General features: G+C 46.2%; 1 long non-coding RNA gene across 2 annotated transcripts; it reads right to left on the bottom strand.

Moving 5' to 3' along the window:
- Positions 1 to 5,370: 5,370 nt before the first annotated feature.
- LOC134170538 (uncharacterized) lies at positions 5,371 to 37,870 on the bottom strand. 2 transcript variants are annotated; one of them, XR_009967301.1, is made up of 4 exons: positions 37,785 to 37,870; positions 30,881 to 30,952; positions 21,508 to 21,577; positions 5,371 to 5,848 (listed from the first exon to the last, which is right to left on the bottom strand). It is a non-coding gene; the product is annotated as an uncharacterized LOC134170538 (long non-coding RNA). The 2 variants fall into 2 exon arrangements; XR_009967297.1 differs by lacking the exon at positions 5,371 to 5,848 and adding an exon at positions 17,459 to 20,307.
- Between the last annotated feature and the right edge of the window lie 34,219 nt (positions 37,871 to 72,089).

Consider the following 72,089-nt stretch of genomic DNA (forward strand, 5'->3'; position numbering starts at 1 on the left):
CTTCTGGTCTTTAGAAACACCCAAAGCCAAGTGGATGGAAATCACAGGACAGGAGTCTCCTGTCCCCATGCCACCATCTCCAGCTGAGCTGGAGGCAGTGGCTTCTTGGCCAGGCAGCCCACCTGCTCCCATCTGTAGCATTGCTCCTGGCTAATGCTTGCTGGCAGAACAGCTTCTTGTGTTTACAGGATTTTCCAGACTTCGGGCACGCCAGCATGGATGTGAAGTCCTTGCTCTTCCCACAGACATCCAAGGGAGATGAAGGGAGCATCTGACCTTCAGTCAGACTCATTTTCTACACCTACACATGGGCAAGCCTTAAATGAGAGCAGATAATACACCAACCCGCTTCCCATTTCATCCTCCTAATAAATAAAGGCTAATTACAAATTTCTAATTTCCACCACTTAGGCAAAGCACTTTTGCTTTATTTCCTTCTGACTGCCTGTCTTCAGAAACCATAGGAGTTCACGCAGCCACTGGTACCTTTATGCAACAGGAAATACAATCAAATAAGGAACTTTATGTAAACCCTGGTTTTGCAAGAGGAAGATGTGCTACTGTGTGTGAGTTGGCAATGAACAGGCTCTCATAATGTATTCCTCATTGCTTTTCCCTTCCTTTGCAGACAGGCAATACCCTTGGGAGAAGTTAATTAGATCCGCTTCACTCTGTTTGGTCCTACCACTCTGAGAGCTGAATACAGGGGAGAGGGAAATCCCAGCAAAGCAAATTGACTCAATTAGAGTAAGAGACCACTGAACAATCATTCCCATTGTCTGTGATCACAGAGGATGATACACTTTTAAAGCAAGCATGAAAATGTTAAAACAATTATCTTAAAATATTTGTGCAAAGTCCCAGTTCAGTAACAGGATGCAAATGGAAACTGAAAAGGAGCCGTTTTCAAAGGCCCCCGTGTACACACACTCTGTGTTCTAGAGGTATACACCTGTGTGTAGCTGTTTGAAACCACTCACCGCAGATATTAGTATTTCTAAGTAACCATTTGCACATCAAACTAACAAAGGTGACTGTATGTACAAAGCAGGTATCTAACACGTGCACTTCCAGCTGTATTGCTGTCGAATTGGCTGAATGGATTGAAGATGCACAATAAAATCACAGCCCCTGTAGGTTTTGTTAAAAGGCTGCTTAGGAAGCTGACAGTTCAGGAATACCCACCTCTGGTTTAGCTTCCCTTCCAGTGGGTGATGACTCTGTCAGCATACAATTACAGTATGTATCTACCGTATTTTAATTAATCATCCTTTAGGTATGGACTGGCCAGCTCTGAGGACTGATGCCTGTAGCTAAAACTCCCTGTAGGCCTGGTTACAGTTAAGGCAGATGAACATCAACATGAAGGAAACTGGTCTCAGATCATGGAGGAAATCAGTGCCATTAACTCAGACCCCGAGTTCCCCCAGCCCTGCTTGGCTGCCTTCACTCCCTGAAATAAGCTGTTACGCAGCACAAATCCAAAATAGCATTTTATAGGGCAGAAACAGTCTTTATAGGGTCAGATAAAGGCAAGCTTCTTCAAGGGCTCCAGCATGATCAGAATCAAGACAGGTTTTGTCTTTGTTTTCTCATGTAAGACAACAAATGCATCTGTGCATGCTTAAGGGAACAGCCCCATAGGTACCAGTACTCATTAGGAGAGATGAGCTACGGGCAAATTCAGCCAGGTTTGACAGAGGGGTGGAAGTCTTGGAGGCACCAAACTCCTACCAGTGCTGTAACCTGGGGCATGACTTGTTGAAAAGTGTCAGCTAAAGCCCAGACACTGTGTAACTGTCAAGTGTAAGCTTGCTGGGAAAAGCCACAGGACAAATCCAGCCTCTGGGAACACAATCCCATTAGAGACAATGAAATAAAGCATCGTCTGTGAAGTACAAAGTGATATTCTGGGTATTTTACTGAAGCTCAGCACTGGGAAGCTTTGTTATTTCCAGGCAACCCAACTAAGGGGTAATGGAAATGGCCTTTGGGATGAACTGGAAAGGATGGATATTTGCCTGTTATAAAACACCTGGTGCAGACACAGAGCAAGAAGAATTGCATGTCCACCAGCTGAAGGGAGACCTTTCACAAGGAAACTACACCCCATCACCTGTGCTGGACCAATCACTTCGGGTAAACACCATAAATTAACTCTTTGGTGGAGACGAGTTGGATGGCTCAGGAGAAAACAAATCACCTAAAAATACACCTTCATATATGCACAACATACATTTTATGGTCTCCCTTAATGTTAATGCATCACATCTGCCTACACCTTGTGCTCTGGGGTCAGTAATGACACACAGGACTACAGCTGGTACATGAAGGATGCTGGTACTGCTGCTTCCCCTTAGGCCACACATTTAAGCAGGACAACACCGGCATCATGCCTTCTCCAGGCATGTTTATTAGCTTTGCCTCTAGTTTTGGACAAAATTCATGCTTCTATTATTCATGACTGGTGTGGCAAAAGTGCCCAAGGGTGAACCAGATCCTGATGCTGGTAGGAGCAGTACAAACCCAAGGAGACAAATTCAATCCTATTGTGTTTCCAGCACACTGTTTGCAGTAGCTTCAATAATATCTTTCCTCCACTTTCAGGGCAAGAGATGCTCAGCAGTTGCTTTGCCTTTTATTTTCTGTATGTATTTCCCATCAAAGCTTCATAACAGCAACCACCACCCCTCTGGGGTAGGATTAGATGCATATTTGCATGAGCCCTTATTAGCAAAAGCTCCAAAATGCCCCTTGGAGGGCTCAAGTCACAGCCTCGCTGCAACGCTTTCCCACTCCTTGAAAGCAGAGACTGAAGATGCTGCTCCCAGAAAGGCAGTATGGCCATTAGAAAAGCTGACGGCTCGATTCTGCTGTTCCTTTCCAGAGCCAGGCTCAAATACTTATTTCAAAAGGATTGCCCAGGGGCAGTCCTTAAAAAAAAAACCCAGCCCAACCCACTCCAAAACAGAAAGGAAAGGCTGGGTCCCCTGGAACAAACCTGATGCTGAAAAGCAGGGTGAAGAAGCAGCATCACCCTCAGGCTCAGCTTTGCTTTTATCAAAGCTTTTTGTTGTAGGGAATTATTTTCGTGTTTCTGGGTTTTATTTCTTTCTCTCTTTTTTTTACAGTAAGCTACCACTTTCTTTTCTCATTGTGTGCCTGTAAATCCTGCCTTAGAGAAGCAGTGTTTCTGGGCAGAGGGCAAGAGAAACAATTCCGATTACATTCTCAGTTTCCATCTTGGCCTTTTACATTTCTGCTCCCTCGTCAGGGCTCACTCCAATTCCCAAAGCTGATTTCCTCTAAAAGCAGACCCATCCACTCTCAAGGACATTTCACTACTCTGGAACCAAACTGTGACAGCAACCTCCACACTGGTGAGACACAGGCTGGCACCGTGAAGGCACAACAAGCCCTTCCAGAGCCCTGCTTCACACATGGAGGTTCATGGACATCGCTTCAGCCACTCCTGAAGATGCCCTTTCCTCTCTAAGGCTGACAACATGTCATCTCTCTTCTTGGCATGGGGTTTGCCACAAGCATCACCTTTAAATTTCCCTGTGTTCCCCAGCCCCTGAATTAGCAGGATGCTCTTGTGTTTTGCCCTTTTCAGCACTGCGTGCTTTGATAGGCTCACTCGCCTCTTCTGCTACCCCAAAAGTCCTGCTAACCTCTGGGGAAAGGGACAAAACATCTAGCCAATAAAACCAGGAAATACTGAAAAGGTCAAATCACACCATTACAATAAATTACCATAATTCAGAGTGGAAAATCGGGCATTAAAATGATGATATGTTGCAAGACAGAGATTGGCATTAGACCTAAAAATGGCACAACAGACCTAAAACCGGCACATTAATGCAGTCCAAGGTCAAAGAGCCAACTGGGAAATGGTAAACATTTTAAAACTAGACCCTTATCACTATAATCTTGTGATCTTCTGAGACTGTCACATGAGGCATTACTGAATGATGGAGCAGCACATTGAGCTACGATTTATTTTCCATACTAAAGACTTCAAAGCCAACAAGTGGGGGTAATTGAAAATAGAGATACAAGCAACACCAGCTAACCTTTAAATGGTACCTCAAGCCTTCGACAGCTTGCTCATTTGAGAGGGTGACATTTATTCTGCATAATGTGGTAGCATCTTTTGAAACCACCTCTCTGCTGGGGCAATGGACATTTAATGCAATAATAATGGCATTCACAGCAACATTTGTAGGGAAGGTCTTACTATGGAGGTGACTGGGGCTCACACCAGGCTCCTGCCTCAGGTGTCCGGGGTGATTTTGGACAGGTCAATGCTCAGGAACCGGAAATAAGGATCCTGCCCTTTGTTTTAGGTATTTAGACAAGGTGTGATGGTCCTGTATTAGCTGGAGTTTCAAACAGAGTAAGTAATAGGTAAGCAGGGGTGAGGGAACAGTGTGCAAAGAACAAAGGAGAAAAGCAAGTTGCTGCCTTCCTAGCACCAGGAGAGGCATCTCACCTGGCACATCATGACATTATATGGTCTTCTGACCATCCCCAAGCACCTCTCAACTGTCTTTGCACAATGAAATACAGACAAGAACAAACCAGTGATAATCTCTGAGGGAGCTTATGTCTCCACAAGCAGGGGCATTGGGCACAGCATGCCATGAGATCTAACCAGAACACCGGGTTAGATGTGCAGGTCCAACCTTCTCCAACCATTCACTTATTTTCTACAGCTTCCCAAAGTTCCAGCTAGCCCTTAACACATGCATGAATGCTGAACAGGATCCCAGAGCTCAGTAGTGAAAGCACAGTCACATTCAGGGTAGCCTTGACTTATCCTGCCTCAGGCTCTGGTCTCCACATCCCACTTCCAACCCAGCACACCCTACTTAACCTACTTAAGTACATCATGGTGTACTATGGACCAGAATGTGTTCATCTATTTAGGTTCTTGAGATCAGCTTGGATGAGCCATGGGCTCATCCTGTGCTCTAGGAGCGCCCTGTGAGGCACAAGAGGACACCTCATTGAGTTTGTCATTTTATCAAACCTGATGGACCAACTTTTAAGCCTGAAAGCCTGGGTTGTTTTCCAACTGGACAAATCCCCCCTGTCCCAAAGATATGGGGTGGGGACATCCCCCTGCTTTTGGGCAGGCTACATCAGGAGCATTTGCTATGATCCTTCTGTATTTACCCAGTACTCACATCTGCAGTCCTTACCAAGGCAACTGCTCCCAAGTGAAGCCATCTCTCACCTGGGGACTGTGCAATCTGGGGACATCAAAGGGAAGATCTGTTCCAATATGGTCTCCCTTGTGCCATCCTGCAGATTTACTGGCTAAACCCGAGATACCAGCAGGAAACAGCAGGGACAACTCTTCTGCACCGCTTACCAAGGGTAGCGAATAAATCCTCCGCCCCCTCCTGTATTTTCTGGTTAATAACGGGGGGGTCAGAATAGAAAATAAATGAAGGGTCTGATTTTCCACAGCAGCAGCCAACAAGTATTTAATCCACAAGTGACTGAGCCGCAGAAACCTCCTGCTCTGAAAGGGTTTTCCATCTTTCAAATTTTTCTGTATCCCGGTAAAGCTCTTTCATTTCACACAGATTAAGAGTTAATTCAGGTCAAATAAGGATTAATTAGTCTGTGTAAACCAGCCCCAGACACTGATGCACTGGAGATCTATTTTAAATTAGTTGCTGTTCCTGTAAGGCTGTATCTTCCGATGGCAAGACCTCTGGTGTATTATAAATTTGCAATCAGGTACCCCACGGGATGTGAGATGAGGGAAAATGTCAGTCTTAACAGTGTTTAAATCCCTCCTGCCGCTGAACTGCAGCCTCTTTCAAATTAGGTCCTGTTGGCAAAATCAGATAAAGAGATGGAAATAAATGATGTGAACAAAGGTCATCAAAGAGTATCATTTAAATTGTTATTGACTGTGGGCACAAAAAAAAAGCACAGCATGAAAACATACTTAATAAGAGGAGATAATAGGACCACAGAGACAGGTTTCCTTGATTCAGAGGAAAAACATCAAGTAGTTTGTGTGTTTGTGGATGCTTTGCTACCTCACTCACAGGTAAGGCGAGATTAATACAGAATATATTTCACAGACTAAGCCAGATTGCTTTGATATGCCATATGTACTAACATCAGAGATGATTTATTCAGACATTATTGCAGGAGAAGGGACCAAACTTGTTGCTGAAGTGATTTTCAGGATAATCAAAACATTGAAGTGTGAGAAAAACTTTCAAGCCACGATGATCTCCAGGTCATGGAGTGCTAAGACATAATGAAAGAAATCCATATGACCTATATATTGCTCTTAAAGATTTGTCTAAAAGATTTAGGGAGCAAAGAAACCGCTTGGCCACATCCGTGTGAGCTGGCTTCACACACAGGTTGAAAAGGGGAATGGATTTAGACACTCTAGACCCAAGCGTCTTGAGCTAAGGCATACAGATTTGGAGAGTCTTGCCTTCTTTCAAGTCTCCTATGGGATTTAGGACTCTACATTCTGCCCCATAGGCAGTTCATGCCCATAGTAGAGCAGACACAGCAGCCGCACGACACAGGGTGTACAGTGGAGAGCTCATACATGGAGCTGGAAGATGATACCAGACAGCAGCGAACCAGCAGCACTCTCCTGCCAAAGCTGAATGCCTTGACCCGTACCAAACCAACACCTTTTTCCCCCTTCCCCCGTGTGTATTCCTAAATGACTTCCTATGCTGCTTTTAAACCCTTTGGAGACAAACTAGGAAAGCATTGCTTCAGGTTTCCCATGTGCAGATTTAATGCCGTTTTGACAGAGCTTGTGGGACTTTCCCTACTTAACTGAAAGAAGTGTCCAGTAGCACAGGTAAGGGTGATAAAAGGGACTCTAGCGCCCAGGTGAGTGTGCTAACAAAGCATAGGTTATGACTGCTTATTTTCTGCAATTCCTCATTCTTGCTTTAAACCGTCAGGAGAGCTCTGCTGTCCCAACAAGGAGCTACTAGCTCTTCCCAGGCCATGTGGTCAAGCAGGGGAAGGTTAGGTGTGCAGAGCCTTGCAGCTAATACAAGGGAGACAGGATGGTCCAAGGTTTCCCACAGCTCATTGCTCACTTGGGAAGCCATCACCAAAAACAGAGAGGCAGCAATTAAAGGATCCTTCAGCATAAAGTCCTGCTGGGAAGAATAGCTGACATACTAGTCTTGCTGTTAATGCATCACCGAAACCGCTCGGTGCTGGGGGTACAGCCCCTAGAAAAGACAGGAATAGTCATTCCAGCCAGGCATCTGTAATAATATTTCTCCAGACCTCTCTGCTCTTCCCCAGAGCAGACAAGGCATTCATTTCCACAGCTTGTCTGCGAATATGTGCATTTACCTTGGAAAGGGGCCCAACCTAGAGGAGAGACTGAGGGACTTCTGTGCTTTGGAGACCTAATCTGGGCACATGGAACTCCAGATCCACTCCAAATGCCTTTGCAGCATGGATGCACATTCAGTCCTGAGTGTGACCAAGGGAACTGGGGCCCATTTCTCCTGCTAAGAGAAGACTGTGGAAGAATCAGGATTTGAATAGTGCTTTTTTAAATGCCACAAAAACCAGAATGGCCATCATGAGACAGGCACACGTCTCCTCAAGTGGAGACAGTTTGATCCACCTCACCCCTATTGACACAGTGATATTTTTGCCCCCTTCATTATGCTTGACAGTGTTAACCTGAGGTTGCAGAGAGCTTGACCAGATGCACAGCACTCAAACTGCTGAGGAGCCAGGCTTGCAAGAAAGCTGTCATCTGAGCTCTGGAAGGCTTTGTCTTCCAGAGGATGTAGAAAGATGCTATTTTCTTTTTGTTTTACCTACAAAGACAATGGGCAAAGCATTTGGCTTTTCAAAGGCTAACGTGGATGATGACAAGAGTTGGTGACACAGGAACTTGTTATTCAGCAAGACTGCATGAAAACCTTTTTATCCTGAAAAATAATGAAGGCAGAGCATTGCTGCTCAATGCAGGATGAGACCCACCTGCCAGGCAGGAGCCATGAATGCCTCTCCCTGAACAGACTGCAGCCAAGATGAGCGCACTGGATTGGAAAAGCTGTTTCCTGAGCTTTTTGTGGCTAAACACCAGATTTTGCTTTAGGAGAGGCAGGATCTTATTCTGCCTCTGGCCACACAGACAAGCCTTTTTTTCCTGCCCTGAGATGCTCCCCCAGAAGCACAGGTGGATGAAGCCATGCATTTTATAGCCAGGTATGCTGAAGTAACCTAATGTCAGGAGGGACATAGATGCATGCATTGCTCAGGTATGAGCATGTGGTTTGGGGGCCACTTCTCATGCAGCAAGTCCTACCATCAAACAGAGCTCTCCAGAGAGGAGCGCTGGGGACCACAGCCATGTCCCATCTGAATTTAACCCACAGCAACCCCAAGCCAGCCCCTCATTCTCAAAACGAAGTGTTTCCTTTTCTGTCTGCATAGATTTTAATCTCTTCCGTGTGGGTCTCCCTCCTAAACATGCACACAGCTCTTGGCACAGCAGGCTGCCATGCAAGTGAGGACCTCCAGGCAACAGCATAACAAACAGCAGTAAAGACACCACCTGAAGTCTGAAAAAGAGCTGGCTTGAAAGAGAGGTTCAAAAGGAAATGTGAAGTTGTTTTCTTGCCCTTCAGGGCCGTGTCTACATGAGCCAATTTAATTCCTATTACTACAAGTATTAGTGCAGACAAAGCTCAGGTATCTCCATGGAGCCAAGTTTCATCCTTGAACTGGCTTTTCTTTTTCCATCCTTTAGCTCTAATGACCGAATCAGGCACTTACTGCAGAGGATACATCTTCCATGATAACCCCAGTCTCCTGGGGGTTTTAAAGCCCAAATTCCTGCCAAAATAAACTGTCTGTGGGTCCCCATATAGCAAGGCAGCAGGAAATGTTGACTCACGCTTGCACCGGCACTATGCCAATAATGCTGCGGGGGGCAGAGCTGGGGAGGGGACAGACTTCCAGATGCGGGTCTGAGCACTGCAAGAGGGAAATGAATGTCACAGCACACACAGTAAAGGGCAGAGGACTTTAAGCTGGTCTCATAGCTGTGATTCCCAGCAGTAACTATAAGAAAAGGGACCAAGCCACCCGCAGAACAGCTCTGCTGGGGACACTTGGATGCGACTTGGTCACATCAAAGCAAGAAGCACTCATGTGGCCATCTGCACCAGCAGATAAGGTCTGCGATCTGCATGGGGTGAGGGAGACGAGGCCATGGCTCTCCAGTCTTTTTCCCAGACTGCAGATCATAGGTCCTGCTGTAGACAGGTCAAATACCTTCTGTGCACAGAGGGCCATCACAGATTAGAGAGATCAACGCTCTCTAACGCTCTCTCCCTGAAGCATGGGGCAAACAGCTTAAAGTACTGACTGGGGGCTACTTAAGAGTCAGCAGGAAGCATTTGGCTCAGGGTCTGGATTCAGTTTAACCTGAGCCACAACTGTCCCCATCACTCACTTCCCAGCAGCTCCCCTGGGAGCCCATTGGAACAACTTGGGATTAGCCAAGTCCTCTCCACAGAGGGATACCTGCTGTATCAAGAGGCTCAGCAGCTCTGAGGTGTCAGCTACAAACTGGCTGCTTGCTGCTACACAGGAATTGGCCTCCTGGAGCCTCATAGGTCACCTCCAGGCTTTAAAAAACGTTTTTAACATCTTGCATCATGTCCTTCACATGAGGCGTTAAACCAGGCTTCCCAGAGGGCATCCAAGGAAGTTTAAGGCTGCCCAGCACTTCTTCAAAGGCAAAAAGGGATGCAGCAGCACTGGAGCTGAGTCAGGGGCACCACCTCACTCTCTCCATCCCCAACAAACTGTGCATGAACCGCTGCGGAGCACCATGGGAGGAACAACTCCCTCCTTTGTCCCTGAGCACGTCAGACTCACGGCACATCCTCAGAAGACACGGTCCTCATCTCACTCACAGGTTGTTTTGTCTTCCGTAGCATTGCACAGGGACATTTGAGCAACACAAGTCTCCCTTAGCTGAGCACTACTGTGCCAGGATAAAGGCTATCTGAATAAGCCAGGTATTTCCACTGCAGGAGATGCGATTTCATTCCCGAGGAAACACGCTGAATCTGTGAGCAATGGGTATTATTCAAGCACTCAAAACCGACCCCCCCCAAAGCAAAAGGAAGACTGTAGGTGCCATTCATTCAGCAGGCATTAGAACCTGCCCCTCCTCCACTGCCTGGCTGCATGGAGCCAGAGCAAATAGCAGCAATAACACAATGCTGTAAGCCCTGGAAGAAAGCAGACATCTGTTGCCCATCAGATATGACACCTTGGTGACCAGGCAGCTCAGTAAGTATGAAAGTGATTACTTATACCTTGACAGCATGGCCACAGCACATAAATGGGAAGCTTTGTACAGCAGACACGCAAGGAAAGACCTACGAACAGCAGGACAAGTCACCATTTCAGCTGTGAGAATATGTCCAGGTTGCTCCTGTTGTTGCTGTGAGACACTCATTGCAAAACAGCTGTGGGTTGATGAAGAGCATATGGACCATCTTGGGTAGCCTTGATTTCACCTGGGTGCCATTAATCAGCATCTGTTGCAGTGCTGGGGGCATCCCAGCCTCCCACCCCTGACAGGAACTGCACACAACATCACTGGAGATGGTTGTAGCTTCGGCATCAAATCACTAACACCAAGACAAACATTATGTTGCCCTGCCCAACTACCTACTAGTTTGACCCATCTTCAAGAGCATAGTTAACCCTTTCCTTCCCCCATTCACCTCTCATTTCCAGTCTTTGGGCACTATAAATACTTTTGGATCACAGGTCGACTGAAATAAACACTTGCTGGAAATTGAAAGTCTTCCAGAAAAAAAACAAACCCTGGACTAAAAGCCTGATCCAGCAACATCTACATTCTTCTGCAAAAAGCCTGGTCTACCTTAAACAAAGGCTCAAATCCCTCTGAAATCAGGCTGGAATGATGCACAAGTAAGACGAGTTTCACATCTCATTTGTCTTCTCCCAGTCTCCTTTCAGGAGGAGACAGATGTAAAACAACCCCTGTAATTCCAGCCAAGCCCTTGCTCTTTTGCAGGCCCAGCAGCAGGGATTTAAACCATCCCTGTGCCCTTCAGAAAGGGAGCCTTTGACCATCACCTTCTGACAGATGGCATCACTCTCACAACCAATTCTGCCCTTGCTGAGGCTGGACCACAAAGGCAAGGTGTAGAGGGAAATCTCCAGTCCCAGATCCCTTTTCTTGGTGTCAGCTCAGAGCCAGCAAATGAAATGCAGAGGACACAAGGAGATGTGTACTACAGAGATACACATGCGGAAATCCAGCTTGTGGTCCAGCAAAGCCTGAATTATGGGTTGCTGACATGACCCCTGGATCACACAATATTGATGCTCAAGCATTTATAAAGAACTGAGATAACAGAAGCTTTTCCCCACCCTTTTATAGCTAAGTTCCTCAACCTCCAGGTTCTGTCTTCATCCTACATTCTCATCATCCTACCCCAATCCATGCAAATCTTCACCTGTGTTTCTCCAGGTCCTTCTCCAACTAATTGCCTATAAAGATTCAAATCATGAACTGCAACTTAAAGCTCTTCACAGGCATTAGGGGAGCATTAAATGGGAAATTCTAAAACTAAATTATATAGCTTCCCACTGCAAATTTTTTTTTTAAATAAATATCTGCTTTTAATCAAAAGGGAAAACAGAAAAGCCCTGCAGCTGACTACGAGTTCCTTCCTACCTACCACATACACAGACACTGCCCATCTCCTCACTGGGAATAGAGCAACAGAACAGGAACTGGTGCCTTTACACCAATGGGCTCCAGCAGAGGATCTGGCCCAGCTGATGCCTGCACAAGCTCGAAAAGTCTCTGCAGAAGATCCCCCTTCTCTCCCCTTGCAGGCAGCTCAGGTTCCTGTCGAGCATCTCACACCTCTCTGCCAGGAACATGTGATTTATTTGGCAGCTGGGCTTTCCCTCCCAGGGAGCTTCCTAATAGATCTGTGAAAGCAAAGGTTACGTGGAGGCAGCTCCAAGGATGAAGTCATTGGCTTTGCTCTGAGACCAAGAGATTTTAGCCAAGCCTGATGGTTTCAATAAAGCAAAGCTCGTGAGCTTGCCGTTTGCCCAAACAGGATGAGCTTTCCTGCTGCAGCGCCAGGTGAGGATTTGAATGGAAGACAGCAGCCCCTGCACAGCCTGACAGGGTGACAATGAACTGCCATGTAGTGACAAGCGAGGCACTTTCCCTAAGCCGCCTGCAATTGTGTGTCAGGTCTTGATTACTCTGGGGATTTAAGACGCCAAAGCAGCACTAAACCTTCCTGCAGGCAGCTCAGTCCCTCTCCTGCCCAAACCCTGGCACTCAGCATCACCAGCAGCAGCCCCGCTCACCTGCACTAGAGGCTAGCACAAGGGTGGCACAACATCAAGTGGGTCATGGAGTTACCCCTCTCTCTGCATCCATCTCACCAGCACTCAGCTGCAGCACTCATGCTTTGAACATGTGGCCTTAGAGAAAAACACACTCCAGAATAGTCACTATCAGTCAAGCTTACTGATTGCCTGTCATTACAGTGGTTCATAGACAGAGACTGATAAGAGATGAATATAATCACACAAGAGTTATGCTAAAGAAAAAAGCATATAGAATACACTGCCATTTAACGGATATATGTGTAGATGAGAACAGCAGTGTACATAAAGTAATGCAGTATGTTGTCTTTTTGACCTTCTCGCCAACTCGCTGCCTGCTAATCCATCTCCCAAAACCCAATCTTTCAAACCATCTCCAGCAGAACCTACTGGAGCATAGGGCAAAAAAATCCCAACGTAGAACATTCCTCAGAATGTCTCAGAAAAAGACACAATCATAGCCAGAACTACACTGGCTTGAGGGTTCTCAAAGGCAATTTTCAAGCCAGGTCTTTTTTCATCTTCATTGAGCATTTGCTTTTAATTTTGGAAGGTTCTGAGCAAGCACACTTTACAGTCTCTGTATATAATCACATGCTGATCGAGTAACTGAGGCCAGAGCCACAGCCCAGTGAAGTTTGTGTGACTATTTCCAGCAAGCTCAAGCAGAGATCAGAATCGCAGACCTGATTAAATAGTTAAAACCCCAATCTCATAAATGTTTTTGTGAATGGAAGTGGCTGCCTGTGACTCACGAGCACTGGGAAAACCACAGGGCATTTGGGAAAAGTTTGCAATTCCCAAAAGCTGCATGCAAGACGGCACAAATCAGGGTTCCCCCCAAATCTTACAGCCTGTTACCCATTGCGTCCTAACTTAAAGGAACATGGAAGTGAGAGTGATACTGTAGGACTCCAGTGACCAGCCACAGACTGGGTAAAACTGAATTGCAACCACCAAACGCTCACAGAGGACTTGTCACACCCAACCCAGCAATAGCAGCTTCCCAGCCAGTGCCTGAAGAATAGTGACAACTCAACCCCCTGAGTCAGAAGTGGTTCCTGAACAACCCAGAGGCAGAAACTGCACAGGAGCTCATTCCACCAGCTGCACCAATACCCAGACCCCTAAAGGTCCATAATTTGCTGCTGCATTTATAAACCTCAGGGTCACCCATCCCAGGGCACAAGGATGCCCTTCACACCTTCCAATTTCTGTCACATGGTCTCCACAGAAGTAACAAATGCCCCAGTCTTCACCAGTTTGGAAGGTGGGAAAACCTTTAATATGATGTATGCATGCAGGGAAGGGGCATGAGTATCTACAGGATATAGGATTGGCTCCCAGCCAGTCAAAAACCAGAAGAAAATCAGTATTTATGAGAGCCATGATTTAATTTCAACCCAAAAGCTGCAGAACAAAGGATCCTTTCAAAGGGAAGGCACCAAGCCTGAAAAAGGCCAGATCAGAATTTCTCCACCAGAGACACCTAAGTTTTGATCATATTCAGTACAACCGGTCCTTTAGATGACCCCATAACATGGATTGTAGGTCTGTGCTGTCTGAGCCTCCAAGAGGCTCTCCAAGCTATCTCAGCTGTGCTCCAGCACTCAGTTACAGAGCCTGAAGTATACTGCAGCTTCTGACAATGATCTTTAGAAGACACATGAGTATTTGTTCTACAACTCTCTCATTCCTGAGGGTACTTACTGAGCTCTAAGAGGCATTATAAGGAGCACTCAGTAACAAACCTGAAAACCAGCACTGCATTATGCCTGTAAAGCATGCCTCAGTTTCCCTGCCTGCAACAGCAGTGCTGCAACACAGACAACAAATACCTGCAATAATTACTGTGCCTGGAGCGATGTTTTTCACCTGTTACACTCAAAGACAGACCATAACCATCAAATCCAGTTCATTCATCAGGAAACAATCCCGTATTTCACATACAAAAACAGGTTTCTAGAAGCTCCTCATAACCCAAGCAGGTCACTGCTCCCCTGCAAGGACACACCACATCACAGAGTGGAGGGGACACCTCCTAAGGTAGCTAACACCTGGAAGCCCTTCATAAAATGCCCTGTAGAAGCACAAACTGCAGAGAAGCCTGTGTTCCCTGGGTGTGCTACAACAGCAAGAAACAAGTTTAGGGAAGCACAAAGAGACAGAAACCTGCTCAGGCATTACCTTGGCTTGCATGTGCTGTCCTAAGAGAGAGCATCCATCTTCCGCAGGTTCCCCACCATGCAGCTCTAGAGATGGTGTGGCTCTACTCCCAGCTCTAGTAGCTCTGAGCCTCTCATGAAAGCAGGCCAAACTGCTACAGCCCCTATTTAAGCAGTCTGCCCCACATCCAGCTGTGCTGCTTTGTGTGTGATTACAACACAGCTGGCTCCAGGCATTGCTAATGCTGCTCCATGGGAATCTTTGCTTTGACGCTCACCAGTAAACCAGAGAGAGTTAAAAAGGGGGAATGAGAGGCTGGAATTTTAAGTTAGATCGAGTTGAACAAGTGTCAGACAAGCTTAGGGACAAGGTGGATTAACCCCTGCCCGGCCCCGCAGCAATTCCCACTGGGCTTCATGGGGCAGCTGGCTGCAGTGACTTGCCTTGGGTTACACAGGCAGGCAGAACCTTTAATAAATGTATTAATACGGATTTAGTCTCAATTAAATCAAACCAAGCTATTTCAAAGAGGAATAAGGGCCTGGTTCCCTGCAAATGGAACTAATTGGTTTAAATCTCACACCCTCAGTCTAGCAGGTGCAGCAGCATCTAGAAAATGCCAGTTTCCATCAGAAAGGTGAGATCTTTTCTTTCCAACCTGGTTGGTAGAGCTGGGGGAAGCAGACAAGTGTCTGGGGACAAAAGCTGTTCTGTTGTGCCCCAAATCTGAACCAGCAGCAGTTTCCATATTCTATGCTCTTGGGACTTGCTGGCAACACTAACAAGGGTTGCACAGAAATTATGGGGAGTAATAAATAGTTCGCATGCCACATGCCTTAGAAAGTGGACAGAGTTTCATTTGGAGTGAGATGTTTCTTTGGACAAATGGAATTATCGATACAATACACGAGTTCCTTGGTTTTTAAAATATTCTCCCCAAACTTCTGGAAGAGAATGGAATAGAAAACGTTTCTGTCATGTCAGTAATTCTGGTTTTCCTGAGCACTTGAGTCTGTTCTCTCGTAAAACCTAATGACTGTTTGCTTGGTTTAATTTAACAATGAAGACTTCCAGCTTTGGGCTGGAGACACTAAACCTTGACGAGCGCTTACCCACCATGGGTTGGATGAGTTCTAAACAAAACCTGAAGCAGCAAACTCAGCTTTGATCCTTTTGACCTCTGCTCTTGATCCCTTCCTACCTCAGGGTTTTGTGGCAGGAGCTTTTTAGCTCCTGAGAGGTGCAAATACTCCTCTTAGGTGGTATTTCAGTACCGTTGGTTATCATATTTGCTTTGAAATACCTGTAATGAGTGGCTGTTCATCTCCCAAGCCCAACACTCCCTGGTGCTCACACAGACCTCTTTGAAGTGTTGCTTTTGCCACATTCTGCTTCCTTTTCTTTAAACTGTGTAAAGCCCCCAGGAACAGAGCAAAGATCCATTATTTATCTGTGAGGGAATCCAGGCTTTCATAGAAAATACTGTATGAGGCTGAAAAAAACCCCATCTTCCGAGTTATCCTGGTCTATAAAATAAAATGATCTGTAAACTTTAGACTCCATACCTAAACAGGGTTTGGGTGAATTGAACCCTTTCTGTCCAGTGGGTTTTGTGGCCGTTGTAAGAGCCTGCAGGAGAGCTTGTCCACACCATCCCATTCGTGACTGCTGGGGTTAGGTTTGGTTCTTCATTACAGGGCACTAGTCAGTCTTTGGAGAGTGCTCTGTTTCTAATAAGGCACACCAGAGAGCTCATGCACTTGCCCGAGAGTGGCCTGGTACAGGCAGTGGGGATGGTGGTGCAGGGAGATGCTGAGATCTCAGAACCAGCAGGGCTCAGGGGAGGGTGGAACATCAGCAGCTGGGGCAGGACGAGGGCTCAAGTTGGGGCTGGGGGTCCAAACCTTTCTGGCCTCCTGTCTCCATCAGCACCCTGATGAACAAAAGAAGGCTCTGGGAAGACCTTAGAGCAGTTCCAGTGCCTAAAGAGTCTACAAGAAACCTGGAGAGGGGCTTTGGACAAGGGCCTGCAGGGACAGGACAAGGGAGAATGGCTTTAACCTGCTAGGGGGGAGACTGAGATGAGCTCTTAGGCAGAAGCTCTTCCCTGTGAGGGTGCTGAGGCGCTGGCACAGGGTGCCCAGAGAAGCTGTGGCTGCCCCATCCCTGGCAGTGTTCAAGGGCAGGTTGGACACAGGGGCTTGGAGCAAGCTGCTCTAGTGGAAGGTGTCCCTGTCCGTGGCAGGGGTTGGAACTGGGTGAACTTTAAGGACCCTTCCAGCACAAACCAGGCTGGGATTCTATGATCCTGAGAACAAGCCTGGAGCTTTTCTCCCTGCACACATCACTTGATCACAGAAAAACATTCATTGCCATATTATGACTGACTACGTTGAAACCAGAGTTTCAGCAATGTTTGAGCTATAACCTACCCACTATAACCTCCAGCTGCCTCCTTGATTTTTACCAGTGCCTCACTTAAATCTGCGGGATGGGTGTAAAAAAGAGCTACCCATTTTCACAGCATCGGCTGCCCAGTGTACACTGACACTGCTCTACTGATTCTAGCAGGGCTCCACTTGTTTGCATCAGCTGAGGCGCTGACCTCGGGTAGCAGGCAACAGCCTGCATTTACCAGGTGAGTGCATCTCGTTTTGGCAAGCAACCGCCACACACCAGTTAACAGCCTTTTCTATGCATAGCCTGGTGCTGACTGCAATCATCAGAGGAGATAATGTCATACATTAGGGCCTGAACCTCACTGTGACACCTTTATGCAGTTAAAAAGCCTGTTCTATATATACAACCAGATAAAAAATGCATATTGTAAAGCAATGAGGGGGGCTAATCTCATTACAACCTCTTCAAAATGCAGTGTGAGAGCAATAAAAAGGAGAGACAATAATTCTGTGGATGCTGATTTCTATGCAGTGAAAGGGCACTATCAGAGAAGCACATTATGGGCAGGACATCAGCTGAACTGCTCTCACATCCTCCCTGTTTGGCTCTGCAATTTCCTTCTCTATGACACTCATTCCAGAGGACACTGTGGGACAGATACAGGGTCTGTATCTGGTACAGGGTGGCAAAATGTTTGTGATGGAGTAGCTGTGTACACCAACACATTCACTTGATGTTATGGAGTGCAGCAGAGCAGATAAAACCATTAGATACTTAAAAATTAGTTAGTGCTAGGATGCAATGGTTTGGGCATTTGTAATGCTGCTTTAAATTGGATCAATATTTTCCAGTTCAGTTTACTGGAGGCTTTTAACCCTGCTATTGCACTGGAGCTCCACGCTCTGAGCAGCAGGTATGGAGCAGACGCAGGAAGGATTTCTGCTGGGATATGACCAGTTGTGCTTCAGGAAGTGCGTCAGCTCCTGCAGACTCGCTAGGCACCATCTCTTTTGTTCAAGAGAGCTTAATTGTCATCCAGGACATCTGGGACAACCTCTCAGGGGCTTGTGTTGACAGAACATTAACTGACACACAAAAGCTCTGGGATCTCATGACATGATCCATCACTGAGTAAAGACAAGTTACCTGTATCACATAGGATGAATTCATCGAGGAGCCAAATCATTAGCATATAAAGGTCATCTACTTGTCTGTCATTATCACGTGAGGCAGATAGTCTATAATGTGTGCAGGAGCTCCCCATGGAGCAGCAATCAGCCCCTCACTACACTATTTCATTGTCCTTTTTAATGCTGGTGAAGAGCTTTCTCATTGAAATCTGCAGCTCTAAACACCTGAAAGGAAATCTTGGCTTCTTCTGTCTTCTGTATAGGAGCATGAATACCCTGGGATAAAACATGTTCCTCGCATGAGTATTACTGATCTCAACTAGACACAGTCAAACCCAAGGGTTTGAAACGTACTCTACATTGCTTGTGGTGGAGTAAGATTTCCATTTTAAATAGAAGCCTGCAACTGAAACAAAAACTCACTGTATTTTCCTCCCTGGTTACACCAAGAGCCATGACATGTAGTTCAACCATGTAGATGTCTACCAACAAATGCCAGTACTCTGATTCCTCTGGCTGTATCTCCCAGAAGGTCAGGTAAACCTTGCCAAGCAAGCACAAGCTGGACTATTCTTTTCACCTCATCAGCCCACTGCTGAGTCTGCAAATAGCATCAAGGAAATACCCCAGAAGGATCATGGTTTTGAACTGGACAAAAAAATCAATCATTTTGCTCCATTAATGGTGAGTGCATGGTTTATGTCATTCCATTGTGAGCTTGGATATAATCCCATTGGGCACTTGAAAAATACAAAACCAGCCCAGCTATCAATGGTATTTTATTGTGACTTGGGTTTTTCAGGTTTTCTACTCTTTTCCATAGTGCCTGAATTCCAGCGCTGCTCGAAACACGAGCTGCTGTCACCTCCTTCACCATGTGCTTCTCTCTAGGGTGGTCCCTGGTTTGTGGTCCAGAACACCTCTGTCCATTGAGTCACTCTGTATATTGAGTCTGTAGCTGCCTCTTTACAGCTGAGAGCAGAAAATCAGTGGTAAACTGTATGTGGACAAGTAAGTCCTGAGTATGTCCTTGAAACGCTGTCTTGGGTAGCGCTGCTACTCCCTGCACACCACTTCACTGCGCATGGGCTGCTTGGGCTTTCATGCATCACTCACGTGAACGATGGAGCGATCACACGATAATAAAGTTGCATTCTTCAGCTGGTCTGAGGGTCAGGTTGAAAACTTGACCCTAAACATCAGTGATGCATGTCTATAGTGGCAGTATTTCACAGACCTTGGAGGCTTTATAGTGCTTCCTCTCAGAGGTAAACCATCCTGCCTGCCTTTGTGATAACCTTGCCAGCAAACAGATCTATAGCACCTCATATTATTTCATTTCAGAGGTTCCCATTCACAAAAGAGGCACTGAAAATCCATAACAATTGAAATATAGCAGGATTTGAACCAAGGTCACACTAGCTTGAGAGATGACCTGCCGTGTTCAACATTAACCTCACCCAATGCATGTGCTGCTTGGTTTACAAGTGATGCTCTGATCCCCTGATCTTCAGAGTAACACAAAGACAAATGCTTGCAGGAAAGGGTGGAAGGGGGGATAGGAAGGGCTGAAGGAAGCTGTATGATCATTTCATGTATCGTTATGCATAAAACAGGACAGCAAACATCACTCTGAAACTCCTCTGGTGAGACCATAGGTATCTCTCCGAACTCAGTTTACCTCTGAGAAGAGTCAGGACAAAATCCAGGAGAAAACCCATTCTATTGACCTCAATAAGGCCAAATTTCCAAGGTGCTTTGGGTTAGAACAAAGAAAAATCTATGTTATTCTGTGTTACAAGCGTGACTGCATCCCTGCCGCCTGCCCAGTTGGTTGTGTGAGCTCCATTAATATGCTATTGGTGTTGTATGACAGAAAAGGTGACCTATTGCTTTACCTGTTAATAGATCTTTTACCCAGGAATGTTTCTATAACCCAGCTAAAATGGTACCCAGGTTTCTCTGTCCAGACTTGCACCAGTTGACCTCGGAGTGTTACTTTTCAAAGGGGTTTGCAAATGTACTGCAGAACAGCTCCATGTCGGACTTGCACCAGTTCTGTCCTAATTGACATCGACTCAAATACATACTCTGATGCTGGGGGAGGCTACAGACCAGGCTGGCTCTGTGCAGGGAGACTCGTTCCAGTTTTGCTGTGGTCAAGTTGCTGGTTAAAAGACAGAGGGGTTTGTAAGATGCACAAAGGCAGCACAGAGGGATGCGGGAGGGACTGTGAGGCATCGGCTGGAGATACCCCTGTTTAAGGGGAATGAGGGCGATTGCGTTCCATGGTGTATTAGATGGCTTCAAAGGACAAAGCTAACACTGCTTGCAAGTGTTTTAGAATGCAAGGTCATCAAAATGGAAATGTTCTGCAGGAATGTGTCCACTTTGACAAGGGGAAGTCTGAAATTAAAACCTTGGTGGCAGCAAACCCTTCCAGCCTGACATCACTGCACCAGAGCACTCGGAGTCCAAATTATTTGTTGGCTTCACAACCAGAGCATGTTATTTTTACCACTGAAGGCAATGTGCAGCCCTTCAGACCCCTTATAACAGCAGCTCTGATAGACATCATCCCCTTTCTAATGCACTCTGGCAGCAAAATTTAGAAATATTCTACCCAGAGCCTAAGTCTGTGTTAATATTTTGAATTTCAAATCTTTGGATGCAATTCTTAATTCCAGCAGTGTCTGGTCAATCCAGTGCCCCGAAAACCACACTGACCATCCAGATGGGTGCTGCTGGTGCTGGGCTTTAACTTGAAACCACGGTCAATGCAAGTGCTTGCAGGGTACCAGTGTGTGAGCAGGGGCTGATGCTGATGGCCCTGTGACACCACCAGCATGGTACCTGCATCACCTCGAGTACCACGTCTTGAGCAGGGCTCACAAATACTAGCAAATGCACCAGTGTGCTGGCTTGCATCTTTCCCATTCCTTCTATAGTAACAAAAGGTTGGAGGGGAAAGAAGCCCAAGTAATGGATTTTTTTTCTGCTTCATTTTTCTCCCACCTTCCCTGCCCCCTGTAATCTGATTTTTTACACCTCATTTATGTGTTTTTATTCAGCTCGTCTTTGTGTTTCCTTCTCTTTTTTTTCTCACACCTTTGGATCAGCTCTCTCCCCATGTCTAGCACCTGTGATTATATCCTTCAGCTTCACAATGCAGACTTGCAGAGCAGCGTTTAATAACAGGGAGGATTTGACTGACTGGAGCTTTGATAATGGTGGTGGGAAAGGCACAATCAACACTGCCTTTTCAACAGTATACTTTGCACAGAAAGCATTCGACAGTGTCACAATCTGATAAAAAAAATTCCCAGATTCCACCCATAATTATACCTTCTCTCCTTTACCTATCCACCTTCTTTTCAAAACGAAGCTATTGTGGGTGACACCAGTCTCCAGGGAGGAGGGGGTGGCGGGACACAAACCTGCAGACACACACAGTAAATTCAGTTCTCCATGAGGCTGCCTTGGCCTCTCTGCTTGCTCACACTCCCGAGTGTCTTTGCTCTTTGTGCTCAGCCATGGGCAGGCTCCTCTGTCTGTGACCAGGGCAGGGTTGAGGGTGGAAAAACATCACCCGACCGGTGGCACTGCTGTAAGCCATTGGGAAAGGAAAGCCTGGAGGGCTTCCACGAAGCCAGAAACTCAGGAGAACTTAAAGAGGTTGAATGGTGGTCAATCAGCAGCTCCACTCAGTCCTGGCTGCGAGGAGAAGGGACTGTGGATGTCCAGCTCTTGCTACAAAGAAGGTGTGTGTGTGAACCCTGCTGCCTTCAGGACTCTGAAAACGCACCCCAACCCTTTCCAAAATGCAGATGGCCATGAGAGGTGAAAGCCATGGCACTAAAGCAGTGCACGGTGCTTCCCAGCTCTGGCTGGCCTTTAGGTTAGTCCTATACCTCCACACAGGTTTAAACTCTCCAAAACAGTTTATAAGCATGGGATGGACTGCCCAAAGCTCTCCAGAGGCGTCCGTGCCCACCCCTGGCAGCAAGACATCAAAGCACATTCAATGCCCTCAACACCACCAAGACCTCAAGGCATCCACCTGCTTTTGGAAACACATGCAGGTAAAAAGGAGGGGACAGGGGGGTGACGCCAACCCTCACTCCTCCAGTACAGTGCAACAACAGAAGCTGAGACCCACACAACTTGGTCTTCTGATTTCAGTTTGGGGTGCTGGTGTGGACAGCGAGAGATCAAGGTGCTCCCAGCCCCGCTGCAGGCAGTGGCAGGCTCTCAAGCCAACTGCTTTGCTTTGTTGCTGCTCAGTCTCCACGCTTTGACTCACTGGATTTCCAGTAAGCCGGGATGTTGCATCCATTGACTCTGGCAAAGGACCAGCATCGTGAAATGGTTTTTGAGAGGCGTTCTTGGGAGCAGATTCAAGTAACAGCTGGCCTGGCCTGTGAGGACAGAGCATACCTGATGTGAAATGGTTGGGGGAGCAAGGAGCTCAGCAAACACCCAGGCAGGTTTCAGTGATGGGATTACTGGCATCAACTTCTGGCTAAATACAGTAATGGGGGGGGGGGGGGGGGGGGGAACCGGGTGGTGTGACTGTCTCAGGGCTGCCTTTAGGGGTGCTTGCCTCTGGGGTGCGATCGATAGGGTCTAACAAACCTGGACAGATTGATGGCTGTGGCTATTGATAAGGGAGCTGCAGCAGGCACAGGGATGGGGCTATTTCCCAAGTGCCCAGGCAGAGCTGGTGTGGCAAAGCATCAGCAGAGCTGGTGCAGGAGAAACACCAAATCCAGCACACATGCTCCAGGATGGACCACCAGCTCCACTGCACTCAGGGTCAGGGTGACAGCAAATACGTGGTCTTACAAGGGGATGGTCTAAAACAGGGATTTTATAAAAGCAGATGCAGCTCCAACGGCCAACATGCTCCTGTAACTGGTGAATCCGATGCCACCAGCACAGCACAACCCAACCAAAGCAGGGGTTTGGCACCACATCATTCCCACATGATGCAGGCTCATGCATGTTAGAGCACCCTGCTCCTAGTTTCTTTGGTTTAGGGATGATATTACAGCCCTATGGCAAATAACAAGGTCTGTGGCTGTGCTATAGGACCTACAGAGTTAAAACAATACACTTCTTTTTTGTTCTGCTGCTGCATTCCTTTAGCCTGAATTGGGCATTTTTCTTGCTATTCATTTTAAAATAATAATATGTCAAAGAGACGAGACCCCCAACTATCACTGAAAACAGAATCCATCTGGTGCAAATCTCTCCTTCAGATCTTAGCTTTTAAAAGTAACTCTGTGTTTTAAAATCACATTTTAGCATTTGTTATATTATGGCTCAGGCCATGCAAACCCTTTTGGGTAAAGGACAGTCCTCCTCCCTGCCCCCCAGTAAATAACAATTCCAAGTTGGGCAAGGCTGAAATCATAAAACTTATTTATGCCAACATCAACACCAGCATCGCTCTGGAGCCCATTCTTCAGCTCAAATGTTTTCCAGGCACGTTTTTAGTTGTTCTTCTTTTATATTTACTTCAATTTAACTCAAAAGCAAAGCTGTTCCCCTCCACTCCCCAAACCAAAACACTTAATTTGCCATTGAATGAGGCATTTTTGGTAGGTCTGGAATTATTATTTTTTTTCATTCATCCAAAAAAAAAAGTTCATCCAAGCCGTTATGTTTTGTTTAGTCAGTAAATCCAGAAGGAATCTGTTCCACAGTCTTCATAGGAGCTCTTATTCTAAGGAACAGACTGAAAAAGGAAATACCTGCTCTTAAATTATGACTAGTTTAGTATCAGAGTAACAAAACGAATATTAAATCATCTTGTTTTCCTCTCTGTATGGGGATGAGCCCACCTTCCAGTGTGGTTGCTTTAGTGAGAACCCTGAATTAGCATCAGAGCCATGAAAAAGGATGGTGGTGCCAAGAGGCCAGCCAGCCACTCGTTGTGCAAAGACAAGACTATGAAACAACTCCATGGTAATCATCATCTTTGATATTCCATTGTGCTATTGGCTTTGGAGGAATCATCTTTTTACACTTTATTACACAGCGCTCTGTCTTTCTCCATTAAAATCAATGGCAGACATAGGAGGCAGCCTGTTTTGTTATGGTCTTCCAGGCAGCTCAGACACTTCTGGGAATCAGGAACAGAAGAATAATGCGTTTCAATAAGCAGCTTATCGACCAAGCAGGAGTTAAGTGAACCTGTGGTGTACTTCTCTAGTTTCTCTCCTCTCACATGATTACTGCTCTTTACTCCTGCTTTGCTTTTGTTCCTGTGACAATCGATACCTTGCAATGACTTGCCTGAGCCACTGCCCAGCATGAGGGGTGCGGAGGGGGAATGGGACAGCAGGTTTGCTCCCGTCGGTCCCACCAGCTCCCTCCCCTACAGTCTCAGAGCCCTGGCTGCTGCCCAGGTAACCAGCCCACCCGCACCTGCTGGGTGACCACATCTGGGCTCACAGCCCTGCTCTTCAGAGGCACAAGGAAGGAGGAGAGCCTGTATGAGCTTCAGGTCAGGGATTCCCCTTGAGACACACAGCAGCCATTACCCATGTTTCCTCCTAACCAAAGAAATCCATGGTGAAAAAAAGAAGTGTAAAAGCAAAGCCCGGCACTTTTTTCCCCAGGGTTAGAATGGAGAAGCCCAGCAAGCAGCAGCTTGGGGGGTCACAGGAAAGACAGAACTGGAACACGACAGACCTTGTATTTTCCATTTGAGGATGAACTGCCAGAGGGGAGACTGAGATGAGCTCTTAGGCAGAAGCTCTTCCCTGTGAGGGTGCTGAGGCGCTGGCACAGGGTGCCCAGAGAAGCTGTGGCTGCCCCATCGCTGGCAGTGTTCAAGGCCAGGCTGGACACAGGGGCTTGGAGCAAGCTGCTCTAGTGGAAGGTGTCCCTGCCCGTGGCAGGGGTTGGAAATGGGTGAGCTTTAAGGTCCCTTCCAACCCAAAGTATTTTATGAGTCCATGATCTTTCAGGTCCTGGTTGGCCAGGATACCCAGTACCTGTTACAAACAGTGCTGGATGGACTCTCTCAGGTGATGGACCCAAGAGCAGATCTTTGCTGCAGCTTGCAGAGCTCTGACCTTGATGCCCTGAAGCAGAGGAAGGAAATCTTAACACCATTTATGCTCCAGTTTACGGGAGAGACCTGGTGTTGGTGCTGAGGCTGAAAGGGTGCAGGACCCAGGAGCTGTGTTTGGTACCTGAGATGGACAAAGCACAGCCTCCCTCAGAGGTTTCTCCCTTGAAGGCGATTATCTGATGTCTTACAACAGTTATGAACAATGTATGGCATTCTCAAAGACAGGCAACATCCACACATTACCTGTACCCTATGGCTCCTCCATGCTGTGCAGAATAGCATTAAAAGCATTACTTAAACCCAAGCCAGGGACCGTTTTCATTGACCAGGAGGTGAAACCACGTCGTGGGTTTCTCCTGTGCTCAAAAGCTGCTGCTGTGCATGAGGTGTGCTGCAACAGGGCCCCTGCTGCGGTGCAGGAATGGGGCTTGTGGGAAGATTTTAGTTACTCACCATAGCAACATACATTAATAGCTATAATCCCCCATCATGTACTGGATCGGTCCTTCTCTCACATCCACACATACCTCCAGGAAGGACATTCACGATGTGGATATACTCTTAGGCACCCAATGCTAAGCTGCCAAGCCTCAATGTGAGGTCTCATGCAAAACAAGCCTGTCCCATCCATGTTATCTGGCCAAGGTCAACAGCAGCAGCTCAAGTTTCCCACATCTCTGGTAGCAACATTTCATATCTGTGTCCTGAGCCCATCTTGGTTTCTATTGCATGAAGTTACAGAGGGCTGCAGAGCCAGAGGGACTCTGGAAACAACTGGAGCTACAGCAGATGCACTGCAAGATGATCCAAGGTCCTCCTCCCCTTACTGAGATGGACTTTTCCATCTTTTCCCTTGGAGCAGTGCCTGCACTCCATCTCCCATCCTGAACTGTCAGTCAACATTGGAAGACTCCCATGAGAACACAACAGCAACAAGCATGGGGGACAAGGCTGCTTGTGGAGCTCAGCATCTCCCACAGACCTCATGGAGGTGAAGAACAACCACTCGTTTTGTTATTCACTCCTGCGTGCTGAGACCTTCGACTTGCTGCTTCCCCCGTGTGGGACCAAACCCCTTCCTCTGCAGGAGCACGGGCACAGGGTGACACTCATTATATCAGAGGCAGAGGTCTGACAAACAGCCTTGGGAAGATAACGTGGCACTTCACATGCAGCATCCTGTGCCTCACTCTGCAGGCTCCTGGGAAAGCACACGGCTCACAGCATCGCATGAGCAAGGCTTCAAGCCTTGGGAAGCACTGAGGAGGGGAGCAGCCCCCACTGCCACACTCACCCTGCTCATGCCAAGGAGTGGGTCATGCTCACCCCAGACTCAGAATTTATTCATAGTGAGAAATCCACTGACTCCACCAAAGCAAAAGAGCCTTTGGCCAGGTAAGGATGTGGCTCTTCCTGCCTTCGCAGAACACTTTGTGCAAGTCTAGTGCTTTATGTGAAGGTTTAAATCAATCTCCCACAGAACAACCCTGCAACATGGGCTAACAAACTTATTTTATGACAGAGAAAATAGAAATGCAGAGATTCAAGTAAACTATTTAACAACATATGTTCAGAGACATGACGTGTGCTGCAGATCCAGAGCTTGACGACTGGGAGAAAGCAAACTCACCCAGCCCAGATTCGTAACAGGAAATTGATATAATCCCCCTCTGGCAGTTTCAACCAGACCATGAGCTCATCTTGCAGGACCTTTTGAAACCTGGATGTTAGAACCACCCCAAGTCCTCCCAGCGATGTCCAGGTGATGACAGCATAAATTACTTCCTTCTAAACGGGAAAGTTCTCTTCAGCACTGCAGGTGGGAGCTGAGTGCTTTTGCAAAGATTGCCTAGACATTGGGTATTGTCCATAAGGACCATTCAGAAAGAAGACGTAGGCAGGAATGATGCTAACATGGAGAGAAGAGTTCCTGCCATGAGATAAAGGCTTTGCCCAGCAGACACCCTTCAAAGCTTTCCCTTTCCCCATGTAATGTTCCTTTTCCACGACCCTTTAGTGTTCAAGGCTTGGAGCAACCTGCTCTAGTGGAAGGTATCCCTGCCCTTCCAGGAGGGTTGCAACTGGATGAGCTTTAAGGCCCCTTACAACACAAACCAGCCTATAACGTGCAAGACTCAGGTTTCAAAGGCACCAATCTCCTGCTGTCGGCATGCTCATGCGCCCAGCTCAGCCTGCCCTCCCCTGCACTGCATGTCCTGGGGAGCTTGGTCAACTGGAGGTGGCCAAATTCCATATAAACCAAGTATGAGCAGTCCTGAACTGCTGCCAGGCCATACAGAAGACAGGCATTAGGCTGAGCTGGCTCTTTTGCAGGCAGGAGGGGAGGGGAAAACCAGAAAGAAAGGAAAAAAAGAACAATGTTACACTGTCCATAACTTGCTTTCTTCTTTTTTCTTTAATTAAAAGTTTAAATAGAGCCCTGAAACTTGATAATGGACACTTCAGCAGAGGGCAGCCACACGGAACCAAACCTTAAAAACCATGAAAGACCTGATTTATGAGTGAGGAGGGCAATAAAACATCAGTGGAAAGACACAGCAGTATCTGTTAGGAGTGAACTTCCATCTCGCCTTTGACCCTGTTTTATACTGGTGGTTTCTGCTGGTTTTCATCAGGAGTTACTGGCAGAACTGGAACAAAACCCCAGGACTTCACCTGTGGGAAGCGGGTGGCACTGCTGAGCATCAGCCCCTGCAGACAGAGCAGCTTGGTTGCAGGCCAAGGACTTTTTACCCCCTTCCAAAGACATTTGAGCCAAATTCCAGCAGGTACCGAGCCTGGGATTGCATGGGTAAGGATAAGAACCAGCAGGGATATTTAATGGGGGAAAAAACCCTTCGGCAACCAAGTTTTGCTGCTTTTAGGCTGGATCACACCAGGCTGGGGTTTGCCGTGTTGAGTTTCAGCCCACTGTGAATTAGAATACCCAGGTTATAAACCTCCGGAAGCTCATGAGGGAGATGCTCAGTAACTCCAGCTGAGCAAAGGGGTTGCTCTGATTCTCAAAGCAACTTCTTTACAGCTCAGCACATCGCTGGAGGGGTGGGCAGGGGGGTGTGTGCGAGCACAAACAAGATGCAATCTTCATTATGTTGGTCTGACTCACTTTATGAATGTTACAATTGTACCTGGCAATGGGAATAAACCCCCCAGAGAAGAGTTACAGGTATTTTGCCAGAGCTGTAAACCAAGCTGGAGAAAGAGCCAGCTCCTATTTCTGATCTCAGATACCCAACAGAGCTGCCTCAGGTCCACAGGCTACAAAATGCAGCAGCTCTGTTAGATCTCAAGGTAGCAATAAGCTGAGCTCTTCTGTCATTTCAGGGGACAGTAACACACTCAGATGTCATTTAAAGCCAAAGAAACTCAAGCTCTGGGCATGGCAAGCAGCAACAAGGCACCTGCTTCAGCAGATAGTTTTTCTCCCTCTGTTTCTCTCACAGAAGCAGCAATGCAGTAGCGGAGTAAGTGCAGAAAAAGTAAGAGCAGTCTCTCTTTAAGGCAGCTGCCTGGTTCAATCTAGGTTGATTTAATGATAAGACACTGTTTGAAGTTAATTGTAACTGCAGGGAACAACAAGAAAGCCGGTATCTCACTGTCGGTCGAGACAGGGAGCTGAAAGAGACACCGGGTCAAACTGTGATACGGCTCCAGGGCATACATATCGTGACACAAGCCCTGGGAAGTCTGCAGAGTTAGAGTTAAAATCGGTCTGCATAACCTTAAATACAGGGCAGAGCACAGCTTGAGGAATTTGCCCATTTAAAGCCTCAAAAAGTGGACATGCTGAACCAGTGATGATGCTGAACAGCTCAGCACAGTCTGGTCCTGAATCACTTCCCCACAGTTCTGTCCCTGCAGAGGGGGACAGAAAGGCAGTTGGGAGGTTTGGTTGTATTTGTGTTTTTGACAATTTTAACAGCCAAAAGAAATGTCTATGGAATGATGTCTCCTGGCTCTTTCTTCATTTGCCACTTTGCTGAGTAATGAGAACTGAAAAGTTTCATGGGTACAGGCAAGAAAGGTTTCCAGCTTTAGAAATACCCCACGTCAGGGAGTGAGAGCTGGAGACCCTGAAGAAGATGCCCAAGGTTAACTTTCATTTTTCACTGAAATACAGAAAAAAAGCCAGACTGTCATTGCTGGCACTCAGCCTCATAGGGGGGCTGCAGGGAGCCAGAGCACTGCTCAAAAGTGGGGTTTCTTCCCTGGTTTCCTAATAGCAGTAATGTTTAACAGCTGTTTTCTTTTCCTCATGCCACTATGCATCCCCTAAACAAGACTGTCTGAAACCAAGGGACTCAGCAGCCCCAGCCAGTGCAGCTCACCACAGGATGCTCTGAATTATAACAATATTCCAGGTAATAAATCAGTGTTTTCTCTACTGAGAAGTGGAAGGTATGAGGAGGGGAAAAAGAAAACGAAGAGAAGCTTATCTAAATCTATTTACATGGAATGATTATTCAATTAATTTTTTTCATTACACTTGCCAAAAAGAATTGCCCATGTCTTTAATGCTGTGTGTGAGGTTTCATTAATAATGAATAGCACCAGCGTTCTCCTGTTTAGCAAGCAGGAGCTCTTGTCTTTGGAAGTCACAGCCCTGCTCAGCTGAAGGCGTGGGGACTCTGCAGCCACCGAGGTGTGCACGGGGACAAACTCTCATGGTCTGAGCTACTGTCAATGGGGTTTCACCGGTTTCCCCTTCAGTGGGGTGGTATTTGCCACTCCAAATGCCATGTGAGGTGAACAGGTGCACGGCTGCAAGAGTGAGCAAGTCCTTGTCCCCATCAGCCCCATCTCCCTGCCTGCTGCTGGTCCCTCTGCTCCTCATGCCCAGCTTGGAGACCCCAGTCATGTCCCCCCCAGCTTCTTTGCCCCCTGGCCCCCCCTTGCTCCTTTCTGCCAAACCTGCCCATTCCCACAGCACCGCTCGGTCCCGGTGCCGCCAGCTCCACCACCCAGCTCCCTGCATCCCTGCTCAGGATCTGACCCAATTGCAGCAACCGGGTGAACTCTCCTTATATCTCTCTCTGGAAGAAACGAGCCATTGTAAGCTAAACTGTAACCTCATGTCACAACTGCCCCAGGGTTTAGTGAGACACACCAGAGGAGACTGGTTTGGGTGAGGTGGAGATGCCTTCCCAACCTCTAGCAACAGCACCATGGGCTTACCAGACTACAACCTACTGTTACAGCACTTAGCAAACACAACCAAGAGTTGTGGTGAAACACAGTGCAAACCCTCTCCAGCCTCAAGATGGACACAACCCCCAGATGCTGCATACACAGAAGGACCATCCTCTGCTGGAGGAGCAGAGGGGCTCAGAGATGCTCACACAGCACCCAGCTTCTTAAGTGTGACCTTAAAGTTGCACCTTGGCTGTGGGACAACCAAGTTAGCTCCAGCCACGGAGTGACAAAAGCAGGGCAAACAGTGCAAACAGCAGCTATAAATCAGTATCTCCTTCCCAAACGTAACATTTGTAAGAGCACACTGGGTTCTTATAAATATTTAAGTCAAATTTCATCTGTTTATGTCTTACATCTGTCTTTATCAGTAATCTCTGCTCACATACCATGCTGCTGCCTGCTAATCTAAGCTAGCTCTCTCAGTGCAAATGTGTCTTCTCACCTTGGTTTCGACAATCATCATCTGAATTCTTCTGTCTGGAGATACTCTCCAAAAGGGCCTCTGTCTGAGTGGCTTTTCATGGAGCAGGTAAAAGGCAGAAAGACCTCTTGAGATTTAATGATAACTCAACCAAATCAATTAAAATGTACACCCTTGGAACAAGGATCATAACATGGGCTGCACATTTTATTGCTTCTCCTTTTCTTTTTGTGCCACACAAGCCATGTGTTGTAATGATCTGGTTTCTTCTAAGAGGTGCATGCTGCTCTGTTTGATACGGGGGAAAAGGTGGAAGGGCAAAGCTTATCCACAAGGAGTCGGATGTGGATTATAGCCAGAGACTGCCAATTCCCCAACTTTCTAGTACTTTTCAGTAGAAAGGAAAACAAAGGCGAAATTGTATTTGAGAACCTTCTGAAGAAAAATAAATCCCTGCTTCCCAAGCAGCCATAGGGCTGGTGAAAACCACAAGAATTTGGCAATTCCCAATACCCTGTTTCACACTGGGGAGATGAAGGGCAGTATCGTGCAGAAGGGGAGCACCCACGGAACCAATGTTTCATGGAGTCCCATCCCTCCCTCTCCTCTTAGTGGCCCTGTAATAAAAATCCTCTGGGATGGTTGAGAAAGGTCTCAGCATCCCCTTCAGATCAAGAGAGCTACCTTGCTGCTGAGGCTCAGTAGAGGAAAAAGAAGCCTCATTCACTGCTATTCCCCTCCTGCTAAGACTCTTCTCATTGCCTGTGATCTCCCAGAGCCCTGGGAGGAAGAAGGGAGCAATAATGCCTGAGCTTTATTTCCCTGTGAGCCTGGAAATCCACCAGAGTTCAACTTCCAGCAGCTCTTCAGGAGCACTGCTCACACCAGAGCACCCCACGAGGCCTGGCTACCACCCATCACAGCCAGGCCACTGAGACCATTGGAAAGGTAACAGATGACAGCAAGCTCAGCCTGGGAACTCCAGCTCTGCTCCCAGTGGTTCATGCTCACCTCGGAGCACGAAACACAGCAGACACCTCCAAATTCTCCTCCAGACTCACCTCTCTCTGCATCAGCACTATTTGCTTCACCACACTACCATGATCCCTCTTAACACCTCCATGAGCTGCTGCAGGCTGGGAGCCCATGGAGGAGCCAGGACTTACAGTCCCTCCTCCATGCTGAGGAGAAGCAGCACAACCACACCAGCACCATGAAGCTGGCGGAGAACAGCACCGGCTCCACCATGTCCCACGAGCTGCCGAGCACAGGTATGGACACACTGTGCTGGCAGCAAGGGCTGGAGCTCCATCCTGATCTGTGACCACAGAACTGGTGCCCCCACAACTCAGCATCACAAGTGGTCCTGGCACTTCCAGCACTCTCTGAGGCTGGAATTTAGGGAATCTGGGTTTGGCTCCGCATTTCTTTTGCACCTGTGGGCAGGCAACTGAAGCTTGCTGTGCTTTAGTTTGCCTTCTACAAGCTGGAGTAAGGTTACAGCCTCTTTTCTCACTACTATTTTGACTTGTCTACTTACATTACAATCTTCTGGGAGAGGAGGCTGCATGTGCGTATCTACCAAATCTAATATAAGTGAGCTAATCCTGGCAGATTTCTACAGGCATTACTGTCATACAGATTCTGAGGGCTGTGTCTATATAGACAGCTTAACCCACTCTCAGGCGCCAGCAAGTGTCTTATCTCAGCGCTGTGCCCATGCACCAAGGTCTTAGGCTTGCTTTAAATTTGCATTTCGGAACCTAAGCTCCCATTCTCTGGGATTACTGAGCCTGGAGATTTGATCCTGGCAGCCCACCCCACTCCTGTGGGCATAATACATTGCCAGCATTCTGGAGCGAGCCCTTCCCATGCCATTCTGCATACGTGAGAGAAGTCAGCCTCAGCAAATAAGTTTATATCAACAAATTAGGTCAATTTCCCACCTATTTTATTCATTCTAGTAACTGAGCCAAAGAGGATTATCTCTCCTGTGCTTTGCCAGTTCTCTTTCAGTCTTTGGGACATGATTTCCTCAGTTTCCTACTTAATTAAGAGCAGGATTTAAACACTTAAAGTTATCAACTTGCATAACCTCCCCTCCAAGGATGATACTACCACACCCGCAGCATCTACCACCCGTAGCACCCACGTGTCTGACCCAGGGTGAGCAGGGACACATGGTCCTGGCAGCTGAGGTGCTCCTCTAGTACTTTTAAGTAGTTAATTCCCCCTCCGTTTCTCAGCAGAGGTAGCATCGGCTGTCAGGACACACTGTGACTCTGCTGAGGACTCTGTGGTCCATCCTGTCAGGTCTAACCTGGAGCATCTTGCCCAGGGTAAACACCACAAGGCCCCAGAAGACAAGAGCTGCTGCTACCAGGTGTCTGTCCAAGGCTGAATACTTGCTGGCAGGAAGGCTCAAGGGCTTCACAACAGCATCACTGTTCAGAGCAGAAAATCATCATGAAACACAGCTGGGGAGAAGCAAGAAGTTGCTCTCACTTCCCTGTCCATTACAAAGCCTGGTTGTCCATCCCTTTCTCTCCACCCTGCTCTGTCCTTTGGGAGGGAACAGCCTATTCTTTGCTTTTAACCGCGAGGAAAAAGCAAGCGAGCAAAGGAGAAGCAGCAGCCCATGCAGTAACCAGGTCCTCCATTGCCTCCTGCACGGCTCCAGTGCAATGCCATGTTTGTTCAAAGGTAAAGCAGAAGCACTGGGGAATATGGACACGGCTTTGATTTTATTTTAAAGGCTTTAATATTTGGAGCTGTATTGATTTATCTGAGCATGGCAGCGTGCCGCCGGTAACTAAGCAACACCGATCCTCTCTGTATTCTGGGAGGCTCCCGGGATTTTGCCTATGAACAATATTACTTTGTGTATATGAAACTAAATGGACCATAGGCACCATTTGTAAGTGGAGGGTATTTGAGTTTCATCTTTTGATTTCTTCTTGCTGGTGGATGGCCATATTCCCTGGCACAGCCCTGTACCCAGAGCCCAGGCTGCAGCGGCAGGACACAGACACACATCCCTCCAGGAGATGCCAACGAGAACAACTTAACCCAAAGTCATGCAGATGCCCCAAGAAATGGGAAGCAAAGCAGCTGCTGTGCCCTCCCTGTTGGCTTATGTGATAAAAATCTAAACCCCAAACCAACAAACCCTAAAGCAGGGTCAACTTCTGTGGGAATCAGAGTGACACAGAGGAAACCTCAGCAGGCAGAAAGAATAGAATATAAGGTTTCAGTTGAAGGGGACCTTTAGTGATCATCTCATCCAACTGCCTGACCACAAGTTAAAAGCATGCTGTTAAGGGCATTGTCCAAATGCCTTTTAAACACTGTCAGGCTTGGGTCATTGACCATCTCTTGAGGAAGCCTCTTCTAGGGTTTGACCCTCCTCTAGGTAAAGAAATGTTTCTGAAGTCCAGTTTAAACCTCCCCTGGTGCAGCTTTGAGTCATTCCCATGTGCCCTATGAGCAGATCCCAGGGAGCAGAGCTCAGCTCCTCCCTTCCCACATCCCCTCTTCAGGAAGCTGCAGAGCACTGACATCACCCCTCAGCATCCTTTTCTCCAAACTACAGCCAACTCACTGCGCTGAACAACCCACTGCAGCTTTGTGAGGGCTTCCTACCCCTTAGCCCTCTGTCATGCACCACAGGGACCTCTGCCCCTGCCCCATCTGGTGCCATCTTCCCTTCCCACCCCAGAGCTGCCAGCAGCCCTGGCTGTTTCTTTAAGAGGACAGTGCCTGTGTGGTCAAAGTCAGCAGGCAAAAGAGGCACTGTCAGCTCGCACTATATGGTTCAGTGGTTTGGCGTTAAGGATGTTTGTTTTGGAGCCCGCCCGCTGGTCTGACCCATTTAGGATCCTCACTGCACTACAAGCTCGCCTTTCAATTATAAGAGGAGGCAGAAGGGGTCTTTAAAATGAAATCAGAGCCCACCAGGTCTGAGGCTGCCAAGTGAGATCGCGGTAAGTCAGGCTGCCATTGTGCAGCCCTGCTTGGAGCTGGCCTGGGGAGGCAGTGATTTCACAAAAGGGAAGGAAGAAAGGACCTGGCTGTGCAGATGGATGGCTTCTCTGGCTTGGAACAGCGCTTGACTCACTACCACAGAGCCAGGGCTGCTCTGCAGCACAGGGAAACCACCTTGGTCGTCAAAAGGCTTTTTCTGAAGAGAAGGATTTGGGCTTGGAGGGACACAGCAGCCTTTTGACCCTCAATCTGTAGCAGGAGAAAAGGAAAGCCCAACGCTGCTGGGGATCCCCACCAGCTCCTACAGTACTCACATGAACCCACTCCAGGTCAGCCCTGCTCCAGGAACGGGAGACCTGCAGCTGCTGAGGCAAGAGCATCTTACCCTACAGCAAGCTTTAGCTGGATGCTCTGGTTGCCCTGATCTTGCTTCAGGCCTCTGCTGCCAGAAGACATCACTCCAAACATCACCAGACTTCTGGTACATCCACCTTTACCAAGAAGGTGACATCAGCTGCAGAGCCACTCTGCAGCCTTGTCTCACCATAACCATTTCATTATCACTATTAACCAGACATTTCCATGGGGAGAAGGGGACCAGGTGGGCATCACTGTTCATTCTTTCATAGATAAAATGATTGTTGCTCTTTATCTTTTTGTGGCCCACTGTGCATCTGCACAAGACAAGTCACACAACGGCACCTCCTCCCAGACAGTCTCCTGTATGACGCTTTGCACTGACAAATACTTTCAATTAAGAAGCACAATTATATGCTTGCTGAACGGACAAATAGTGCCAACGAAGTGTGGAGGGATCCTGTGGTTCTGGCACACACAAATCGGCCATTACTTTAACGTAGCTGAAACAAGAACCGTGTGGATTAGGGGACTGGGTGTTTCACGTGAAATCCAAACTAAGCAAAACGCACATCAGCTTTGCCAAAGAGCTTCCCTGAGGTTCACAGGTTTCTCAGCAAGTCTGGACTGAGTTAGAGAAAGTCAAACTGATGGGGAAACAGCCTCAGAGCAGGACCTGGAACAGGAGCTTTCTCCAACTTTGAATCCAAACCCCCCGTCATGGCCTCCTCAGCCCCATAGCAGCTGAAAACGGTGCCTTTCTCTCCATGAGGCAAGAACTAGGCTTCTGCAAACACCCTCGACAGCATTAACTTGGATACAGAACTCATGATGGGAACACCTTCATAGAGGTGTTTTTGGTGGGCTCCTGGCAGGACTCTACTACCCCATCCCACAGGGCTGAGGGCAGTCAAGATGCTTTTCAATTCCCACTGCCACAGGGCCAATGCGTGAGCCCTCTGCCTTTCACAGCCTCCCAGAAATACCAGCAGGCAGCTGGGGATGATCTGGTCACTTCAACCAGGAACGAGCAGCCTCAGGGGACCCTGACACAACATCACAAAAGCAAACAGGTAACTCCAAAACCGCCCCATCCCTTGAGCTTCTCCACCTTGGGTTAAAGCCCCCAAAAGAATCCATGCCAAAATGCAATTAAAAAGTTACAAAGAAAAGATGAAGTACTTTAGGAACAGCATTGTCTCCATTTCACCAAGCCTCACTGATGCTCAGAGTGCTCCAGAATTAAACAGATGCTTAAGTTCAAATTCTCAAAAAGCCTCACACCAGAATATTACTTTCATTCTGCATTTCCCACAAAAATATATGTTAATGGTTGCTTACACACTGCCTGGCAGTGTGACAGAGGCGATGCCCTCCTCGAGATGCTGAGATGCAGGGACAGATAAAGCCAGTCTGATGCATCAGAAACTGCAGGTTCCCCACCACAGCACTGGACAGCAGCCGCACAAACTCATCCACTCCACTGGGCCACCGCACCTTAGGGGTAAAATCCCATCCCAGTCTCTATTGCAGCTAATTGTTTGGCCTCTCCTGCGGCTGCAGACACACAGCTAATGGAAGGCAGAAACAGGTTTAGGTGAGGCAGCTGCCTACCTGCTGCTGCTACCAAAATGAGCCTCACAGAAGCAACACAAGTGATTAACTGACAATACTTTTCATCAGCATGAGTTGGATTTGCACCAGCCATCTAGTAGGAAAAGCCTCCAACTCCCAGTGAGACTCGATATTAAAAGACATCAGGAAGGAGACGAGGCTCAGAGAAGAATGACCCTGGATTAGGGAAAAGAGAGCTCAAACCTATCAAGCATTTCAAAGCGAAACAAAATCTTCAGATGTCGTTTAGCTGCTTTTATCTGCAAATTGAGTTCTATCTGCTGGGGGAGAAAAACAAACCCTACAGAAATGCTTAGCATGGTGGAAAAAAATGTTAAATTAAGCTTACAAAAGTGTTTCTCTTTCTGAAATCTTGGCTGGCGACAAATGGCTTGTGCCAAGTTATAAATCAAGCGTTGGGTTTCTTTTAACGCTCAGCATCCCCTGATTTATGATGCCATCACAACCTCTCGATTGATTTCTGACTTGGCGATCCATCTTCCTCCATAGGTAGCTGCCCATTATAACGCCTTTTCCTGAGCAGGCAACACATTCTGCTTCCCAGAAGGGCCTTATCAAAGGTGAGGCTTCAGCAGAAACTCACTGCCAGGCAGAGCATGGACCCCAGAGGCCAAGGTGGCCGTAGCAAGGGGAGATGGATGGTGTCTGTATAAAGGAGCAACACTATTCACCTGAGAGTGCTACTGAGGGGTCCTGGTTTGCTGGCCTTTGGCAGCAGAGGTATGCTCCTGGAGACCCCAGGGAGGACCTTCCTTCCTTGTTTTGCATGACCAGAGCCTCCATAGATTTAGTTCCCAACAGCAACCATCCCACACAGGTGGAAACAAATTAAACCTTGCATGCCAGATGAATACTCAAGCTCATTGAAACCTCTCACCTTTTCCTTTAGATGCAGCCAGTCCCTCAGCCTGTTCCATCAGGTCAGTGATCCAAGGACATCAGGGCTTACCTGGAACTCAAGAGGACCAACGCTGTGACAAACTCCTGTGCAATGCAACAGCCATTGCACATATCCCCATCAGGTACCAGCTGTACCTTGCTGGGCTGCAGAGGCCACCAGCCTCACCTGTTCACAGACACCTACTGCTTTGGATATCTCAGCCCCTAGAACACTCCCTAATTCACTTTTGTCAAAACAAACCAGGTTACCAAAGTGCAGCTACTTATATTGAGCTCCTTTTAACCAAATTAGGTGAGGGTGGGTTTGCGTGGGCAGCTGGGAGCACTCACCTCCAAATCCAGCACAGCTGAAGGCTCTTAAGGAGACCCAAGCACCTTGGAAATGAGAGACAAGGGGAATGTTGAGGGGAGAGGTAACAAGCATTGACCTCTCAAAGCCCTTTGAGGTTTCCAAACTGCAGGGACCATGGGTTAGATCTGTGTCCCAGCCAATGCATCAGCCTTAGTGGGGAGCGCAGGGATAGCGAATAGGGGCTGGAAATCCCTGGAATGCTGCAGTTCACAGCCATGCCTGTACCAGCCAGGTGATGTATCTTTATCTAAAGCATGGTCTCCTGTATAAACATTTCCTTGTGGAGTCCAGAAGCCGGCTGTCCACTTAGATGGTGCCTTTTTAACTTCCAAGATAAATAGGGCTTTTTTGTGTCACTATAAAGCATTATTTATAGTGGAAAGGGCCTGTGAATGGCGCATGCTGTCAGTTCCGTATGTAAATGATGCCAGCTCCGTTGCTACATCACATCAATTATTTTCATACACTTTGCTTTGCCTTCATCTGTCAAGAGGAAAAGTCACCTTGATGCCTTGGTTTTCTCCTCCCATTTCCTTTGGTGTGTGACTACTTTGAGGCTTGGCAGGGAGAAGAATGTGGGACTTTCAGAAGCAATTATGTGAGTTGGGAGAACAAGCCCTGGTGGCCTTTGGAGCTCCAGCAACAAGCAAGACAGAACAGCTGCCTCTCGATTAAAAACTGTGTGCTGCAGGGCTTCTTCACAGGAGCTTCAGTGATGGGATGGCCTCAAAAGCCAACCCTGATCTCGTGGAAGGGATAGAATGGCAAAGCTCCCATGAGCAGGGTAAACAGGATGAGGCCCTCAGCATCACCCGTGCATGTTCTTCTCAAGCAGCTTTTGCTTATCCCATTCTTGGAAGAGAGCTGCTGACTTCCACCCTCTGGAGTCTTCTTTTTTTCTGCAAGCTCAATTCTTTCTCTACTTTCATTACTAGTCTTTGGGTCAGACTACTCACTTCCCACCCTTATTTTGGGTGTCTGTCTCCTATTCCCACTCAGCACCACTGGATCATCCCCAGTTAAACCAACTTCCTTGGACTGGTATAAGCAATTACACATCTGGCCCAGTTACCTGTGCCACGTTACAGGAGTTCAACAGAAGACTTGCAAACTGTTTGGAAGCAGAGACATCTCCTGTTACTTCATCCTGTTCTTATGAGCAGGGGATGTTTCCTTGGGTGACCCCTTCCCTTGGTCTGCAGGTAGGCAGGCAGCAGCACTTGAGCTCAACATGCTCAATCTCTCTCTTGTGATGCAGAGAGAGGGAAAAAATAAAGCAAACCCATAAATCACAAAGCTAGCAAATGAAAATAAATACACTTAACAATATTTCCATGCTGCTTTTTATTATTATTATTTATAATGGTATTACAGAATTTTGTAAAATTAAAGTAAATGTCAAGCAGAATGTAATAATTTTCCTTGGGGTTTGGCACATTTGTGTGCCTGACAGTTTCACATTTTTCTTTATATCCGTGAAGACAGGAGCCTGACAGGGCTATATTTTGTTACCCACTTCGTTCAATTTTGTCATAAATTGGAGCGAACAAAACTGGGAAAATACAGACACCGAATTAATCAAATAAATTACATTTTAAAGCACCTCATACAAACATGTATGAAATAATCATACTGTGCCAGGAAAGCACATGAAGAAAAAGCAGCATTTCCCCCTGCCAAATGCATAAGGGCAGAGCCCTCACCCCAGAGCCATTAGTGTTACCCACCAAGATGTTGCTCCTTGGCTGCTCTTGCCTTGCAGAGCCCTCAAAGCCCTCTCCCAAGCCTTTCTCTTCCTGCACCTGAAGCTGATACACATTCCAGCTACTCACATTCCACAGCAATGAGCTTCATCTTTTTACATGAGGGCAGGTGCTTGACATGCAGCAGCTAATTTGGGGTGCCAGTGCACACAGCCATGTTCTGACCTTTGACAGGTTGTGTTTAAACTCACACCTTCATCTTCCCAGTTCTGCTGCTGCTGGTACCACCAGCAAACACCCTTCACCCACTGTGTCTAATACCATGCTGTGACTGCTGGGGCACTCAGGACCCTCCTTTAAAAGCTTGGTGGCTGTTCCTGCTGTTTAAAGGGAGGGAGATGTTTGCAGTGGCACAGGAAGCACCATGCATAAAGAACTGCAATTTCCATGAGAATGATGACAGGAGAAATGGGAAGCAGTGGTAGGGCTGTCCTCAGGCCAATCCTTTCTGCCTGAGTAAATTCGATTTGAATGCCTCTTGAAAGACGGGCTCTGCAGCACTTGGGCTATATTGAAAAGGTCACTGGAGGCAATGTCAGACATACTCTCCAGCTGCACTACAAGTGCACTGATAGAGATTCATAACAACGTATTACTGCAGCTGGAGATCCAAAGTGACTCTCTAAGGAATCCTTTCCACTTCTCTGGCAGAAGCAGACTATTTCATTACTCCCCTTTAATGCCTAGGTGAAGGTGTTAGTGCCTGACCCCTAAACACTGACTTCAAAGCACACCTTGGAGCTTGTTAAGAGTTGGTGAGGATAGTCAGTGGGGAGATTTGTAAATCAGAAGTGCATTTCAGGCATCTGAAAGGGCTATGCTGGTATCTCACCTCCTTTCAAACTGTCCGGGCTTCAGAGGACTGGAGAGAAACAAGACCAAGAACACTGGAAAGCCACAGTGGCTGAATCAGAAGTTCCCTCGGATTGTGTGCAACACCAACAGCATTTGAAACCCACCTCTGGCATGGGCGGTAGTCTGTTATCTCCTGCTAGAATTAGGCTTAAAACCTGAAAGATAAAATGTTTCCATTAGTCTCAAATTTAGTATTTTGCCCTGTACCCTGTGCTATGAAAAACACAATTTTACCCTTTATCCAGCTAACTGGAGTTGGTCTTGTTCACCCTAGAAAAGAGACGACTCCAGGGAGACATTAGAGCAGCTGCAGTGCCTAAAGGGGCTAGAAGAAACCTGGAGAGGAGCTTTGGACAAGGGCCTGCAGAGACAGGAGAAGGGGAATGGCTTTAACCTGACAGAGGAGAGACTGAGATGAGCTCTTAGGCAGAAGCTCTTCCCTGTGAGGGTGCTGAGGCGCTGCCTCAGGGTACCCAGAGAAGCTGTGGCTCCCCCATCCCTGGCAGTGTTCAAGGCCAGGTTGGATGGGGCTTGGAGCAACCTGCTCCAGTGGAAGGTGTCCATCCTCGTGGCAGGGGTTGGAACTGGATGAGCTTTAAGGCCCCTTCCAACCCAAATCATTCTATGATACTAATAACCATCCTTGGCTGCTGACCCAGCAGCACTGGACACAGGCAGTGGTTGCATTGCAATGCTTTGCACAAGCTCATCCATCCCAAGGAGCTGGAGAGTGGCAGTGTTGTACAGAGCAAGATGCAATGGGCGGGCTGAACAGCAGAGACCTGGAAAGCTGCCACATTCCCTTACAAGTGTGGATGCAGTTCAGTGGTGGGTTATGGGGTTCCCTTTCTATGTGCTCCCATCAATATATGGCAAAAATGCATTTTAAGCTTGTTTGTATATTTGTTGCTAGATGCCATAATGGTCTTCAGTTGTATAGCGGGAGGGCTCATTCACTAAATGTTACCGGTGATTTGATTTTGATTTTTTCTTGCTCTCCTTATTGTATAAACCTATTTCCTCCCATTTTGCTCTGTGCCTGCAGAATCCTGACGTCTCCTATCACACCTGTGTTCCATTTTGTCATACGTTATTTTAATCCCTCACCTATTGTGCGCAATCTGAGAATGGTCCAATAAATCCCATTCTCTTCTTTAAAATAAAGGCCAATAGAAGGCTTTAATAAGTGAAATTTGTATTTTTCCACATCGTGAGCAATGAAAGCATCCGGTGAATAACCCCTGATTGTCAGGTGCTCACATTCCTGTCGTCTAAGCAGGGGGATAATTAGCAGACAAACAAAGGTTTCCAACGCTGCAAATATCTCAGAAAGACCATTTGGCTGCTTGATGGGGAGAAGGATATTTTTAAAGCTGCCATTTGAGACTCAGCTGTATTGCTAATTAAATGAGAATTTCATAAAAATAATCGGGAAAAAGAAGTCTCTCTTAATTGGAGAATGATAACGAACAGACTTGCTAAACAGAGGCATAAACGTCAAACAATTGAAGAGGGATAATAAAGTGCCATGTTATCATGTAATGCCAGACAGCTTCCCTACTTCTATTTGAAGTTTCAACTTTTAGACATTTTCTTTTTGGTGAATGGCATCCAAAAATGTGCTTTGCAATCATAATTTCCAGAGCTTCCATTCGGCGTTAGCAGCTCATGGGTAACAGCGACTGCTGCATTAACAGCATCTGCGCCTAAAGACTCGGTGTGTTCTGTTAACAGCCTTTGTGTTCTGCAGTGAATATGGGGGGAAATGCATTAATATTGTACGGATGTTATTCATGCAGGATAGTGGCGTTATTGAATTAGTGATTCTTTGTAATAATAATGACTTCCAGTGCTGTATTGTACACTTGAATCCATGGAGTCAGGAAGGAACTCGCAGGCTTAATGGAAGACTCAAACACAGTTTTGTTGGTACTGCTCAGCATTTGGTTCTCACATGCAATCGTGCAGGCAGCAGCGAGCACCTCCCTTCCCCTCAGGTCACCATATTAAGAGTGAGTATATAAGGTCACCATATTAAGAGCGAGTATATATTTACAGGATTAGATTCTACCTAGCATGGCCAACTGGTTGAAGGAGGTGACTCTGCTCCTCTACTCTGCTCTCATGAGACCTCACTTGCAGTACTGCACACAGTTCTGGTGTCCTCAACAAAAGAAGGACATGGAGCTGTTGGTGCAAGTCCAGAGGAGGCCATGAGGACGATCAGGGGCTGCAGCAGCTCCCGTATGGAGACAGGCTGAGAACACTGGGGCTGTTCAGCCTGGAGATGAGAAGCTGCGTGGAGACCTCAGAGCAGCTTCCAGTGTCTGAAGGGGGCCTACAAGGATGCCAGGGAGTAACACTTCATCAGGGACTGTAGGGACAGGATAAGGGGAATGGGTTTAAACTTAAACAGGGGAACTTCAGGTTATATAAAAGGCAGAAGTTCTTCCCTGTGAAGATGTTGAGGCACTGGCACAGGGTGCCCAGAGAAGCTGTGGCTGCCCCATCCCTGGCAGTGTTCAAGGCCAGGTTGGACACAGGGGCTTGGAGCAAGCTGCTCTAGTGGAAGGTGTCCCTGCCCATGGCAAGGGTTGGAACTGGATGATCTTAACGTCTTTTCCAACCCAGACCAATCTGGGATTTTCTGCAAGAAAAAACTTCATTACACTGGCAGAGAGTTCAACCATGGCTGCTGCCCTCAGTGTGGTATTTGCTGTGCTGCCTTCGCACCCTTACAGCCCAAAGTGTGCAAGAGTGTGAAGCAAAGACCTCAGCCTGAGCATAAAGCGTCTCCTGGAAATTCTACTTCTGTAAAAAAACCCCAACCAAACAGCTTTGTGCAAGCCCAATGTAATGAGAATTGACTGCCCTCCATGAGAAGTATCGATTAATTACTCCGCAGTGGAAAAAAGGCAACTGTGATAATACACATTTTCCAACAGCAGCACAATTGTTTCTGAGGCACAGAGAACCTTGGGCTGAGAAATTTAGCAAAATGAAGTCATCTCCAGGATGGAGACAGCAGCCAGGCTTACTGGAGTGCAGAAAAATAGCTAGAGACATTTTGGCCAAGGAGATTTTCTAAGGTTTGACAGAAGATCCTGTCCTGTGCTTTTGGCTCAAGCTCTGTTTTGGATTTTCTAGAGGAGTTCCTTTATGAGAACACGGTTCATGGATCCTGAATTACTCTTTGGAAACACCCTTAAAGTTGCTGTGGTTGTTGTTGTGCCGGCAGCAGTGCTGTGGCCATGCCACTCTGCTTCAGTCCTGTGTCATCTCCCTAATGACAGTCTGAAAATGGAAAAATCATTCTGGGAGTAGTAAAAAGAAAAGTCAATTTTGCAGGGCTGAATTGATAATGCACCCACATGAGAGCAGGAATGAAAAAAGCAAATGAAGGAACCAACTGCACATCTGGTCCAGCTGTGGGCATGCCATGCCCTTCCCGGTAAGCTGCACAGATGCACTGGGAAGGGAAAACATTAGAATACGTATTCTGCTGACCTGCCGTTCTCACTGGCTTCAGAGGTAGGGCAAGACTTGCAGTGAGCCCTTTCTCAACCATGAAATCCTTGAATTACATCCAGAGCCTACATTGCAATCCTCAGTCCTGCTGGGAGAGCCCCAGGTTCAGCTCCTTTCTCTGACACAGGCCTTGGGTGACCTTAGTCATGTCATTCCATCCATCTCCACAGCAATTCCCTCTTGGGCAATTGAGTGTAGTGCTTCTTCTAGGCTTGCTGGGAAGAAAAACACATTATAGGAGGTAAAAAGTCAGATAATTGGATAAAAGCCATAACAGTACAGAAGACAGATAGAAATGAGATTCCCCCATGCGTTCAGGCGCCAGCTTTATTCCCTCCAGGGATGTATTGTGTAGATTGTGTAGGTGAGTTATTGGACTGGCTGATTCTCAGTTGTATTTTGGGTCCCCAGTGCCAATGGCTATTCTTTGGAAAGAAGAAATTGCAAGGAATAGGCTAAATTTAATGTATGTATTTATGTACTATACATACACAAGAAACAGAAGAAACCTGCATTACTAATAATTTGCAAAAGATGTCAGTTCATGTTATCCCTGTGTATGTTTAAGCCCATTACCACAAGGTTAACAAAGCCTGTTAACAAAGCATGCAGTGCTGCATAGGTGCCCTGCCTGCTGCCAAGGTGGGGAGGTGTAGTTGTATATACATCGCAAACTGAAGCATCTTCTCTTTATGCTTAGATGAATTTTTGAGCTGTCCACACGTGCAGTCCAATAACGAAGGTCATGAAAGCTCTGCTTTGTAGATTGACAAAATGTAGTGTGCAGCCCTCTGACAACTAGTCCAAGAAGCACTGCGTCATGAAGACACTTGATTGAATACCTTTGATTCACAGAGCTAACCACAACCCCAGCATCTCGAGCTTCTGATGGCTAACATGGGGTTGTGGGGGAGAAGAGAACAAAGACGTGTGCCATTGTTTCCGCAGTGCTTGCTGCAGGAAGGATGACCTCTGTGAGCAGCCAGTGAGCCCTGCCTGCCTGAGACCAAGGAGCTGTGACTCAAGGAAGAAGTGGGCTCCTTCTCCCACTTAGCCTCCAGCACATCAACCAAGTAATTCCAGCAAACATAAGATCCTAACCGGACTGGTTCAGAAGGGCAGAGGTGGTTTTATGCGATGAACAAGACCACGAGAGCAAAAGAGCTGAACTAGTTATCAAAGATTTTCCTAGCCCAGGGCAAGAACAACAGGCAGGGATGGATGAGAGACTTACTTACAGCACTCTATGCCCAGTATTTTCCTTTTTATAACCTGCTGCACTCAGGCTTCTTTTTTTTTTTAAGTGGTGCATGGTGATTCCAGGCACAAACCACATCAGCAATTAATTGGATTTGTGGGCCTCACTTCCACGCACCCCTTTGAAACGTTCCCTCAGGAGATCATAAAAGATGGGGACTGAGCAAAGTAGTAAGAGAAAGGTGTAATGTGGAGAGGACTCTTTTGTTAATCCTGTTCTGCCTATCTTTCATTAACACACCTTATTATGACATCCTACAGATATGCTGCTTTGGCTCTGCTGGTGAGAGGCAAATGATGTCTTAATGAATGATGGTGCCTTGAGCTGATAACGGGCTGCCCCTTGCTCCCACTGAAAAGAGATTGTGTCCAACTACACATAAGGTAATTGGATGAAACTTGTAATGGTTTGCTCACTCCAGGTGGGTACAAAAGTTACAGCAAAAAAAATCCCAATGATAAAGTATCAACTGCTGTCTCTTGCTTAAGGGTGTAATTGTGGTTAGTGGTACTTGCAGAGCAGAGCATCCAGGATGGCAGATACTGTGAGGACGGATTCACCCTGGCATGTAAAGGGCAATGCAGAGGCATCTTCAGCACACAGGCACTGAAGCTGCAGGCCTCACTGAAACTGCTTTGCAGACTGTCTCAGCTAAGCAGCATTTACTCATCCTGTGCTCAGAGGATACTCAGCGTAGCCTCGTGCAGTTCAGTTTGGTGCCCTTGTCTTCCTGCTGCTCTGGCACAGCAGCAATAGCCCCTCAGCTGGGTGCCACTTCAGCCCCATGTGCCTCAGCCACTGCGTTTTACAACATTTTCCCAGAGCCATTACTTTTATGCCCTGAATGATCACTTCATTTAGCACATACATCAGGACTAAAATACCCAATATTAGCTCATTTAAGTTCATGTTCAGTGATGGATTAATTGTTCCTGTTTTCTGGAGCAAAGCCCAGTGCATTTCATCTAAGGACCAAGGAGAAATGTTCCCTTGTCTCTTGAAGTCTGAGACATCTGCTCTGCTTTGCGTATCTGCTTGCCCACAAAAAACCCCCAGTCAATGCTTAAATTTAAAAGAAAATATTGCTATAGCAATAGATCACACCAGTTTTTTTCCTGCTTTCAGAGCAGGTGCAAAGGAAGCATATCAACAGTACGGTCAGCATAAGCTGGTGTTTCCTTTGAGGTTTCAGATGTCACATCATGTTACAGTGGATATTGCTTTGCAACATACTCTGCAGCATCACGGATCTCACAGGAGACTGCAGAGAGCGAAACACATCCTTAATGGACAAACACAATGACAGGAGACACCTACATTAGTTCTGACCAGAATCCTCTATGCTAAACATGATGGCCAAAATGAAAGCAATGGGTAAGTGACCTGTTCCCCAGAATTAATAGGGATGTTGGTGAGTCAGTGCAGTGAGTAAATGATCGGAGGAAGCATCCCTATCTGTCATCCTCGTGGGTAGCAGACTGGTAGCAGGAACCAAGGTTGCATGTATCATGTATGCAGGGTGCCAAAACTGAAAGACATCGCTCAGCCAAAACTACTGTGGCTCCAGCAACAGTTTCTCAAGGACCTCTCTTCTGTGTAAACTGTGCTTGATGAAGCCCATTTTCTTCTAAAGCATAGTTTTTTAAATGCTTTTTCTCCTTGTGAAAGGCTGTGTGTTCCGGTGGCAGTAAGACCTGGATTTCAGTGCCCCAGTTGCTCTGGGGCTTCACTCACATCATTCAGCCCAGTGCTGGTCCTTCCACCCGGGGGCTGTACCCTGCCTCAGTGTGCCTGGATGTGGTGCAAGGACCACACAGCCCTGGTGCCTCCAGGACTCTCGGGTCCTACTGCCCTATGCCAACACCAAAACACAGCTTTAATTGTGATTGTTTGGCTTTGTTTACCTGCCTTTTAGTTATCCCTGAAATGTCTGAGGATTGTGAAGAGATGGTGAGGAAGGGGGCAAAGAGAACTGGGGATGGGAGCTGAAATGTTCTCAAACTGAAAGCGTCACTTTGTTATTGAGATCTCTGTGTCTTGCCTGCCTCTTGGCATGAGAAGAAAACCTCTCCTTTTGTTTGGTCACAGCCCAAGAATGGTGCTGTCTTTCTGCACTGTGAAAAAAGCATGGAACAAGAAAATAATGCTGAAATGTTTCAATCTCCTTTATCCTGTGCTCAGCAATTACTCTTATTGTCAGCAGGAGTAAAGAAGCATGTACCATTTGAAAGTATTTAGAACTGACTGTGTGTTCTCAAAACACAGCATCCTTCCAGGGACTCCTCTCTTCTCATTTGGTGACATAGGCAATTAAGTTTTTAAGAGGTTCTCTGTAGCATTAGCAGACTATATGATATTCTTGCAGACGCCTTTGTAGGATCCTGAAGACAAATTGCTTGTCTTCCTTGGAAAATAAGAGGGTAAATTCCAGTACTGGATGCTGACCAAGCTCCATTTTACCTGCAGTCCAAGCTGGCTGTGCACCACTGCTGCTACCCCCTCCACTCTGCAGCTGTGGCACTAATTCATGGTGGGGAACTGCTCCCCAAAACCAATACTCCTTACCAGGGAGGGAAGGCTCAGTCCCTGCTCCTTTGGCTTTGCAGGGAGCATCCTGCAGCACCAGCGACATGCTTTAGTGCTGGACTTGGCAGTCCTGGGGTAAAGGTCAGATTTGATGATCTTAAAGGTCTTTTCCAACCTCGGGGATTCTATGATCCAGGGGGAGGGAGTCAGGGTGTCAGGGAGCACCAGGGTTTGGGTATGTTCCCTCATTCAGCTCTAGCTAAGAAGGCAGAAATCAGAGTAAAAGGAAGCAAGGAAGGGCCCATCCTTTGGAATGGCCCTCAGCTGCTCGAGAACTATATTAGATGCTACCATCCTTTTGGGCTGTAGCATATTTTCTTATTATGGTAAACATTCACATGGCATTTGTGATCACTTCTGGAATGACACTGCACAAAGCTGGGTAATAAAATTGCCTCTGATCTCACAAAGCCCAAGGTTCAAGACAAATAAAGTCTGCAAACAGTTCTGCACTCCAGGATATTTTATGAGCTGGACCACCATTTACTTAGGGCTAAACCTGAAGAAGTTCATTTCATCTCCTGGAAAAGGCACAGTGCCTGCAGGAGGCTTCGCTCCTCAGGGGATATTGGCACAGTTACTACAATCAAACTCTGAACTACCTTTTTCCTTTTGCTGCTTGCAGGTCCGTGTCATTCATTCCACATTTCCCTCTCCCAGCAATACTTCTGTGATATTTAGAAATGTATATAAATGACAGCAAGCTGGCAAAAGCCCACAGGACTCTGCAGGCAGCAGGTAGGTGCAGAGTTCACTGGGATTGTGTTACACTGAAAGCTGAGCGCTGGGGAAAGGCCAAGCACTCCCCTCCCAGCGTTTCCTGGCTGCGTTGCAGGTTGCTGGAGAGGAAGCCTGACACCAGGCAGTGGCAGGAGATGGACCATGAGTGATGGCATCTCTCCCTGTTATCTCTAGCAGCGCTAATCTGATGTGTGCAGGTGATGGGCAAAGCCAAAGCTGTGCAGGAGACAGAGACAGACCCTTGTTTGGAGCCAAGAGTTTAAAATGCAGTTGCCAGTTGGGGCACCTTCCTGAAACAAAACAGTAAGACTAGCATGGCACTACAGTGAACTACCCAGCCTGGCTGCCTGACACCCATTCCCCATTGCCATGCCCTGTGCCTGGAGGGGTGCTGGCTAACCACCTAGTGCACGTGAGGAGGCCAGAACATCTCACAGAATCACAGAATAGGGTTGGAAAGGACCTTAAGATCATCCAGTTCCAACCCCCCTTCCATGGGCAGGGACACCTCCCACTAAACCACGGCACCCAAGGCTCTGTCCAACCTGGCCTTGAACACCGCTAGGGATGGAATATTCACAACTTCCTTGGACAACCCATTCGAGTGCCTCACCACCCTTACAGTAAAGAACTTCTTCCTTATATCCAATCTAAACTTCCCCTGTTTAAGTTCTATCTCACCACAACCCACAGTGAAATCAAGAGACATCACCAACCTGTACCCTAGGGTGGAGCTGCCATTGGAATCGGGTGCTTCTCAGAGGCTGGCAGTGGTTTCTTCTTTCCTGCTGCCTTTGGGAACAGTTTTTTGTAGAGCACCATACAGTCCCACTCCTGATTCCTGTTTGAAGGGCTGCACTTGTAACTGCCAGTGCCAGCAAGATGCATCCTGCAGTGCTGAAGGAGACCAATGTTACTGAGAAGTAAGCGGACTGACCTGCCAGATTTAGCTAGGGCTGGACGGGGTTCCTGCTTGGAAAGCTTGAGCCTAATGCATCACTACAGACTGAAATCAGCAGTGTGAAGCCCAGCGTCACACACTGCTCACACCAACCACACTTCAACTATGACCTCCAGACTAAGCAGGGCCAACTTACTGGGCTGCCTTGCACAGATGAATTTTGAACATCTCCAAGACTGGAGATCCAACAGCCTCTCTGGGCCCCTCACCTGGCATCTGACCATCCTCAGGGTAGACTCTTTTTACATCATATCTAATCAGAATTTCCTATGCTGCAATTTGTGCCTGTTGCCTCTTGTCCTGTCATTGTGCATCTCCAAGGACAGTCTGGCTCTGCCTTCTGCACACCCTCCTGTGAAGCGTCATAGATAGCAACAAGATACCCTAACCCTTTGCCTCCTCAAAAAAAGCCCGTTTTTTCTCAGCTTCACCCTAGTTCATTAACGTCTTTTTGCAGGGGAAGCCCCAAACTGGCCATGCTACCTCCAGTACTCAAGTACATGTGGGAGCACCTCTGGGATTTGCATCTGCAGCCCTTGAGTAGCTCCAGCTGCGCAGCACTAATTCATCACCCGCCAGCGGGTGTCAGGAGCTCCTGGAATAAAGCAGAAGTCAGAGAACTTTCTCGGCTGGTTCCCCTTTGTCAGATTTCAAGCATTCACTTGTCTCTCATCTGGCTATTTGTAAGGGGTTCACATGTCTATAGCTGCTCTGCTAGAGCCTGTCTTCACTGCTGGAAAGCTTCATTAGTTCAGGACAGTGAGTGTGTATCTACTGTTAAGAGGTAAAACCAGAGTGTAAGACAAGCCACGTTAGTTATATCATGAGGAAAACTCATTAGAGGCAAGCTCAGCTGCAGACTTAGGCTGATTTTCTCTTCCTGATGTTTTTACCTCAGGATAGCACAAGCCTTTGTTACACAGGGGGAAAAAAGGGGGTGATTTTTTGGAAAGAGCTTAAAGGAATCTGCTTAGAGATTGTTCTGGGACAGACCAAAGAACCTGACGGGTTTGGGGGATACCTGAAGGAAAAGGGAAGGGGAAGGTGCCCCCAGGCAGCCCCAATGGGGTGAAGTGTTATTAATGCACCAACAACCCTGTCTCACCATGAACCCTCTCCTTGGGAAACTCCAGAAGAGCCCAAATCCAGCATGTGAGAGGAAAAAACTATTTATAATAAGGCTAGGACATGTTTTCCTCAGGTTTGCAATCAGTTCATTCTTGCAGCTTGTACATAACGGGGGTTATTGCGTACATTAGATGGTCACAGAAGATGCCATCTGGGATTTTCCCACCTCTTTAGTGACTTCCTTCACTTTTTTGAGCACCAAAACAGACACGGTGGAAAGACAGTAGGTAGTAACAGCAAATGGCAACCATTCCTCTGGAAGGTAGGGGAAACAAAAAGCCTTTTGCAGGCCTAAGTGAAAAATGGAAAGTGCCCAAGTCAGCCATCCTTCTGGAAACCTCTGGCCTCAAAATACACTTTGCCACTGATCTGTTCTAATTCCAGGACCAACAGACTGAGCTGAGGTTTAGACCTTGGGCAAATTCGCCTTTTGGCTCCAACAGCAAAGATCTTTAGCTGCAAATGCCTCCTGCTGACAGGCTGCGCGATGGCTGTGCCCCAGGCACTGCTGGCACAGCCGTGGTGGAGAAAGTAAAACACATTTCATTCCCCAATGGTCATGCTGTACTGGCATGAAATTAGAAACTCTAATCAATAGCGCTTTACACAGCATGACTCTTCTGTCAAAAAGCCCATGGTTTAAAAAAGAAGAGTCACAAATAAATACGGAAATCAAGGCTGTCAAGCATCAGTAATGAAGTATAATTCTGCCGAGCAAACCCAGCCAGTGAGTCTCATCACAAAACCTTCACTCACCAAATCCTTCCTTCTCCACACCTCTCTGAACTTCCATCTCCAAATAATTCTCCTGTGTTTATTTGCCCTTCGTATATGAAATGTCACTGATTCGAGTGTGAGTGATGAAAAAGGGAAGGGAAGGGAAGGGAAAGGGGAAAAGGGAGAGAGGTAATAGAAAAGGAAAGGGAAGGCTGTGTGTCTGCCCTACCTCTGCCTCTGGTTATTTTTGAACACTTTCACCTCTCTGTTGCCTCATCACAGGGCTTTGTAAAGGCAACATCCTCCATCTGTTCACCTTGCTGGGGTAGACTGACAATACAACTCTCTTCGAAGATGTACCTCTTATACTCTACAAAATGTAAATCAAATGCAGATTATTATCATTAGAACAGCAACAGAAGTCAAAGTTATCCTATTTATATAACGAATTAAAGGGAGCCGTGGTAAGACCCTTATTTCTTCCTTACAAAGGCAACACTTTGCTAGAAGAACCACCTAAGAGCTAAAGTATTCAAAAGTAATAAGCAGACCCTCAAAGGGTGGGAAGAACTGACAGCTACAGGGCTCAGCCTGTCACACAAGTCTTTCGGGAGCTGGCAGCGTTTTGTTCAGGGACAGGGGCTGGGTTTTTGCCAGTGCTTGTTCTAAAACTCCTCTTGCTGTGCACTGCTAACACCAGCACAGCTTGGCAGGTGGAGAAGTGCCCTGAAAACAGCAAACTCTTGGAGTGTGGATTTTGTTAATTAGACCTTCTTCCTGCACACAGCCCCGGCCCTCCGTGCAGCTCCTGTGGCAGAGCTGCAGTGACTGACGAAGTGTTGGATGTGCTCAGGAGAACAGATAACAGCTGCCTGACTTCAAGATGTATAAATGACAGCCCTCCAGAAGGACCTGCCTAATCCCAAAACACAAAAGTCAATGGGAAAAAGAAACCTTGTATGGCCTCACATGAAGCTCTCAATCTTTGTGAAGGGTGACCCCAGCAGTTTCTGGGTCCTTTTTCTAATGTTACCACTGAACCACATTACTTTGGTTGAGCTACCTGTAGCCTTGTCTTTAGCATAGAAATGTATGCTTTCCACTTGAGCCAATACTACTTGAAATTTTAATGAGGACAAAGCAACTGATGTTTGCACTGAGTCCATGGCCTGACAAGGGTTTATACTGGTCAGGGAACTGGTGGGTGGGCAACACAGACTTGGCTGCAGTCAGCTTAGGCTACAGTCAGCTTAGCATCATGGTGCTACACTGGAGCTGCTTGGCCAGGCTGCTTTTCAAACACAGAGAGATCTCTTATTTCAAAGGCAATGCCCTTCTTGCCTCACTTGACATGAGGCTGCAGAGGAGGCAGGGTTTGTAGTAGCTCCTCCATAGCTCTGTGCAGAAACTGAAGCCTGGATGCAAACAGTAAAAGCAAAACCCCAGCTAACAGCCCTCCTCTCCAGACATGCAGAATATCTACAGAGTGAGGTGTTTTCAAAGGGCATGTCAGCTCATGCACCCTGCTGCTGAGGTGAGCCTCCAAAACACCTCCTGAAGAAGGTGCCCATGGCCCCTATCAGTGGCAGGATGCTGCGGGTCAGGCCCTGCAGAGCAGTTCCCACAACGCAGCTTCCACTTTGTCTCTGACAAACAGTTACATTCACTTCAGAGCAGTCACATCATTCCACGACTGAAAAGTGGGATAAAAGCCAAAAAATATCTCTCCCAAGCCCTCAATAAAACCAGTGACTTGTGCAATGCAGGCAAAGCTTTAACTTTGGGAACTTCAAGTCACCAAGCATCTGTTAATCAGCAACGCGCCAGTCTCAGGGAATTGAGGAGATGTTCAAAGGTTACCCTTCTCTCCTGCACATTACGCTGCTGAGCTCCATTACACACAACCAGAGGATGATTTTCTGTGTGGCAAAGATTTTTGGATTCTCTGGATATTATTTTAGCTGCGGAAACGCAGCTGCTGAATGCTGCTTTTCAGGTTAAACAAAACTTGCAGCCAACACTCATTCTCACACTATTAATGAAGATAATCTTGCCCTGCCATTGACTTTTTTCCAGAAATAGCAGGAAAGGGATTTTCAAATCGTTTCAGGCTTGCAAAATGTTATCTCACTCTAGTCCTTTAATCTCCTGATGCTGAAAGATGGATCTTCTTCTCTTATAGCTGGATGTACTTCTGTACTTCAGCAGGAAACCATGAAAGGGAATCAGGCCTAAGGAAAAAACAGTAATAAAGAATTTGCAATGTTAACATTTACTTGGGCTTTTCTGGACTTTCTCAGCACTGAATTCCAACACGATTGACCAGACTGAACATTACAACATTACATCTCACAGAAGAGACAAACAAAATAACAAACTTTGCATACAAAGAAGGGCTGCTAGCCAAGGGAATGGACTGTGCTCTTCTCTACGGCAGTGGTGGACAGGACAAGAGGTTGGAGAGCTCAGGAACAGCCAGGGAGAGAGGCAGGTTGGATGGAGGAAAAGATTCTTGCAGTACCCCAGCACCAGTACTTGAGTGCTGGGATATGCTGTGGGGTCCCACGTGTTGGAGTTTTAAGAACATATTGAGCAAATATGTGTACAAGGCCATGTTGGATGGGGCTTGGAGCAATCTGGTCTAATGAAAGGTGTCCCTGCCTGTGGCATGAGGTCGGAACTGGATGAATTTTAAGGTCCTTTCCAACTGAAACCAGGCTGGGATTCTATGAAATATGACAGGGCTGAAGCTGATCCTTCCCTGCAGAAAGATGGCCTGGAAAATCTCCTGAGGTCCCATTCACTTTCTGGCTTCTAGAAAAATAGAGACAAACTGCAGAGCTACAGTAAAAGGCAGCACATTCCCTGAGCAACTCCTCCTTCTGCACTGCAGTGAAGGCACAATTCATAGCCTGCTTTTTCATTTCCATGAATCTTAATTGTTCACATAATAATCGCAGAAGTATTTAATAATACAAAGCATATGGGCCAGATGTTCAACTGGTGTAAATCAATAGCACTTGGGACGCTTCAGTGGTGCTGTGCTGGCGTAATCATTTGGAGATCTGGCACTGCCTTTTTAAGGTGGCTCTCAGGATTTTAGTACCTTCTTATTGCTCCCACTAAAACCAAGTTCCAGAGCTTATTGCCCATGTACAAATAGCCACTCCCTACCAAATGCTCAGAATCTAAAATCAAAAACCCAAAGCTCAAACTAGACGGACTTAAAGTCACTTAGAAAACATGGATTTGTCCTCTGCTGGCTGTCATCACAATGTTTTATCATGGCCATGTATTTTTCCAACTGACCTTGCCCTACCTCTGGCAGGGACCGACAACACTCACTTGAGCAGATGTCCATACAATGCCTTGCCTTAGTCTCATCAGCCAGTGTGTGAGCTCTGCTTTATTTGCTTCCCACTGTAAAAAAAGCAAAAGCAAAAGCTTTTAATTCACTTCCTCCTGGGAGTTTCTATGATGCTCATTGATCCACTCCACAAGTACTTTGCAAACACTAATGGATCTACTGAAACTCTCCACTAATCTCCTCTGAACCTTGGCACCAAACTGCTCACTTCTGATGGTTTCTCCTTTTACAGTTGTTTTTCTTTGCTACCTGTTTCAGAGTCACTCCAGGGCTCATTAATTGTTCATCCTTTGTCCCTTGAAAATATTCCTTTTAATCTTTCCAGTAACATGTTGGATACTGATGTGAAGTAGACTTCAATTTGCAGTCTTTCACACCTGCAAAGATACTATTTGAACTGAGTGTGGTGTTACCAGTTGCACATGGGTATACGTAATTGAACTGAAAAGCTTTGCAAGACATGTATTCATTGGACTTCTGATCTCATTTGTTAGAGAGCCTTAGGGAACGGGCAATTTCAGCTCCTCAATTTATGACAACTGGTCATAGTTACTTAAATGGAATAAAATAAATCCTGCGGCTTGTGTCCCTTCTGGAAACCAGGTTGACAATTGTGCCCAGAAGAGAATTAAATTGCTCAGTGACAGTGCGGTATCAAGGCAAATACATATATTTATATATATATATATAGCAGAAAGTCAAGGTAAAGTTTTTTTTTGTGGAGGCTCCCAGGTTAATATTCATTCTGCTAATGTGACTCCCTGGTTGAGATTTTTGCAGATTTCAATTGTACAGAGGCTATGCAGATAAGGCTGCCTGCTGTAGTTGAAAATAACCTACCTTCTTACCCTTGTGCTCATTATATCTAGGCCTAAGCTTTGACCTACTCCATTTCCATAACTAGGGCTAGATTTTAAACTGGCATTAAGAGCTGGGTTTTCAAAAGCCCTGCAGACCGCTGGGCTCTTCTGGCAGCACAGTGCATGGAGGAGGAATTTCACTGGCCATTTGACCTCAATCATAAGTCCACAGAACGCTGGTCCTGAAGCCTGATCAGTAAAACTCCTTTCTTTTACTCCAAATAACAAACGATTTATGATGTTTTTCCATTCCTTGGACAGAAATTGCAATACCTGGAAATCACAGTAACAGCTTCAAGACTCAATCAACTCGTTTTAAAGTTGAGGTCCGTACTGCCCATGGTTCCCTGTGGACCACAAACTCAATTTCAACACCCAGTGTGGGAAAGGCTGAGGAACTTGGCACACACATGGGATACTGCAGCAAGAACTCCAGCTAAGGAGCCCTCTGGACAGGGAAGCGTTTTTCTCCTAGCACTTGCCCCTCTGAAGCAGATCTGTGCATCACTTGCATAAGAGTGGAAGATGGCCTAAAATACTGACAAGTTCTCTGTCTCGCACCCCCAGGGCACAGATACCTTCACTGCACAGCCAAAACCTTCCAGAAATGATTGTGATTTATTGCAGTAGGCCTGAGCCATAGCTAGAAATGGCCTAACCTCTAAAGGCTGTGATCTTTTCTGACCTTTAAGGAGGTTACCTGCAGAGAAGGTTTGTTTGCCATTCCTGCCAGTCAGTGCCTGTTCCCCCCTAAGACAACAAAGTGACATCTCTGCTCTGAGCCGGCACGTTACCAAAGGTGCTTAACCTTCTCTTTCTCTTCCCCTAAATGGACAAAGCTGTTTAACTACACCTGCAGAACTTGGCCTCAAAGGTGGCCAGGTCCTTCTGCCTTGCAGTCCTGCCCTTTTTCTGCTCGCTTGTTCTCATGCAAGCACCTCATTCCCACCTACAGTGTTCAGTGAGAAATGTGCCAAGTGACCTCTTGGAGGGCTGAGAAGTCCTGGTTGTCAGACAGCAGTTATCAGAGCTATTAATGTGCTGCTCTGTGAGGACACTAGTGTGGATTTATGAGATTATCTTAAATCCAAGCTGCACATTTCTTAATTATCAGTATTCTTTTCCTGTACAAGAAGAATTTGCATAATTTCCCAGCAGCAGCAAACAGCAAAATCAAAACAACAAATCAGAAGACGCGCCAATTCATCATGGCACTGTGTACACAGTTGCTGGCATTGTTCCTTTTCCTTGCATATCTAATGCAGACACCAAGGAAGAGCAGATCCTCAATTTAGCTGCCACAGAACCACACTAACTCGTCCTAGCTGAAAAGCTGGCCCTGCATTTGCATGTTTATTCCACGAGTTTTTCATGGAGCCCAGATAGTTTTGGCAAAGAATGCCAATTCAGACAGTGAGCCTGCAAATATTTAAGCACTGAATACTGCTGCTGTTACAGGCAGTGTTATTGGCACCAGTGAGCCTGCTCACAGCAGTGGGGGGGAGCCAGGGGATACAGCATTTCTGAAGCTAAGGCCTTACAGAGCAAGTGTATTCACTATTTCTTTTTGAATAATATTGGGAATGCGCAGCACAGGCAGCACATTCCTCATGCACAGGCAAGGGAGAGGTGCAAGCAGCAGGCTCCTAAGTGTAACAGTAGGTAAAACAGACAATGGGATCTGCACAGGGACTCAACTGCCTTCATCTTGGGTTTGATCCTCCAGCAGACTTGTGTTGCAGCACCGTGGGGCTGCACACACATCCTGTGCTGTCCTCAACCACCAGCATCTGATGGTGACTTCCATGAATGAGAATTAGGAACCCAGACCACTGAAGTGCTTGAATCCAGCATCACTTCATCACCGCCCTCTAAATGACAATGACTTTAACCCAATTTTTATCACTTCAGACAGTCCAGCTGCCCACGTGAAAACTAAGTGTGTGCTTTGACCCTGTCTTGTCTCCATTTGTGAACGGCTCGAATACTTGCCATCCTGGCACCATATAACTCAAAATGCCATTGCCCCAGTGATGGATTTTGAAGGGAGACCATTCTCACGCTGTACTACATCAGGGGAATGACAGGTCCTTGTGGTGTTCATCAGCAGGAAGATGACACTCTGCTTTTTGTTTTAAGAGCTCCAAGATATATCATGGAAAGCACCATCTGATTCCAGGAACCTGGAGGCACGCACAAGGTGTTATTGTTAGAATAAGCCAGAAAAACTAGGGCAGATTTTGAATCTGACTGTCCCACAATGACAGCAACACAAAGCGGGTCACAGACGCATCTTCTTAGGGTAGGTAGGGATGTTTCCTTATCACTTCATCAGCTCAGCCCAAAAGTGTGTTCCTAAAGCTATCGCTTCAGGATTTACCTTTTGCTTAATTTATACCATATGCTTCAATCCTGTGGACCTTTGGTGGATTTGTATGTGTTTAAGTGCATGCTTTGTTGCCATGCTACTTGGGGATGGTAATCTGGATTTTATAATGCTGAGTTTAGCTCTGTGTATTCAGAAGAAGAAAAGGAGAACAGGGAAAGAATTCAGCAAAGACTAGCAAGGATTTGTGAAGGAAGAACACAATTTCCCACTCACCCTGAAAGGCAGACTTCCCATTTCTGAGCATCGCAACAAGCAGAGCAAGCATGGCAGGTTTATAATCTATGCAAGTGAAACAAGAATCCCAGCCAGAGCTGGAAGTCCTCATTCCTAATTCCATCATTTAACTACTGGCTCAGGCTCCATCTCCATAGATTTAAAGCCTGACACAGGCTCCTGGGCTATGCTATATAAAATCTGATTGTTACATTCAATGGGTTGCAATAAATTAAATTAACTATCAGCAATAAGTTCACAGGCAACACTATCTTTTCTTCAGTATACTTCCTTAAAACATAGCAGCATCATCAAATGTAACTAGATTTAATTTCATGCCGAAAAGTCTGTGAATATTCATTTTAAAATAGTCACCAAGAGCCTAATTTTAATTTGTGTGATGTTTCTGCTAATACCAATGCCTACTTAAAGTGTCCATTAAAAAGCCTTAAGAATATTAACAGGGAATTCTTACAGAAAGGCACTAGAGTTTTATGTTTTGAATTACCATTACAGGCTTTTTGGTTTAACTCTCGTTAAACTGATTTCATTATTAACAAGAAAATGTGCAAATTAAAACAAGCCCATTAAAATCTTAAAATTCCATGCTAAAAAGATTAGGGATATTTGAGTTATATTTATTCTGAAGGAAGAAATGTAATAGAAAGTGATAGGGAGTAAAAACCAATACTTAGAAACACACAAGATCAACAGTGGTTAGACACTGGTGAGAAGTTCTTGATGTACTGCAGAACAACCTGGTTTATCCACCCCTGGAATTGTGTCCAGGTTTGGTCCCTGCCATGCAAAAAATATGTGGACAGGCTGGAGAGGGTCCAGAGAAGGGCCACAAAGATGACCCAAGGACTGAGAAGCCACATGAGGAAAGGCTGAGAGAGCTGTGTCTGTTCACCCTTGGGAAAAGAAGGCTTGGGGGAGACCTTGTCACCATGTTCTGGTATTTTAAGGGTGGCTACAAAGAAGATGGAGACTCCCTTTTTGCAAGGAGTCCCATGGAAAAGACGAGCAGTGCTGGGCACATTATCCCTGGGGAGATTCTCGCTGGACTCAAGAGGAAAATATTTCACACTGTGAACAATCAGCCATGGGAATAATCTGCCCAGGGAAGTGAAGGATTCCCTAACAGAAATTAAACTGCCCAACAGCCTGTCTGAAGTCAAGCTCACTGCACAGTCTTGGCCCAGGCCTTTGGAAGGATGTCCACTGCTACATCACTAAACTCTACATACGTATATATTTATATGGTGAAGTTCACTCTGAGGCTTAAGGGGCAGCTAAAGGACTTCACAAAGAAGTGAGGCACTGCAAAATACACTTCTACTGCAGTTGCTTTCAGAAGCTTTGGCTCCCACCTGATGTATTGATCCCCTTAGCTTCTAAATAATCCTCAATTCAATATGGTCATCAATGGAAGTCTGCTACTGTAATAAATCACATGAATATTTACACTACCTTGCGTAAAATACATCTTCTGACCTATCAGGTGCTTTACATCCATGTTCCCTGTCTAGTTACTTCTGTCCTTCTCTTTACCTGTGGCTGGAGGGATGGGGGAAGGCATTGACCCTTCCCTCAGCTCCAGCCAGCCGCAGTGAATTATCAGTGGTAAAACTCTCTTCTGTCAAGCTGCCAAATCTTTTGCATTAATCCTGAAAATTACAATTAATGAGTGCTAAGAGGATCTTTCCACCTTTGTATATGGCTCTATTCAGTTGTAATGATCCCTGCTGCTCTGCCAGCATCTGAAGCTTCTTATGGTCACGGCTTATGGCTCTGGGGCTGGGCAATGCACTCAGGAAAAAACCAGCATGGCTGGTGACAGTGGGGCTTCTGCCTTTGTTTCCTTCATATCCTGGTGTCAAGGGTAGCCTACACAGAAGATAGGAGACATCTGAGTTAATAAAAGCCCACAACCACCAGAGCATGGGATGTTACTGCAGCTTCAAAGACTCAGCTCCCTGAGGACTACCAAAAATGTAAAAAGATGGTATTTTTAGTTGTTAAGAACCAGAACTGGGAATCTCATTAACATGCAAATACATTATCCCTAAGTGTGAATAAGGGATCTCAATCAGGTGTGGATCAACCAAACCCCTGACTGTGCACAGTGAAATACTCTTTAAGATCTGAGGAGAGATCTATTCATAATTTTAAGTACAGACTGGTTGCCATTCTCTCATCACAATCCCACCTCCACTTGAGATGCTGAACACTTCTAGGAAGGGTTTCTCTTTAACCTTCAATAAGCAGTAACTAACTTATCTCGCCACTGGCAATCACTGGCTGCGGTTGATTTACTACTCAGATAGAAACTGCAGTATCTCCATTGTGCTCCTACTTTCACAAACCTCTTCATTGACATTTCCTCTTCAGGAGGATTTATCTGGCCCAATTCACATTTTCCCCTGTGTGTGTTCACTTGACTCAAGTCTGAGTTTATACAAGCCACTTCAAGATGAACAGAGCATTTCCACTTTTTCACTCCCAGAAATAATGCTGAAGGAATCACTAGAATTACACTGGGGGAAAAAAGCAACAGATGCCACAGGAGAACAATGGTTTATTTCTTTATTTCCTTAGAGAGGAAATGTTAGACAACTAACTGCTTCCCTGACTTGGTAATTTTCACTGCCTTTAGTAGAATTATTTCCCATTTGTACTAGTAATGATTTTAACTTGCAGTGCCTAGGTTTAATCTATAAATTCAGCTAGTAGCAGCTCTATGAGGTTAAGCACTTTGCCTCTCACTTTAAAAAGCTCTTGAAAATAAGAGGATGCAAATACAATCCGAAGATTGGAGTAGCCCGAGCATCTACCACCCTGAGCAGCACCTTGCTGGAGAGATCTCTGTCTATATAGGTGGGTACCTATGGGTGGATGGATACCTGAGTGGGACAAGGTTAACTGGATTAGCCAGGCAATCAGCAATAAAGAGCTGGTCAGGAGTGCACATCCTCATACTACGCATTCCCCACAATTTCAAGCACTTAATGGACTTCTGATCTCAGCTGGGGACTAGAGCTGCTGCTGGCACATGAAACTAACAATTTCAGAGTAAAAGGAGACATTTCACAGTAGTTATTGCTGACATTAGAAATGTCAGCTATGTCTATATACCACATCCAGTGCTGCACACACACACGGTTTAGCTCTGCTACCAGAAGTCATACAGCAGTGCTGGTCCAGCATTTGGGCAGAGTGTGAAAGCTCTCAGCTGTGCGGTACTGGTTCATCCTCACTAGTTTGGCTATGTCACGCTGTCACGTGTTGTGTGACACTCACAGACCTACCTAGACCTGTTAATTCTCAAATGCTGTACAAGTAATGTAGGCTTTGGTAGAAAGTGAAAGAAATTAAAAACATTCTGTGTGAGGCCAGTGAACTGGGCTGGTCTGAAACTTAAAAATAACACCATTAGAGCTCCCAGCTTACCTGAAATAGAGGTTTTTGATAGCATTTGGCACCAGTGCGTGTCCGTTAGTGGAGCCATCTGTTGGGGTCACAAATGCATGCTAGGAAAGCTGAATGATAATAGACAAAAGGCCTACTGTGGAAATAGCAGTACTCTAAGAGGTCTGATTTGCAGAGACTCAGGTACTATGTGGGATGGCAAGCAAATAAAAGATGTTGGATTTGGCAAGGAGCAGGAAAGAGCAGCAGTATCTTACACGTACAAAGGTAGCAGAGCTTGCCTCAGAGAAACCCTGCCATTATAAAATGAGTTTTGTGCAACTTACCAGTGATTCAGCCTCTCTTGGGTAGAGATCACAGGAGTGCAGTGGCTTTCCCGAGCACTGAAGTCCAGAGGAGAGCAGGAGGTAGTGGAGAAGTGTCCATCTGAAACCACTGGGTCCTGGGGAAGTGAGACAGAATCTGGCCATTGGCTCTTGAACACAAGAGCACCATAGCAATGGAATCCAGTGTGATCACAAATTAGGTGATGGATTTAACATATCCTTTGATTCAAGAAGCCCTCTCAATACAGAGCATCGATGCGCCTAGTGTTTCCAAAGGGAAACAGTGCTGACTATCACACCACCAGCTTTCTCTAGCTCCCGGCACTAGTTATTTGGGTTGTAGGTAATTCTCCCTCTGAGAGGGCAAAATTGACTCCTTCCTGTGAGCACACTGAAAAGGTGTTTGTGGATGGAGATGATGCGGGGATAGTGGTGCTAATAAAATCAGCAAAGAAACAGCATTTAGCAGCTGGGAGGGAAAGAAGCATTTTTTCAGGAACACACAGGCTCCTGCTTTGATGTTGCATTCAAGCCAAAGCAAGGGCATGTTTTAAATTCCCAATAATTCGAGTTTCTTTTTAAGTTCCCAAGCCTGGCTGAGCTCTTAAAGACAAGAGATCTTGCTCTCGGGGTTGGCTTTCTGAGGCAATTGCAGCTCTGCTCAGAATACTATTTAAATACCAATTATTGTAATTCTCAGCAGAAATATTACAGGCATTCAGATTTTTTTTCTTAACAGCCAAAGGGAGACATTTCCAGCATCTATCAAACCTCTTTTATTTTAATCCACATTAAAATCTCTTTCCAGAAGGACTGGGCAATGGAGTCTCATTCATCATTAGAGTTTAAAGATTTGTCATGGCTGCCCTGTGCCAAGCCAACCTGTTGAGAGTAACCTTTGGGGGGCAGGAGGGATGGCTGGAGAGAGCAAAGGGTATGGAAGGTAACAAGTAATGGAGAGCAGATAGGTGGGAAGCTGTAGAAGCAATATCCCATGGTTTCCTGCAAGAGGCGAATTCCCCATCTCCCACATTGTGGGAAACACACCCAAATCTTCCTCTGATTTTATTATGGAAGCATATAATAGAATAATCTTATTATGGAGGCACATAATAAAAGCACAGGGCACAGTCTGGGACTTGGCTGGCAACCAGGGGACACTGGCATCAGTGAAGAACTGCCATGATGGTGGAGTCTCTCTTGCCTATGATCCCTTCTCATCCTTGCTCACCCTTCCTGTGAGGCCCTGGCAGTTCTGCTTACCCTGATTAGGAGGGAAAACAGGGTTATTTGGTACCTTGTCTGTTGTTCAGGCACAGCCGCTCCGTAGCCTTCAGGAGGTGAATGTGTCTCCTGCTGTCAAGAGTCATCATGCTCCATGAAGATACTGCTCCAAAGCTGTCATTTTTATCTCCTTCACTGGCTGCCATCAAAGCAGGGTTATTGCAATGGAAGTCCTGGCACAAACACTGGGTGAGGGATTCCGCAATGAAAGTTTTAATTGTTATTAACAACCAGCAAAATGAAGAGCTGAAAAACAGGTGTTAGATAAGAGCTGCTGTGTTATACAAAGAGAGATCAGGGTAATGATGAGATCCCAGAGGATCCCTGAAGAGGGAAATCAGCATGGTGATCAACCCAGAGGGGTGCCTGCTATGTCACGAGCAGGGACCACACAAACAAATGTGGGGGGCTGGCACCTCCTGAGGACCACAGTGACATCCTGCCATGACATGGGGAGTGAATGTTCACAGGCATGGCAGGAGCGTCAACTCTGCAAGGACAGAAAAGACCTTCTAGGCACAGGGGCAACAGCAATGGAGGGAAGGCAGGGAACATAAATCCCTTGCTCATGCAACAGCTTGATATTTTAACTCTATGGAGCAGCCAAAACTGGTGGATGCTGTCCTGTTCCTGCCCAAACCCCCACAGCAACCCCTAACCCTACTCCCACCATCAGAGCCTGTGCCCCCAGCCACTTCTCAAGATAAGCAGAATCTATAGCTCAAGTTAAGCTAAAAGCAGTCTCTTCCTTCCTCTTCTTTCTTCAGCTGCACCCATTGTAAACCGAGCACAGCTGCGGTTCTGGCCCTCAGACTGTATAGGAGCTACAGCAAAGTGTTTAATGTATTCTTAGCTTTTAAAATACTATTCATCAGCTGCAATCAAAGAAGAGAGCCAGCATCATGTTGCCAGCCAAATTAATCACAGCTCCCCCATTCCCCCCTCCACACACACACAGTCACGTTGTGTGCATCAGTGGTGGTCTCGAGACCACAGTTTAGCAGACACTGGAAAAGGCCAAGGTGGTAAATGCAAATCCTGGCTGCTCTTAATCATGTTCGTAATGACCATGTCATCAATCACAGGCCTTCTCAAGCGCTCAGCAACCACAGCCCAAGGGTATATTTCTCAAAGAATTCAATTCAAGCGAGGTCTCTCAAAAGCTGGGTCACCATTCTTCCCACTCACACGGGAGGAGGCTTTCTTCTGTTTGGCACAGGCAGCGCACGTAAGCTCAGCATCTCCCTCAAAAGCCTGTCTGCAATGAGGAAAGTCAATGAAATTTATGCAACTGAAAATTTCACTGACCTTTAGAAGAAAACAAGCTAAAGAAAAACAAAACACATCAATAGAACAGATTGGGAAAACCACAGCGTTTCTGCCATTTCTCTACTCTTGTTCTTTTTCACTGGGGACATGGTCAGAACACTTCAAACATTCAGGCTTTCAAACTTCCTAAAAATGCTGGAACACTGAGAACTAATGAGAATTTTAGTGGTTACAAATTTCTCCTACAGATCTCCAAAGTACTTGAGAGCTCCTGGCTATAGAGACATAACATGGAGTTCCTCATGTGAAACAAGCCACACACAAGTGGTAAACATCCCGAATTCCCAGAAACGGTACAAAATGAGCCACACGCACGTCGCCAGACCCAATCATCTCCCACCTGAGCAGCTGCGAATGGCATCTGCATCGTGCCCTGTTGTAAAGCAGATTGTGGAGCCCATCCATGAAAACACTGGAGACGTTGGGTGCTGCTTCTGAATGCCAGTTGTGCAGTGCTGTAACAATGATTACATTTCACACCCGAGACACAACTGAATCAGACCTGTTTGATGCCACTGGAGGAGCTGATGGAAGCTTTAACACTTTGAGGAGAGAGTTCAAGACGATTTTACAGAAGCACGCCTTGGGGAAATTGAAATGTCAAGCATAATTTGGCACTTGAAACATGAAGGAGAGAGGCTTTTCATTTGTTTTCATCTGCATCTTCCCCTTCTCTGAAGTGTACATGCTCCATTTCCCACCCTTCCCTAAGCTTTCATTAAGCAATGCTGAAATCTGCTGGATTTGAGGAATCTCCAAGGATAAACAAGTAGCTGGCATTAACCTGCTCTGCAAAAGTCAATTTGACATGTCTCACTATTCTTCCACTCTTGTTAGGGAAACTAGTCCAAAACAAGCTTTTTCCCTGTTATCTACCTTTTCCCACCCATTCATTTGATCTTTTATGTCAGGCTAGAGGATTACTGCTCACTACTCCAATTCTTAACAGATAGGGGTTCACTTGGAAAAAATACAGGCTTTTGATCTAGGCTTCAATCTCGGGGCTCGTCTCTGGGGTTGCAGACACTCAATCTGGCACCACTGCTGCTTCAGCTGGGTCTTAGCAGGCAGGAGGCAAACACAGGACAGCTGGAACGACAGGGAAATGGGCGAGTTCGCTCTCTCCCTAAAATAGAAGCTCTCTCATAGCTGTCAGTGTGAGAAGTAACAAAAGGAGCTGGTAAAGAGGCCTCTGCTAGGTGCAGCTCCTGGGAACGCTGATAATGTGTTCTTGGGAGATAAGTTTTTAATTCTCCCCATCATCTGAGCAATTCCTGATGAAACAGAGCACAGAGCCCCACAGCACTCCGAGTATTTCCCACAAGGACTTTCCATGAGGCAGTGCTTGAATATGGGGAACTTCTTGAACCGACTTCACAGTATGAACTGAGGTGCATTCTTAGAGAAAAGTCAAAGAAGCTTTTGCCGTTATAGAAACACGCTGATTTCTGATAATCATAGTAAGTTCCTTAAGAATATTCTCATAGAATAGCCATAATATGATAGAACTTAGCATAAGAAACACAGAGTCACACCAATATGAAACCTTTCAACTTAGCAAAGAGAAGAGTTTCAATCCACCTGAAATGTGGTTTCAGTTTAGAGGGTTCGGGACTATCAATTTTTGCTCATATGTTCATTTTTTTTTTGGCATGAGGATAAAAAGGGCTTTTGAGAATTCCCTGTAAAGTGAAAAAATCTATTTACTAAAAGCCTTAGAAGTACCTTTAGGAATTAATACCTTTGCCAATGAGCGGCACAAGGAGATACAGCACAGTCAGTGTGAAATCCTAGCCGAGTGTTGCCTAAAACCAGAGGCAGTAAAACCAGCAAAAGTTTACTTTTGGCTGAACAGGACAATTTTAGGAAATGCCACTTAAAAGCTCCCCTGAAAAGCCCCTTCAGCAGCACCTGAGCAGCTCTTCTCATCAGGGCGCACTCGCTCCATCAACTGACTGGTGGTTTTGCATTGTTTCAGCTGCAGGAGTGAATTATTCCAGAGCTACCCTGTGTCACTGGATGCAGAGGCTTTACACTGATGACTAATTTCTGTCAGTGAAAGTGGATTGGATTTGAAACAAAACCCATTGATTTTACATCACCACTTCACACAAGCCCTGCCACCAGAATTAATGCACAGCAAATGCAACAGTGGCTCCTCGGTCCTCTCTTGGCAGGGGGACGAGGCAGAGCCGTCACTCCCTGTATGTCGGGACTCTCCTTCATCCTGGCTGGCAGCTGCCAGAGAAATAACAGTTTTAGAGTGGTAGCAGGCTGAAACCCCAAACTTGGTGCTTCATACATCATCCTGCTGCAGACAGCAACCCACTTTGGCAGCAGTTCAGAGAAGCACCCAGCATTTTATAGAATCATGGAATGGTTTGGGTTGGAAGGGACTTTAAAGCTCATCCAGTTCCAACCTCCTCCCAGGGGCAGGGACACCTTCCACTAGAGCAGGCTGCACCAAGCCCCTGTGTCCAACCTGGCCCTGAACACTGCCAGGGATGGGGCAGCCACAGCTTCGCCAGGGACCCTGTGCCAGGGCCTCAGCACCCTCACAGGGAAGAACTTCTGCCTTAGATCCAACCTAAATCTTCCCTGTTTCAGTTTGAACTCATTACCCCTGGTCCTATCGCTACAGTCCCTGATGAAGAGTCCTTCTCCAGCATCCTTGTAGGCCCCCTTCAGATACTGGGAGACTGCTCTGAGGTCTCCATGCAGCTTCCCTTCTCCAGACTGAACAGCCCCAACTTTCTCAGCCCATCAATCTGCCTAAGTCCTACCAAAGCTAGTGTTTCAGGGTGCTTCTGGAAATTAGCAGCATGAAAAACCAGGAGCAATGACTTAGCACAAATTCCTGTGCGTATGAGAAATGCCTGGCTGCAGGACAGAGGTAAATGGAAGGATTTGAGGTAGGCACCACCCTGCTGTGGCTTCCCATTTCTCCCCATGAGGCAGCAGGTTGTTCTACACAAGAAAAGTCTTCTGGGTATCACTGGCAGGACGCAGTGCTTCATGGCAGCCTTGTGAAAGGGAAAAAAACATAACCCACTTCACTGGTTAAAGAGTGCATTTCTCCTTGTGTGTGGATATCTCTCCACTGAATGACTCTGGTATTTATTATGTCAGATTATACCACTTCAGTTACTGGTTCAGATTATAGCAAAATGGGACAAACAACCACTTACTAGATATTAATTTTATCTTACAGATCCTATTGTAAATGGGATACAGGTCCCTATGTATATACTACAATCCTTAAAATAGCTCCATCTAAATGCAAATGTGGACTTCTGCCTTACACAGAGCTGAAAGCCTTCCCATTAACACTCCAAGAGATAGGGGAATTAATTTAATGCTTAAAAATTCCCAGGGATAAGAGGAATTTCTTCTATTCATATCTAGCATCATTTTCTCTTCATGACCAAAGCACCCATAATAAGATAATTTTTACCTTTCTCAAGCTTACTGAGGGAAAACGCAGTAAAATCTCTCTCTAGAAATTACTTACAGGCTGTACTCTATTGACCAAAGTGCAGGTATGGGTATATGCATTCAGAGATGCCCAGGGAAAGACAAGAGATGAAGATGACTACAGTGCAGAAAGGGTGTGGGGATTCAATTACTTGTCTTTGCAAATTAATCAAAAGGAGGGATAACGCTTGACATTGTTAATTTCTCACCAGCATCATCTTCTCTACCTGCTGCTCGAAGTCCATCAAACACAGGGGGCTCACTCTGTATCTGTTAACATACAGACATGCACAGTGTGACATTCTGATTTCTCTTTGGAGGCCTTTAGCAGTCACTGAATTGCACATGGAAGGTGTTGGCCTCAACCACATGCTGTATTTGCAGGCATAGATGGAAAGCAAGGTGCAGCTCTGCCTCAAAGCCCTTGTATAAGCACAGCTGCTTCAGTGTCAAGGCTCACAGAGCTCACTGTGCCCCCACTGCAGTCCCCTGCCTGAGGGTATGGCAGGAAGGATGGATGTTGGTCTGGCTGTTCTCTGACACAGCAGCAACTGTTGCCTGCACACACATCGCCATTCTCACTCCCAGGTGCCAGGCAGCAGCCAGCAGAAGACTGATACACAGTCAGCTTTGCTGCCTTCTGCTTCACTGGGGGAATTCTTAGAAGTGGCTACATCCATCTGCATCAAAAAGCACACAGTACATGGCAAATGTACTTTCCTCCCAGGTTTCGTAAAACTTCATTAACTGATTTTGTTAAACTTAGTGCTTTTTCATCAAAATATATGTAATCCAAATTTGCACAGCAAGAGTATTTTCAGGGAAAAGAAAAGGAAGAGTCATGCATTTACTTGCGTATATATATCTCAGAAGGAAGAAGTATTCACCTTAACACCCATACCATGAGGGTCTTGAACAGATGTATCAGAACCTATAGACTGGAAACCACCAGGATCAGACGTAGAAACATCATCGTGGGGAAGTGAAAGAAGTATTCAAGCCACTTCCAACAGACCTGCACCTGAAGTATTTCTCTTTCCCTAAATCAGTTCAGAAACCAAACATATTAATGAGACAAGGTTGTGTTGATGTGAATGATGAATCATTGCATTGACATGCAAGCAGCAGTGTGCTACATCTACAGGCTTGCTTTTGGATTGCTCTCACAAGTCACAGGTTGAATTTACCCAGAAGACCCCTGTTGTGGGGCATGTGGACAAGGAACTGATGTGTTTCTGCTCTTTGAAGTGTGTTTTACATCACACTGCACTTCCCCTTCATTCCTTGGGGTTCTGATTTTCTGTCAGTAGCAACATTATTGTACCTCTGCTGAACATGATTGGATGCTGCAGTGCTCCAAAGGTTACAGTTTTCACAGTTAGGAGCCCTGAAAGAGTGCCACAGCTAGCTCCTCTCATAAATATGTACATATTTTCCCAGTAATGAAGAAATTTCTTAAGCTGTTTTCTCCCTGGCCCTCCTCTCACCAGTGCTGAGTATTTTCTGTGCAAGAACTCAGTGACTGGGTCTTTTGTGATTAATCATTTGCAAGATAATGCCCTAAATGGCAGAAGAAAAAGAACAGAGAACTTCTCAAGGCAAACAGATGTGCCTCAATTTAGTGAACTCTACAGCTCCCAGAGTACAGAGTCAATGCTGCTGAGCATGGAGTTTCCTTTGGCAAAGCTAATGGGTCAGGCCTGGCCTTTGATCATCAGTAACATGTAAGAGTGATTTAAAGGGACTTGTGAAATTTGGGAAATGAAAGACTCATTGCAGCTGTAAACTGATGAAGAGAGCAGTATAGCCTGAAAAGATGGGTATAAAACTCTACACATAAATCACTGCCGTAAAAGCCATCATTTTCCCCAAACAGCTTTTGTTACCTCATGAAATACAACACTTTCCAATGTATTCCTGTAATCTAGAAAAGCTTTATGAAATATTGACATTCCTGGCATTACTGATATTCCCATAGTAATTATCTATCATAATAATTAAACAATATGGCACAAAATCTGGTGAGGGCTGTTTCTGAGAGCTAACCTTTTAGACTTGAATGATTTTCTACTCTTTCAAAAGCAAACATCTTTAGAGTCTGAAATTTGCTTTCTTCAAAATGTTCAATGAACATTAACAAGGACACTACATGAGAGCAGGATTCGTTTCTTTGGGGATTAGGTTTTTTTTCCTTTTACCTATTTATTTAGCTCAAATTACATCAAATCAGGAGCTGAAATTGAAGACTCTGCTCAATTCTCTACTCACTGAGGAGCTGTTTTTCTAAATAGGGAGCTATTGTGGAAATCCTCCCTGACTCTTCCATTACAAACACTTGCTTTGCAGCACATGGGAATCTGGCCTCTCCCCATTCTCTTCGGTTTTGGGTCTCATGGATTCCAGGTTTGGCATCACTGTAGAGTCAAAAAAACACAAACTCCAAAACATAAAGCCTTCCAAACAGTTGTTGCAAAGCACTCCAGCTTTACTAACAAGAACTCTTATTTATACTCAGGATCTAAGCTTGAAGGGATCTTGAAACTTCACAAGTAGTGGATGAGAGCTTGAGACATTTTCAATGAGATGTGGGAGATAAAAAGATACAGGAAAACCACAGGATAAAAGCTAAAGGAGAAAAGTAATCCCAAAATAGCTCTGTTTGGAGTGTTATTTTACTGTTCAGTATGGCAAAACATCAAAGAGGTAATATTTCAACCAAATTACTTGTGAGCTGAGTTTCTCATCTTCTTCCAGATCATCACAACTTGATGGTTCTCTTAACATGGCCCTGTGGTCAGACATGGAAGTGTAAGGCTCAATAGGAGAGGGCTTGCTTGTATGTCCAACCTAAGCAACATAGGGACAGAAGCAGAACTGGTCATTATGCAGGTATCCTTCCCCCGAATTACTGCTATTCCATTCATTTCACTATTTCCTGTAGCATTTTGAACCCTGGCATTTTCCTCTGCAAGGGGCTTCCCTCTTCTTCCCATGTGCACACACATATGGGCTCCAGACCAGTAGAGAGGTTGTGCAAGAACCTACCTCCTGTCCCCTCCAAGTGTCACCGATACCTGTGGGACTGTCAGTGGATCTTTTGTCAAGGACCTTTGCTGGCCCAAGGCCTTGATGAACTGGTCAAAGTGTCATAAACAGAACTTTCCTCTATTGCTAAAATGAGTGGTGTTTTATTTATTTCAAGAAGTTCTGGCTGTGGCTTTAAGCACGCAGGATTATGGGTCAGGCTAAGGAAGCAATTTCAGATTATAGCCCAGGACAATTCCAGCTTTTCATCACTGCAAATCCTGCCGCTCTGCAGTCATGTTTCCTCCTCGTGCCCCCCACTGCCTCCCTCCCTCTTATACCCCTGCACTCACAGAGCAAGTCCTTGAGATTAACCACAATATGATTACATTTTAATTGAGGCCAGCTTAGTGTGGGGACATCCTTTTAACTCAGGAGGCCTCAATTCCACAGAACCATAATGAACTAATAATGAATGTGCTAAAGTCATTAAATCAAAATTCATAAAAGGGTGAATATTGCTTTCTTTTATAATAAAGCAATTAAAATCCCATATACTATAATAGATATTACTAAGGTGCACTACGTGTTCTTTAAGGACGTTAGCGTTTAATGCCACCACACACGAATTTGGGGATCTTTTCAAAATAGGACTGCTGCACTATTAGTAGATGATCAGAACTCTTTTCGTGTCATCTTTGGTTCAGCATTATCACCTGCTTCAAGAAATACTGGCGTGATTTCATTGGTAAGCTTTGTAGAATACT

Source organism: Pezoporus occidentalis, unplaced genomic scaffold (genome assembly GCF_034315485.1).
Source record: "Pezoporus occidentalis ecotype Australia unplaced genomic scaffold, CSIRO_AGI_Poc_V1 ctg110, whole genome shotgun sequence".
Lineage (NCBI taxonomy): Eukaryota > Metazoa > Chordata > Aves > Psittaciformes > Psittacidae > Pezoporus > Pezoporus occidentalis.